Below are 72,089 nucleotides of genomic sequence, written 5' to 3'. Positions count from 1 at the left end.
TCGCTCAAAACAGCCGTTTTGAGCGATTTTCGGCTGAAAATCGCCCAGTGTGTATGCCCCAGAGATTGCCGACTAGTGATGATGCTCGCTCCCGCATCATCGCTAGTTAAGTGGTTCATCTGCTGGTTTTACCAGCAGATGTGGCGATGATGGATGGTTTTTCATCCATCATCGCCATGTGTGTACGCCGGCCGGGCTGAAAGATTAACCACTTTCAGCCCGGCGGACTGCCCCCCGCCACCCCGCCCCTCGCCTGTCATAATACTCACCCTGCAGGATTGGTCCGCGCTGCCCCGCTCAGTCTGCTGCTGCAGCTGTATGCTGCAGAGCTTCGCTCCCCCGCCGTCCTCCTGTCCTCCTGGGTCCCAGCTCTGCCACACTGACTGACACGCTGACGCCCCGCCCCCCTACACCCTGCTCCCTCCGCCTCCCTCTGTCCTGCTCCACACGGAGCACCACTGTCCACCAATGTTTTCATTTTTAAGCCAGTAATATATACATTGCTGGCATGAGCCAGCAATGTATATATTAATGGCACCACTGGGCACCAGTGAGATCCTTAAGCCAGTAATATATACATGGCTGGCATGTGCCAGCCATGTATAAATTACTGGCACCACTGGGCACCAATGAGTTTCATAAGCCAGTGCCAGTGGGCACCAATGATGTTTTATTTATTAGCCATTAATATATACATTGCTGGCACAGGCCAGCAATGTATATATTACTGGCACCACTGCCCACTAATGATATGCATTGAACAGGAGTGCTATGGGGACAACTGTCCCGGGCGCCGCCGCTCTGACAGAGGGTAGGGTCCAGGCAGCTCTATCCTCAGCACCCCCGCAGTGCCGGTGAGCCGAGCCGCTGCAGCCAGCAGCAGCAGAGACTCCGTCGCCTGATGTCAGACGCCAGCGTAAAGCTCAGGAGCGGAACCACTAACCCATCCGTGTTCCACCGCACTCCCCGTGCCCGTGTCCCATCGCACACACCCCCCCCCCCCCCCCCCGGCATCCCACCGCACTCCCCTCTCCCTCATCACAGATGCCGGCAATGGTACTGGGGCTGGGGGGGGGGGGCAGACTGAAAATCAGTCCCAGACCCCAAAATTCCTAGTGGCACTGAATTATTAGATGGCCCTTGCTCCCACCATTGGAATTCAAACCCGCCCATTATGTAAATAGCCTTTAATATGAAAGATTTTCAGCAAAGTCTTTCACCTCCTGAAAATCTCTTGCTCTTTGGGGAAAATAGCTCAGTGTGTACGCACTACTTTGGTGAAAGGTATATCTGTCAGAGATTTTGGCAAAAGTCTTTTCAAATGAAAATCTTCTAGTGTGTATGGGCCTTTAGAGCTGGTTTAAAGTAGTTCCTTTTTTTGTTTTTGGAGGGGAGGGGAGGGGGGCTTGGTGTGATCCCTGTTAGCATTTATATATATTTATTTTATTTTCATGTTCGCGGTCAGTACATATTGTGCACCATGGAGAAGCGATCACAACAGATCCACATCCCAGAAGAGCATGTTTGTTGCACTCCTACAGAACATTGAACATTGAACAATGTGCATATCTTCCCTGAGGAAGAAACCTTTCCACTTTCTTCCCATGCACTGCCTGAAACCTCCATCTTATAGCTCCCAAATGATCACATTTGTCACATATGCTGGACAGTTGGGCATTTCTGACTGACCAAAATTGTGAGATTCCTAGATAAATACACTCAGCAATTATCCGAACAATCTGTTGATATAACGCTAATCTCCCAGATAATTGTCTAGCACAGTGGTAGCCAACCCTAGCCCTCGAGAGCTACCAACAGTTCACATTTTCCAGACAACCTAGCTGCTGCACAGCTGCACTCATTAATCACTGACACATTTTAAAAGATACACAGATGGAGATAATTAGCTCACTTGTGATTCTGTGAGGAGACCTGTAAAATATGCACTGTTAGCTCTCGAGGACTAGGGTTGGCTACCCCAGGTCTAGCACAAGCCTGGCCAACCTTTGGCTCTCCAGCTGTTGTAAAATGACACATTCCAGCATGCACTGCCACATTTTGCCTATTACAGAATCCTAAACTGTGACAGGGCATGCTGGGATGCATAGTTTCACAACAGCTGGAGAGCCTCAGGTTTAGTTTATGCCCACCATCAGACATACAGGGCGGCATGCAATAATCCTCACATATGCAACGTGATAGACCCTGACATTTATCATATCTACTTAGAAATGCAATTAGTATCACATAAGAGCTGTCCTTTACGATGGAAGGACTTCCGGATTTAGGACCCGGGAACCCATCTGCTCATGTGGGGGTTGCTGGGAGGGATCAGATTGCATCCCTCTCAGGGGGAATTGAGAAGCGAAGTCCATAGGATTCTATTAGATAATACCAGCTACAGATGGAATTACCCACAGGTCCCATTACGAAGCTTGGTACATAGGGGAGTGTGGTAAAAACTCAACAGGAATTTTGGCGTTTTTCCTGTAAAATTGGATTTAGTACATCCCACCCACTTTTAGGGTTTTGGACCCAAGTTCTAAAGTTGCATACCAATTTTCCTGGTTTGCCTGCTAAGCAATGGGGTCTGATCCATTCCCCGCCAGCTCCAGGTGGGCGGCGGTGTAGCGGAGCAGGCAGCAGGAGGGCTGGTGGGCGACATTTGTCAGCAGCATGCATTTATTCCTTGACTACAAACCCAAAACACCCCTGCATGTTTTCCGATGCACCCCTGGGTGCCACATAACCCAGCTGGAGAACCACTGGATTAACAATCGACGTACAAATTTACCAAATGACTGATAACATAATTATATTAGGATCTGTATTTAAATGTATGGTTTCTGTTTAAATTGTTGTTGGTAGAGATTAATGTAACTTGATATCTGGTTAACTATAGATACCATTTTCTACAACTGTTATTAATTAATGTGTGAAGTCCTTTTTAAGTAAGGAATTAATTTCAGTGTAGAATGACTCAATTTCACTACGACAGTGAGGGTTAACATTTTGTTAATCACATAAATTGCTAATCAGTACAGGGATAGATGGCCTAAAAAAATATATTTGCAGAGACCCTAAGCGATGAAGGTGGAAATTGCAGTTGCGGCAGCCTTGAAATGTACGCTTCCCCAACATGGCCGACTACCAAATCACCTCAAAGAGCTTGCTACCCTATGAGGCAGCAAAAACATTTGTAGGGGATCAGGATATTGCCATGCTAATTTGGTTGGGTGGATGTATTTGCCCTCAGTTGAATTCCTTCTAAAGTAAAAATGTCAACTAACAAATAAAAGGGGTGCAAATACTTTTTTTTATATGCATGTATGTAAATTAAATACTGTCTGCTTTTGCATGTAGCGCACAAATGCTAAACAATTATCTTTACTCCATGTGTTTGGCTAAACCGGAACTGGTGGCTACCTATTAATTAATATGTGGACAAACAGAAATACAACCCTGTCCACTACCACATAATTGAATCTAAAGCCGTATAAACACAGCAGTGATAGGGGCTGATATCGCTGGGAATATGGTCGCTGGCGACCATATTGCCAGTGATGGGAGTGTGCCCCGGCAATAAATCCCCGGGTGCTCGCTCCCGTTTTCAGCCGCGTTCTAATCACTCTTCGCAGGAGCTTGCTCCTGCGACCAGCTGATTACCTCTGCGGAACCGCCGGCAGAGGATTCTTTTCATCGGCGACCATCTCTGGTCGCCGATGAAAAGGGGGCATTGAGCTATATATCGCTCAGTGATATATCGGCCAGCAATATAAGGAGTAAATTTAATGAAGTTTCTAAAAAGAGGTGATGCTGACCATAGCAACCTATCAGATTCTATAATTTTCTAGGATGCAATAGAGAAATGATAGACAGAATCTGATTGGTTACTATGGGCAACATCCCTGTATTATTTTTAGAAGCTTTAGTAAGTTTTGGGGCCCGGGACTGATTTTTAGTCACATATACTTACCGCCAGGGCTTCAGTTCCCAACCCCCTTCCACTGTGCTGCCTACTACTCAGTGTGCTGTGGCTGTACGAAGCCCTGCTCCCGGAGTGCAGGCTTCTTTGCCTCCGGACGCCGGCAGCCAGATAAAATGTGGCACGGCTGGTGAGCCAATCAGAACTCTGATAGGCTTCCGACATCTGGAGGTGAAGAAGCCTCCGGGACTCTGCAGGGCTTCATTGAGAGCACTAAGAGTGGAGGCAGTGGCGGGGTTTGCGGTGGCCAAATGAGTTCCTTGGGCCCTTCCCTCTCTCTCATGGTCAGATGTATCAAGCTTCAAAAAGTGATAAAATTAAGAGTGATAAACAGCCAGCCAATCAGCTCCTACCTGTCATGTTACAGGCTGGGTTTGAAAAATAACAGGTAGGAGCTGATTGGTTGGTTGTTTATCACATTCCATGTTATCACTTTTGAAGCTTGATACATCTGGCCATCAGAGAGGCCAGGCCCGGGAGAGCGTATCCACAGCACCCCCCCCCCCCCCCCCCCCCCCAAAGGCCAGCTGTGCCTCAGCTTATCAGGGATATTGCTCTCAAGTGAAGCAAAAATCCCCAGATACACAGCTACGACAGCTGAAAACACGTAGATTTTACTGAACCTATAAAAAATATCAGGAAATATTCTGAAATACTGACGCGGAAAATAACCTTAAACTCAGAGCCGGCCCTAGCCTAAATGTCATCCTAGGCAAGATTTTGGCTGGTGCCCCCTAGCACCACCACTAGTTCCCCTTTCCCAGCACCATCAACCCTCATCATAGCAGTCATCATTTTAGTGTTCCTACCCGCAATATTTTAAATACAAACAGTGCACCAATTCGGTGCGCAGCCCAAACATGGGTGTGTTCTTGCTGGGAAGGGGCATTGGCACACAATAGTACCCCCAATTCAAATTATGCCACACAGGAATGCAACTTTATTCACATTATATCATGCGATGGTGTCCCTTATTCACGTTACATCACACAGTAGTACCACTTTACCTTATATACATCACTCCTCCCATTATTCACATTATACCCTTGGCCACACTGCAACACAGCACAAAGCAGTGTGTGCTGGGCAGAGGAGAAGAGCTGCAGCTGCTGCTGCTGTCACTTAAGGGGAGGGGGCCCGGGGCTGAGTCCTTCTATCAGACATTGGCCTGGGTAATTTGTACCCCCTACCCCTTTCTCTCTGCACCCCTGATAATACCACACAGTAATGCCCCTTGCACATGACACATTATTAATGTCCTTTATAAATATAATGCCCCTTACACATTATGCCAACCTTTATTAATGCCCTTCATACACATAATGATACACATAATGCCCCTTACATATATGTTGCACATTATTAATGCCCTTATACACATGACACACATAATGCCCATTACACATATGTTGCACATTATAAATGCCCTTATACACATGACACACATAATGCCTGTTACACATATGTCGAACATTATTAATGCATTTATACATGACACACATAATGCCCCTTACACATATGCCGAACACTATTGCACAACCAACCCACCCGCAGACAGCACTCGCACAGCCACTAACACTGTGACCTCTGCCTCTGCTTGGATACAGATGTTTCCTCATACAACTTGCCTCAATAGGCCATGCAGCTCATGGCCAGTTCAGCTAACGTTGGGTACATGTTCTGCTGAAAATTTGTCGTATTTGCATTGTTATGTGACCAGGACACATAATGAGCTTTCGATGATTAAAATGATATGCAGCATGCCTATATTCTGTGTGCGACTGTGGCTGTACCTGCATACGGAATGCTATGTTACAGTGATTTACATTAATACACTATTTCATATGCAGATACAGCCTCACTCAAACACAGAATATAGGCATGCTGCATATCATTTTAATCAGCAGAAGCTGCTGGTGCCCCTAGGCATTCCAAACGCCCTAGGCATTTGCCTAGTTTGCCTATGCCTAGGGCCGGCTCTGCTTAAACTAAATACAACCACAAGTACAATCCAAATATTAGGAATTAACCACTAGATGGCAGACTAAACCAGAAAATTAATTCGTTGACTTTAATGACAAACAACAAAGTTGAGTTAGTGCAAAATTGGCCTACTGTATGCAGAATTCTAGATAAGGAAAATGGGCCTTATTCAGCTTCAATCGCTGTTTAACAAATTTTACAAAATGGCAACTCAAGATTAATCAGGCCCATTGTCTGTTCAATGCACAATGTGTTACACCGAGCACACGGTACAAAATACTACATACTGCAGGGTTTAATTTATTGCCTTAGATGGGAGATTTGTTGAAGATGGGAAATTGCTAATGTCGGTTTGTTATATATATGCCCACCAATATTTATATGCCCACTGCTACCAATGTATATGTAAACACTACTGCCCACCAATGTTTATTAATAATAGGTGGTAACGTATAGATGACTGGTGCAGGCCCGCAATGTATATGTTACCGCCTATTATTAAAAAACATTGGTAGGTAGTGGTCCTTAAATATACATTACTGGGCAGTATCTACCTTGAAAAAGATCCCAGCTGCTGGTTATCGAAACCTGTTGGAGCAGAGGAGGAGAAGCATGGCACCAGACAGAAAGACTGAGGCCCCTTGTCTGTATACACCCTGGGGCGATACTCCGGATTTTCTACCAGGTTGTAGACTTTGTTTTACATCTGCCCTATCTAAAGTCTGGAAGTTTTTGCAATATCCTCACTTTAAAAAAAAAAATGATTTATGTTTCATTCTCCCATGTTTAAAGTGAGTTGGGTACGCATCACTTGCTTGGAAAGTGGATCTGGTGGAAGGGCAACCGTACACTATTTCCTCTAAAAACACTGGTGGAAAATTAAGAAGCCTTTCCAAGACGTACTTCACCATATATGTTCTATGTACTTTTTTCTTTTTGCATGGACATAACATACATGGGAAAACAATCGTACATATGAGGATACATCGATTCCCTTGAGGAACGTTTGGAAGTAATTCACACCAAAAGGAAGCTAAGTTGTATGTTGTATAGCGCCAGTGTGCCTCCATTTGTTAGCTTTTGTATAGCATATGGGTTAATTGGTTCCGGAGATATTGCAAAAACCAATTTGTTCATTTCTGAAATATAAGTTCATGTTTCACGGGACCAAAATCATTCAAAGCCCACTCAAAAGTTCTTCAATATGATACTGGTCAAATGTAAATGGTTCAGTTGGTTCCGAAGATATAGCCGGCTGATTAAGGGGGGGGGGGGGTTCTCTCCCCCTCACACCAGAAAATGCAGAGACTGGGCTGGTGTAAAAGGGGCCAGCCCAGGAATGTCCGTGCATGATCCTGGGACCATATTCCTGCTAAGTCCCTGCATTTTCTGGTGTGAAAGGGGTATTATTTTGAATAGCCGAGACCTGCAGTGCTCTGAATACAGCCGGGCAGCCCCCTGCTCTGTTATGCCCGGCTGTCAATGGCTGTCACTTCTGCCCGGCGGCAGCTGTCCCCCCGTTACCGAGAGCATGTATTTCCCCTTGGCAATGAGCATGTAATCCCACATGGCAACGAGCATGTAGGTAAGCAGCACTTATGTAGCATAATTTTTAATATGCATTATGGTGTTTGGCATAATACGTAATGGACATTTTGGTGTGTGGCTTAACATGTAATGGGCATTTCGGGTGTAAATTTTTAATGCGCGACTTTGGCGTGCAATGTCCCTATTTGTGAAGCATATTGTGAATTTTTGTTCAATCCATTTGGTATGGTGTGTATTTTTGCTCAATCCATGTGGCAAATGTGAATTTTGCCTTAAGTGCACAGAGTGCCGTAGTGTGCATTTTGGCTCATTCCATGTGGCATTATTTTTAAGAGGCAAGTACGGTATAAGGGGGTTACTATTTTGTTGCATGATTTGTATAAGGGGTATATGGTGTGGTAAACTTACTGTAGGTGACCACATAAAAGGTGCTGAAATGTTGTCTACCAAGTTTTGGCTTTCAGGTTTTTTTTTATGACTGGAGTGCCGCCTCACCCCACAAGTATTGGCGTCCTGCGGGTGCACCTTTTGGAGGGCACATGGCAATATATGGTGACATCTGTATATCTGCAGCTTCTATTTTCCCTCTTTTCAGTGCCAGGCCCTTGCATATGCCAACCTCTTTGCCATTTTCCACCCTATACTAAACCCTTTGCATTTTTTCTATGCCAGCCCCCTGCCTTTGCCAGGCATATGTAATTATTTGAAAGTATTTACACAAATAGAGGCACACCCATGAGCAGACCACCCAACCAGAACACAACCCCTATTATTGCACATAAGAGGTCCTTGATAATTTTTAGCTCCAGGCCCATTTAGACCTTAATCTGCCACTGCAGCTGCATTACCTACGGCTTGCATTCATGGTACTGTTTTTTTAGGCCAATACCAGCTGAATCTGTGACCTTCTCTGTTACATGACTCTGAAGTTCCCTAACATATACTTAATATAATTCTTCTCATATCTGTGAGGCAAACATGGAAAATGTTGGGATTTTTATGTGGAATAAATATCTATTATGCAATTGATCTGTCTTCTAGGACCGTAAAGCAGCCTATCTTTTCACAATGGGTGTTGGATGGGATCTAACGGAACGAGAACAATTTCTAGACACCGCTACTAAAAACCCTTTTATTTTTTGGACCATTCTTGAATGACATGCTGCTGTTACAGTACCTCATCTCGGATCACGTTCTTTCAAGGCAAATGCTACACAAGTCACATACTGTAGCATGGCCATTGTCTCCTCTTGAATGGCACAACTTGTTAGATACTTTCAAGCCCTTTACGTGACCAATAATCTATTTTTATACACTATACCTTGAAGAAAGATCACTTTGCGTTTGGATGGACTAAAGTAGGTTTAGTGTAATGCCTGGAACATTTCTTAATGGCATGAATGCTGAGATGTTTTTAACATAGGGTATATCTTAATATTATTGCTGAGTGCTGACCATTCCTTCCTGAAATGTTTCTCTCCTAGAGAATTTCAGGGGATGTGTTCCCTTAGATCCTTTTTTTTTTTTACAGATCCGGAGACTCCTAAACCAATTAGTGAATTATTTCTTTCTTAGCTCTGATTGGACCACCTCTGGCATTCTTCCATAAGGCACTAGAGGGCCCAATAGAGTCCCCGAGCTTAATGAATTTACACAAATTCTGATCCTGTTTTTTGCATAAACTTGTGTGATGAATTGTCTTTGAAAATATATGGATAATTTATTTAACATCTGTGTTAGCAAGTTGCACAATAATACATTACACCAAGGTAACCTTTAGAAAGAATCCGGTAACAAGAAACAAACATCAAGGGCAAATATTCTAAAATGTTAAATACTTGCCATACTAGTATATGCTCTGAAAGTCCTGCATAGATTCTGTGGTACCACTGCAAGCTTCTGATGCTTCTGGCTTCCCCTACTCTCCTGATGGAGTGCAGTGCTGCATATCTCATGTACAGTAAAAAATATGATAAACCAATGTTAAATCATACTTTAAAGTATGTTTTTTCAGAGTTTTCCCAATAGTTTGGGCTTTAGTAAGAAGGGCTGGTATAAGGCTTCTCGGCATTCAAGGCAAAACATCAACTCACACCCCCCAACAATGTCACCAATACCCACTTTGCAGCCCCTCAAGTGTGGAGGTGGCATCTTAGAAGTTCAACAGCCACCACCAGCATTAAGTACAACATGGATGTCTTCCTAATAGACATCCTTAATTTTATGACTGGCAGACTTGGTGGTCTGCAGATTATGGGCCCTAATCAGACATGATCGATGTGCTGCAAATCTTTGGAGCCCAGCGATCCGGTAAACACTGCCCACCATAGTCTCATCCCACCCCTGTGCACAGCTGTGCAGACAGGGGTAAAACCATTTGCAATCACTGACCATCAAATTGTTTTCACACTGTTCACAGCCGCTGGGTAAGTCTACTTACTCAGCGCTACAATGGCCATGGGGAGATGGAGGCCGCTGCTGATGTCAGCGACTATCCCTCCCAAGGCTGGACAATGCCTGCCTTTTTTTTCAGGGCACTCCCACTAAATGCTGTCATGTCTCCCACAGTCAGCCACTGGCGAATGGCCTGCGATGGCTAGTTATCACTGGCTTTGTTCGCACAGACGGCTCGCGCATGCGCACCACGAGTGAATGGGTCTGAATCAGGCCCAATAAAATGACTACAAGTTCAAAAACAATGTTTATTAAATAGGTACTTATGTAATATCTGGGCTCCCGTTTTTCTTATGAGACCGCGTCCCCTCGCGGGGCTCGCTGCGCTCGCCACGCTTCGGGCATGGTGGCTCGCTGCGCTCGCCACACCATATAAAATCAGCTCCATGCGTAGTTGGATAGTAGGGGTAGGAAAAAATGGGGTGCATTTAACATGGGAGCCCAGATAATACATAAGTACCATTAAATATATCCCCAAATGTACATTTTTGGGACCAAGTTATAAAACTAGTATCTCTTAACATTCTTACAGTAGTATGAAGGGGAATACTGGTGTGAGTTGCAGAGAATCCTTTTTTTTTTTTTTTTTTTACAGTTTTGTCTAAAAGACAATGAGTTAAATCATATCCTGTAGGGTTCTCCCTGCTCCTCCTCTCGGCATCCTGATTCTCCGGCTCCAAATCTGGATAATGTTAGGGTCTATCTGGTTTTGGAATTCTTTACTACATACTACTTGTTCTTTTCCCAGGCTACAAACATCGAACCTAAGGTGAGTAAGTCCCACTCCATATTAACAAGCTTCTTGCAGATAGTCTGTGTAGTGAGGCAGCACCCAGTCTGCTTTCTGATACAATACGTATCTTCCCAACACTAAAAATAACCCAAATGGAACACGAAGTACTGTAGCATATCTAACTATATTGTTCTATCAATCATTATCAATAGAGAACCAGTTTGATCTATGATATTATAAACATAGCTGTAGGTGTATTCTTACAGTGTGATGACATATAAAATGTGTTAGACCCTTCCCCTTGTAATGTTAATACAGTTTGTAGAAAACTACTTTAATAAATCACTGTTTATTTATTACACCGTGGTTTCTAACAGAAACCTAAAATAATCTGACGCTGAATACACTTTTGTAACCTTTAGTTGAATAATGAGCAAATATCAGTCAGTTGCATATAACTATTATAAACTATAGATAGATGTAAGTGTAATGACATCAGTGATATTGATTGAGGCTAATATAGAAGTGTAAAATGATTATGTAGAAGCATCTGTAGTTAAAATAATTGGTTAAAAAAAAAGCTGAATAAAGTTTGTCATCCAACCTGTTGTCAAAGTTATCTGGGATCAGAAATTCATGTGTTAACCCTTTGAGTGCCAAGTGAATTTGTCAAAATAGGTCTAAGAAATTGCCAAGCAAACATTTTTATTTATCATAATGACCTTTAATGTTTGCCTTATATAGGAAATCTAATCTCCTTTTTTTACACAACATTGTTTATTTAAATTTATATAACAAATGTGAGCGAGGCTGGCATTTTTAGCAAATCTTTTGAACATGTCTCACAGAGATGTTGGCACGCAAAGGGCTAAATATAACCTAGAGGAATTGGATTACATAAAAACTCCTACAGTATACCTATTTTACCTCTACCAGTCTAAAAGATAAAGTGGAGAGTGAAACAACCAGCCAATCAGCTAATGCCTGACAGTTTTTAAACACGGTCTGTGACATGGCAGGTAGGAGCTGATTGGCTGGCTGTTTATCACTCTCCATTTTATCACTTTTTGAAGCTTAGTGCATCTGGCCCACAGCCTGGTAGTGGTATCGAACATAGACCGTGTCTAGGTCGACACAAAAGGTTGACATGCACAAGTACTACTGATAAACTATCTAAGGTTAAATCCATATACAAATATGTAAACTTAGTTAACATAAGATTATAGTGGAAGTATGTATCATTTTTAGTATAAGTGAAAATATCTATTTCTAGTATATCTAATTCGTTTAATAGTATCGGAGTAGTATAATAGCATTTTATCATGTTTCATTGGAAATATCCAGCCAAGAAAATAGCACGATAACAAGCATATCTTATGCTGTAGACACCAAACATAACATATTTCTTTGAAAAGATTTGTTACATTACTTTGTGGTTATGCTGCATGAAGGCTTGGCCGTCCTTTTGTGTTGTTTCAGGGCATCTCTGGATAGTGTCTTCTCCAAGAAGTTAGAGAGCCGGATATACACATTTAAGGCACAAGGTTACAGTGGCGTAGCTACATAAGTGGCAGAACCCGCAGTGGCTTGGGGGAGCGGCGCCAGCGGGGTTTGTGGTAGGGGCCACTGGCTGAACTGACAGACAAGCCAGGCAGCAGTAAGTGCTGAGTTGGTGCCACCCTGCACATATCTAATGAGTGGGGACCCAGTGCAGTGCATATTGAATGACATATACACGGGGCAGGGACCCGCTCATTAAATATGCACTGTGCTGGGTCCCCGCTCATTAAATATGCACGGAGTGGGACCAGCTCAGCGCTCACTGCTGCTTGCCAGCGGTGCCCATAGTCCATTGCCTTGCCACTTTTTTGGGCAGGGGGGAGAAAGATTTCTAGCTACGCCACTGCAAGGCCACCCACTTACTCTTAGCTATCCCCCATGGTAACCGAGAGAGAGAGACAGAGAGAGGGGAGACTTGTAGAGGGACCAGAAAAAAGATGAAAAAGATAAAAAAGACTATGATCGCATTGAGTCCCTGAACAGGCTGCAACAAAGAATTAGAACATGTCCTCATAAGAGACGGATGGGAACCTTCGGCCCTCCAGCTTTTGTTGAACTACACATCCCAGCATGCCCTGCAACAGATTTAGCATGGCCAAATAGCAAAAGGTTCCTCATTCCTGTCATAATGCTATATTAGTTGGCAATCCACATAAAAATAAATAGAATAATAAAAGTACTGGTTATCTCAGTAGAAAGTAAAGGTGTCTACACACGGTGCAATTTGGTCACTGAGCGATTTTGTCTTATTAATGCTCAGCGACCGTATCGCACTGTGTCGGTTTTCACTGTAGAGCTGAGGTTGCTGGGTGGATTGATTTTATACCCTGTGGTTTCTAGCCCACACATGAATAGTTGTGTACAAGTCTAATGTTTTATGTGACATCGAGATGTGTATATGTATACACTAATATATACTAATATATATTGCAACTCATCATCATCAGTATATCTTGAAGCAGTTTAAATGTATTTTGATGCACATGCCTTCATTTTAACACACTTTTTGTGGTGCATATATTCAAAAACTAAGCAAGTGTGATGTTTCGGTGGCTCTCATTTTACTTGCCTTTTTTGAGTGCAGATGTGTCCTTGCAATTATTACAATGTTGCATTGGAAAGGTTTGTGTCACTTAGCAGAGAGACATCCAGGAATTGAGCTGTTCAGTATACCTGTGGGTTTTTCATACTAGCATATATGCATGGTAAATGCAATGGGGCATCACGGACGGTGTAATGGTTAGCATTACTGCCTCACAGCACTGAGGTCATGGGTTCAATTCCCACCATGGCCCTAACTGTGCAGAGTTTGTATATTCTCTTCGTACTTGCGTGGGTTTCCTCCGGGTACTCCGGTTTCCTCCCACAATCCAAATATATACTGGTAGGTCAATTGTCTTCCAACAAATATTATCCCTAGAATGTTTGTGTGTGCGTGTACATATGGTAGGGAATACAGATTGTAAGCTCCACTGGGGGCAGGGACTGATGTGAATGTTCAACTAAACTCTGTAAAGTGCTGCAGAATATGTACGCGCTATATAAGAAACTGTTAATAAATAAATTACATTAACATTAGAAGTCTATAGGGGTGGGTCTGCATACTGCCATAATACTGACACCAGAACTCAGTAATGAATCGCAATGCTGGAATTCCATCAGCCGGTATCAGTATGCCGGATCTGGTATGGGTTAGGCCACGGGAAGGGTTAGGTGTAGGCCCTGCGGGGTGGATTAGGGTTCGGGTTCAGAGGGGGAGGGAATGGGTTAGGTTTAGGCACTAAAGGGGAATGGATAGGGTTAGGGTTAGGCTGTAGGGTTAGGCTGTGGGGTAGAGGGTTAATCTGTAGGTAGGGAGGGCTAGGTGAGTAGGGGTAATGAGTCGGGGTACTTATAGGGTGCTAGTTAGGATCCCCCACATTGGGATGCTGCACATCCACATCAGTGCTGACCGATCCACAGTCAGTGGAACTATAAATAATGTTCTGCCACTCTATACCACTGTGTGTTATAGTAGTTAGCTCTAATAGAAAACAAAGGTTGTAAGCTTGCAGCAGGGCCCTCCTACCTCCGAGTCTGTCTGTTGTTACCCAGTTTGTCTTATCACTGTCTACTATTGTAAAGCGCAACGGAATCTGCTGCGCTATATAAGAAACTGTAAATAAATAAATAAATAAACAAAGGTTGTTCGAGTAACTTGTAACACAACTTGTTGCTGAGCAGAACACAATAAAAACTGTTTTATCTTTCCTTTCAGTGGTCACAGAGTTCTCATTCAGGAAGGATATGATGTATTTATACAGGTTTTTGCGCTGACTAGATGAGAACAAAAGCTCCATAAATAATAGAGAGGAACTGACACTTAGCATTACCACAATAAGTGCCGGCAGTATATACAGTATGACTTTCCCAAAACATTTTGCCTTACAATGTTTAATAAAGAGAAACATAATTATGAATAGATACAGTTACTTAGGCCCAGTATCTGATTGGTTGCCCATAGCAACATACCATGTGAAATAGATCCATCTTACTAAATTTCCCCCAAAGTGTGCCTGTGGTTTCTCTTCCGCAGCAGGACAGAAGAATGGCAATTATGTCACTACATCATTTCATTCCTACTATCGCCAATGCCATAGGAGGGAGACAGGCTTAGAGAAGCCACCTACCATATCTATAGATATGGGAGGCACTGCAGGTGGCACATAACACAGTGGGGCAGCGAGGGAGTTGTTAGGTTTTTTTTTTTTTTTAACCCACTTGAACCATTTTGAAATACAACCAGTCCAGACGGGGTTGATATCTAGAACATACACAGCCTGATTTTGGGTCTCAGTCTTTTGCAGGTTTCACATATCCAATGATGCTAGAAGCCCTCTCCTGTTGTACAGCCCGATGTCTGATTGTGCTAAGAGCAGCTGTCAAAGCAATAGTCTTGCCTCCACAGCATGAGCTATGGAAGGGGTGTTAGTTGGTCACGGACCCAAATTGCCATGTAGCAGGGGTGTTGGCTTGTAGGCACCAGTCTATGGCCCCCTTTCAGCATGTCCTGTCTGTGTCAGCACAAAAGACGGAAGGTATGGGGATTACCAGGGTAAAGACATCGGGCCTTATTCTGGTTCACTCGCAAAGGCAAATTCCTTCTCAAATGGACAAAACCATGTGCAGAGAGAATTAGATTTGGGTGGGGTTCTACTTCAAAGTGAGATCTATATTGCAGTGAAAAAATAAAGCAGTCAGTATTTTCCCTGCACAGAAACAAAATAACTCACCCAAATCTAATTCTTTCTGCACATGTTACATCTGCCCCCCCCCCCCCCTGCAGTGCACATGGTTTTGTCCATTTGAGAAGGAATTTGCCTTTGCGAGTGAACCAGAATAAGGGCCATCGTGTGAAGGGGGGAATGGAGGTGACAGGAGGCAAAAGACGGAAACTTAAATAGCAGAAACTGCAGGGTACCTCAGTAGTACAGATTATTTAAGAAGATGAGTGATGTGACATTATGTTCTAATGTCTAATGTGTTTATCCCCCTCCACATCGATACTAATCGCATATGCTCTAACATATGTGATTAGTAAAGCAAAGAACAGCTCTTGTGTTAGAGCATGCAAAAATGCAGTAAATACCCCGATAATGGGGGTTTTACCTCATTTTTGCATTAGAGCACCTCCTTCTAGTTCCTGTGACTTGTTACTAGTCCTGTGACTTGGGGCAGTAGCGGATTCAGGGCAGACAGACAGTAACAACGCACTTAATAACAGGGGGGAGGGGCATATGTCTTGATGCTTACTCCCTTGAATCTGCCACTGCTCCCAAGTCACAAGAACTGGTCACATTTACAAGTTGTCTTCATTCTTGGAAGCATATTTATGTTACATTAATATACTGGCTTGTCACTACCAGACAACATCTTGTGTGTGACTCTGGGGAGAGATGTATAAAATATAGTTTGTCTCTGCACTAGAAGATAACCTGCTTCACTCCATATTACAGTGATGCAGGATGTCCTTGCACAGTCTATAGGTGGTAATCCAAACCTGAGCCCTGCAATCAGATAGCTACCGCCCCACCTGCGTGATAACCTGCCCTGTGCAAGTCTGTGAATGGCTGGCAAAAATCACGCTGGTCGGTGATTAGCTGCAAATCCATACACAATTCACTGTCCATCAAAGGATTTTCCCAGTCTGTACGGATCGCAGAACCTACAAAACCTGTGTGATAGAAACAGGTTGATCGAGCACGCAGCTGTTGTCACACACCCTCCCTGGAAATGCTTGCGCATGCCTATGTTTTCCATGACACTCGCAGCCAGTTACCACCCACAAACACAGGCTACCTGTCAGTCAAACCGGCTGGCTGTTTGGCATCACACATGCGTACTATGATCCGTATGCATGCACAGTCATTTTGATAATCGCCGTGTGAATTTGCACAACAATGATCAGGTCAGAATAAAGCCCCACACAGTGAACAATCTGGTCGCCAATTCTAATTTTTGTTGCTTACTGTTTTTACCTCTGTGTTATCTCAGTTTGGAAAGTACAGGGCATGTCACAATATCCTCAGGTGTAGACTGGGAGTAACTGCACCTATGCAAGGTATAGAAGTGTGTATACCCCAGTGGTGTAACTTCAAATATTGCCAACATTTTTCGGGGCCTAATTTTGGGGGCGTGGCCTATGCCGCGGCTCTCCCACGAGGCCACGCCCCCATTTTATGCTATGGGGGCATGACCCAGAGGCTCTGTGAGCCTCTAGCCATGCAGAAAAGGGGTTAACTGTGGTGGGTGCGCATACAGTGCTCTCAAGCAGCCTGTGACAATTCAAGGTGTTATTCTTATGGCACCTTAAAAACAGAATGGCAGTCAATGGAATGAATTGATACCGGCGCTTTAAAAGGTCGACTCTTAGAGGTTTAATTTCCAAATAAGTCCAGTACCAGGAGTAGGAGTACGTATGGTGAATACGGATATGATAATCCTCCAGATATGAAAATGAAGCAGAAAAACAATATAGTGCATAACGTTTAAAACAGCAAATTTAATAAAAGTATTGCACTCACAATTGTAGGGGGTTAAAAGGCATGTAACACAAAGTCCCGGGGCACAGCAGGAGGTATGCGGTCCGTCCCAGAGGCTAATCAGTTCCGGATACGTTTCGGATCCTTAATGATCGAAGGATCATTAAGGATCCGAAACGCGTTTGGCGTGCCTTGCCATTTCACCTATACAGACTCCTTTTTCCTGTGCTGGACATCGGGACTATTGTGACGGACGCATCCGGGCTATATCAGTATCCGGAACTGATTAGCCTCTGGGACGGACCGCATACCTCCTGCTGTGCCCCGGGACTTTGTGTTACATGCCTTTTAACCCCCTACAATTGTGAGTGCAATACTTTTATTAAATTTGCTGTTTTAAACGTTATGCACTATATTGTTTTTCTGCTTCATTTTCATATCTGGAGGATTATCATATCCGTATTCACCATACGTACTCCTACTCCTGGTACTGGACTTATTTGGAAATTAAACCTCTAAGAGTCGACCTCTAGCCATGCCCCAAGCCCCCTGGCTGCGGGAATAGACGCTGTGTGCATGCCCACCGCAGGGTCGAAGCATGTGCAGTATCGTCCTCTTCCTGGGCATGTGCAGAACCATTTTTTTAATGGACTGCCGATTAGCAGCCCATGTAGAGGTGTCCCAGAGGGAGGGAACACCTCCCAATGGGACTGCCTTGGGTGACTGGTAGGTCGACCTTCCAATAGGATGTCATTGCCAGTCACAGTGAAGCCAGTGCAGTCTCACATACTGCATCTGGGTTAACTTAGGCAGGGAGGGATGCAGTTTAAATCCCGACGATCGGGATCCCGGCGTTCAAAATCCCGACGCCGAAATCCCAACACTTTCTCCCCCCGTGGGCAGGGGAGCTGAGAGAGGGGGGGAGAGGGTACTAATTACCCGGGCCCACACATGCTGAAGGGGCCCCGCAGGGGCCCTGGTCTGACCCCTCCCTTCCCCCTCCATCCCTCCCGGGTAGCAACAGTAGCACACACTTCTACAGCATGTGCTGTGCTGACAGCAGGCTCAGCATGAGTGTCTCACTGACAGCGTGAGAGGTCATGCTGAGCCTGCAGTCAGCACAGCACATGCTGTAGGTGTGTGCTGCTTCTGAGATTACAGTTTTTAGAGTTTTCTTTCACCCTCCTCTAAACATTTTGGGGCGTGGCCTAAGTGTGGGAGGTTCCTACAACACACACTTAGGCCACACCCCCAAAATTTTACCGGGGCCCGGCATTCCTCTCGGCTGCCCTGCCCGTGGGTGTCCACGACACCCTCGGAGGGAGAATAAATTAGTGACCCGAGCGTAGCGAGGCACCGGGCCCGCTGCGTGGCGAGCGCAGCGAGCCCGCAAGGGGGGGCAATCCACGTCCCCCCTTGTCGGGATTTCGGCGTCGGGATTTTGAACGCCGGGATCCCGACCGCCGGATTTTCATGCCGAATCCGGCAGGGAACGGTGGCGGATTTTACATGGGGGGGCTGCAGCCCTGCAGTTCTTAGGTAAAAACCGCCACTGGTAAGACTATTCAGTAATGCCCTGCTGTGAATGAGCTTAGCAATATCCACTAACAGTGTCGGACTGGGGTATAAAGGGCCCACCAGGGAAATGCACTGCTAGGGGCCCACCAAGGGGCGTGGTCATTTGCTTTAAGGGGTCTGGCCTCCTGACCAGAGAGGTGCGCCTGCCCATGCCTTACCTGCATCCTAGGGTCCTCTTTGGGTTGCACATTCTCTTGAGCATTGTTTCGTATTCCCATTGTTTTCATTATGCTGCAGACATATAAGAGGATGACTGCAGGCACCTTTATGATCACTGGCTGCATACATACTGTGGCTGCAGCAGTTGGCTCCCTCTCTGCGGCTGCATACCAGCCAGATTGCCGCACACACTGCATGGGCTATTCTGCACCAGGCTTCAGGACTGAGACTGAGCCAGTGGCGTAGCTACAGGGGTCGCAGTGGTCGCACCTGCGACCGGGCCCCTGAGCCAGGGGGGCCCAACCCCCGCCACTATAATAGGCCGGCGCTAGCCGCTCAGCAAACCCTGCAAAGCAGGGAGGCGCTGAGCTGAAGAGGCGCCCTCCCTGCCCTGCTGACCCTGCTGGTGTGCGCGCTGCGTATGTGGCACCCCGACCTGGACCAATTTGTCCAGCGGGGGCCGTGTTAATAGGGTTGCTAAGCAACCATGTTTTCTAGTGCCGCCCAGACAGCGGACTTCAAGGGGTTAATACCCCGAAAACTGAGGGCGCAAAGAAAGTGTCCTCAGGCTGATTGACAGCCTGGAGGACGAATAGGAGTCGGAGGGCGGATCTGGCGAGGTGAGGGGTCCCTGCACGTGGGGAAGGAGGAAGAGAGGACAGCGCAGGGAGAAGAGCGCGGCGTGCCGGGAGAGGAGAGACAGGCGCAGGAGAAGACCAGTAGCGGGTCCCGGACAGAGCCTGAAAGACACCCCCCCTGTTTGCTCCCCGTGGAGCGCACCTATCCTTGCCTGCACCCCACGGCATGCCACCGCATTTCTCCCCTGGAGCGTCCCTATCTACGCCCATGCCACCCTCAGCACCCCACCAGGAGAATGAGAGGTGACAGCCCCTGCAACGCCAGGCACCAAAGGAATACCCCAAGCAGGGTGAGGACAGCCCCACGTGAGCCCCACTAAACTAGGGGGACCAGCCCTCCATTGTAGAGACGCTGCTGTTTTTGCACCTACACAAAGGGAGAACTCTGCCATCTGTGGCCTGAAGTTCATACTGCATATATATGTGTGTATATATATATATATATATATATATATATATATATATATATATATATATATATATATGTGTGTGTTCTAGTTCAGCCTGGCACTCCTTGGACTTAAAACATCTGCCGTGGGTGCCTCCTGGCACAATAACATACATGCCGCATATATGTGTGTGTATGTTAGTGTATATATTTTGATGCCTATTTGATGTCCCTGATGTGACGAATAAAGACTACCTTGCTTTTGCACAAAACTCTCAGTGTTGGTGAGTGCCTGCCTCTCTACAAATCTTATGTTTGGGATCCTAAAAATCCTCTAAAGTGGAGCACCGCCCTGTATCCCTCTCTCATGGACTGAGTGCGGTTCTTCCAAAATATATATATATATATATATATATATGTATATATAAATAAAATCGAGCACATAAACAGATTTTAATTTTGTTGTATGTAGGGGGGCCCCAAGCTGACCTTTCGCACCAGGGCCCATGAACCCTTAGCTACGCCCCTGGACTGAGCATAATATAACATGATTATTACCAGCCCTGCTCACTTTTCTCCCCACTGCTTGTAATAATTATGTGGGTGAGGTTATGCAGGGGCTGGCTGGCAAATTTCAGTCTAGGGGGCAAATGGTACGAAGTGGCTCATGGATTTTCAATCCGCCCATCACGCATATCTCCCTTACTGTCCTCTCCATAGCTGTCTCATATAGGGGGGTATTCAACAGGGGCGGATTGGGAATTAAAACCAGCCCGGGAAAAATCTTGAAGCAGCCCTAAGAGGGGGGGGGGGGGGGGGGGGAGTGTTGTTGCGCGCCGGAGGCGCGCCCGAATTTTTAGGGGGTGTGGCCTATCAATATGGGGTGTGGCCTATTCCAACAAGGCCACGCCCAATTTTTCCCGCTGTGAGGGCATGGCTAGTGGCTCTCTTAGCTGCTGGCTATGTCCCCAGCCCCTCAGGCTGCAGAATAGGCGCATGCGTACAGCGTTTATTCTACAGCCTGTGGGGCTGGGGAGATAGAGATGGGGGGGGGGGGGGTGACAGGGGGTCTCCCAACACAGTAGAGTGGCAGGGTGGAAGAGGATGCAGGGAGGGAGGGGGGGATGGAGGGTGCCGTAGAATGCTGGGAGGGGAGATGCAGAGTGGCTGAGAACGAAGGGAGTGAGGACTTACACAGGGTGGCACAGGACGCAGAGTGTGAGGGGGCATGGTGGCACAGGATGCAGGGTAGGAGGGGGGATGCAGAGTGGCAGGGGATGCAGGGAGGGGAGTCACAAAGTGGTGGAGGAGACAGTGATGCCCATTATAGATATGCCATACACCGTGATGCCCATTATACATATGCCACACATCCTGATGCCATTATACATATGCCGCACACCGTGATGCCCATTATACATATGCCGCACACCCTGATGCCCATTATAGATATGCCGCACACCCTGATGCCATTATACATATGCCGCACACCCTGATGCCATTATACATATGCCGCACACCGTGATGCCCATTATACATATGCCGCACACCGTGATGCCCATTATACATATGCCGCACACCGTGATGCCCATTATACATATGCCTCACACCGTGATGCCCATTATACATATGCCTCACACCGTGATGCCCATTATACATATGCCGCACACCCTGATGCCATTATACATATGCCGCACACCGTGATGCCCATTATACATATGCCGCACACCGTGATGCCATTATACATATGCCTCACACCGTGATGCCCATTATACATATGCCACACACCGTGATGCCCATTATACATATGCCACACACCGTGATGCCCATTACACATATGCCTCACACCGTGATGCCCATTATACATATGCCGCACACCCTGATGCCCATTATACATATGCCGCACACCCTGATGCCATTATACATATGCCGCACACCGTGATGCCCATTATACTTGTGCCGCACACCGTGATGCCCATTATACATATGCCGCACACCGTGATACTCCATTATACATATGCCGCACACCGTGATGCTCCATTATACATATGCCACACACCGTGATGCCATTATACATATGCCCCACACCTTGATGCCCATTATACATATGCCGCACACCGTGATGCCCATTATACATATGCCACACACCGTGATGCTCCATTATACATATGCCCCACACCGTGATGCTCCATTATACATATGCCCCACACCGTGATGCTCCATTATACATATGCCACACACCGTGATGCTCCATTATACATATGCCACACACCGTGATGCTCCATTATACATATGCCGCACACCCTGATGCCATTATACATATGCCGCACACCCTGATGCCATTATACATATGCCGCACACCCTGATGCCATTATACATATGCCGCACACCCTGATGCCATTATACATATGCCGCACACCCTGATGCCATTATACATATGTCGCACACCGTGATGCCCATTATACATATGCCGCACACCCTGATGCCATTATACATATGTCGCACACCGTGATGCCCATTATACATATGCCGCACACCCTGATGCCATTATACATATGCCGCACACCGTGATGCCCATTATACATATGCCACACACACGTGATGCCCATTATACATATGCCTCACACCGTGATGTCCATTATACATATGCCACACACCGTGATACTCCATTATACATATGCCACACGCCGTGATGCCCATTATACATATGCCGCACACTGTGATGCCCATTATACATATGCCACACCGTGATGCTCCATTATACATATGCCACACGCCGTGATGCCCATTATACATATGCCGCACTCCCTGATGCCCATTATACATATGCCCACACCGTGATGTCCATTATACATATGCCCCACACCGTGATGTCCATTATACATATGCCCCACACAGAGATGTCCATTATACATATGCCACACACCGTGATACTCCATTATACATATGCCACACACCATGATGGCCATTATACATATGCCACACGCCGTGATGCCCATTATACATATGCCGCACGCTGTGATGCCCATTATACATATGCCACACCGTGATGCTCCATTATACATATGCCACACGCCGTGATGCCCATTATACATATGCCGCACACCCTGATGCCCATTATACATATGCCCACACCGTGATGTCCATTATACATATGCCCCACACCGTGATGTCCATTATACATATGCCGCACACCCTGATGCCCATTATACATATGCCCACACCGTGATGTCCATTATACATATGCCCCACACCGTGATGTCCATTATACATATGCCGCACACCCTGATGCCCATTATACATATGCCCACACCTTGATGTCCATTATACATATGCCGCACACTGTGATGCCCATTATACATATGCCACACCGTGATGCTCCATTATACATATGCCACACGCCGTGATGCCCATTATACATATGCCGCACACCCTGATGCCCATTATACATATGCCCACACCGTGATGTCCATTATACATATGCCCCACACCGTGATGTCCATTATACATATGCCGCACACCCTGATGCCCATTATACATATGCCGCACACCGTGATGCCCATTATACATATGCCGCACACCGTGATGTCCATTATACATATGCCACACCGTGATGTCCATTATACATATGCCCACACCGTGATGTCCATTATACATATGCCCCACACCGTGATGTCCATTATACATATGCCCCACACAGAGATGTCCATTATACATATGCCACACACCGTGATACTCCATTATACATATGCCACACGCCGTGATGCCCATTATACATATGCCGCACACTGTGATGCCCATTATACATATGCCACACCGTGATGTCCATTATACATATGCCACACCCCGTGATGCCCATTATACATATGCCGCACACCCTGATGCCCATTATACATATGCCGCACACCCTGATGCCCATTATACATATGCCACACCGTGATGTCCATTATACATATGCCCCACACCGTGATGTCCATTATACATATGCCTCACAGTATGAACCTCTCTCTCACACTTTAGTTACCTTAAAATCAAGCTGGCTGGCACTTCATCTACTTCTTCCTTTCATTAGATGTGTGCTCCCGTGTAGCTCCGCCCCCTTCCACTCGTGTAGCCCCGCCCCTCAACTCCGTGTTGCTCCGCCCCCTTTCCAGTCCCTGCTGTCATGACTGATGACACATGAAAGTGGGTTGGAAGCCAGGGAGAGAGCTCTGTGCTGCCGGCGCTGCTGCCTCTAATGTAGTGTGACAGTGTACTGGCAGCCGGCAGCTACAGAGTCTGAGGACAGAAGCGGCCGGGGATGTACAGCAGGGAGAGAGCCTCCCTGCGCAACCATCCTCACAGTGAGTGCTTGCCACACACAGAACCGCGGGAGCAGCTGCGTGCGGTCGCACATGCGCACCAGCACTCCCGCGGCCATTTTTATTTCTGTAATAGCCGAGGCTGCCCGCAGCCATATTTGTTTGGGGCACAGTGCTGCGGCCACGGCCGCCCGTTAACCGCAGAGATGGCGGTCTGCGGCCCCGCCAATGGGGTGAGCGGCCTTTTAGTGACTATTAGGGGCCGGCCCACCGGGAAATGGCCCGGTTTCCCGGTGGTCCAATCCGCCCCTGGTATTCAATCTGTGCCAATATTTCCTGACAGGGGAAATATCAAATATAACGAGTATTTGCGAACCCTGCACACTACAACGCCAATTAAACATAATGCCACACACCATAATGCCCATTAAACATAATTCCACACACGGAAATGCACATTAAACATAATGCCACACATGGTAATGCCCATTACACATAATGCCCCATACCGTAATGCCCTTTACACATAATTCCACATACTGTAATGCCCATTACACATTATGCCACACACCATAAGGCCCATTAAACATAATGCCACACACCATAAAGCCCTTTAACATAATGCCACATACCATAATGCCCATTACACATAATGCCCCAAACCATAATGCCTATTACAGATTATGCCACATAAATTCCACTTACCTACATGCTCGTTGTTAGAGGTATATTGCTCAATGCCATGAGGGATTACATACTCATTGCCAGGGGGGACTTTACATGCTCATTGCTAGGGGAAATTACATGCTTGTTGCTATAGAAGGTTACATGCTAGTTGCCTGGGGGATTTACTGTATATGCTTTTGTCAGGGGCAAGGGGGTTTGCATGCTTGTTGCTAAGGGGTCTTACTTGCTCATTGCCAAGGGATTTTACATGCTTGCTTGTTGCCAAGGGGTTTTACATGCTTGTGGCCAATGAGTCTTACTTGCTCGTTGCCAAGGGGGGTTGCTTTCAAACAGCATGTCAGTGCTACCGGAATTCGCACTTCTGGGTAGCACTGGGCGAGCTGCGCTCCTCCGGCAGACACTAGAGGTATGGCAGTACCTCTAGTGTCTGTCTCCTACAAGGTGGCAGACATTTTTGAAGGGGCCGTCGCCATATAGACACAATGGGAGGCCGGGAAGCCTGTGTGTTGCAGGCTGAAGCTGGCTGCGCCAGCATGCGCATTGTCCGGCGCACTGCAGTTCAAACGGAGCCTTCTAGCTGCCCCCTCTGCCTACAGATCACCGCCTCCGCCGCCAGGTGAGTCATCCGCTAGTAGCATAGCGGAAAACTATTGACTACCCGGCAGCGTATGATGAGAAGCATTAGGCCCCACCTTGCTTTTAAAGTGGGCGGGGTCATAAATCAAAGGTGCCCATCTGAGAATTCCCTGGTTCCCTCCTGGGCCAGTCTAAGCCTGTCCACTAATATCGCTATTTTTAACTAGCTTATATTTTTAATAAGTAAGTGGTAATCATGCTTTGCCAACACTGCTGGTTATGGTGGTGAAAGTGTTAATAGAAACTGAAATCACCAGCTGAGAAATCTCTGCTTTTTCCACAAACTGTCTTTTAATGCATTCTGTAGACACACTGCAAGCGTTGATATATACAGTATGCCTCTTTATTACAAGTGTTACATGGTGTAGCTACAGTACTCTAATATGGTGCAGGTGCATGCTGATGGTGATGATGTTGACAAGGTATATAAGCTACAAAGATGCGGGCACATATTGGCTGGATTGGTATGGAATCCGGGCGGTCGGAATCCCGGCGGTCAAAATCCAGACGCAGGAATCCCGACCGCCGAAATCCCGACAAGGGGGGACGTGGATCGCTGTGCTCACCACGCAGTGGGCCAAGTGCCTCACTACCGGCACACTAATTTGTTCTCCTTCTATTGGTGTCGTGGACACCCACAGAGGGACAAAGTGCCGAGATTTCTGCAGTCTGGATTTCGGCGGTCGGGATTCCGGCGTCGGGATTTTGACCGCCGAGATTCCGATCGGCGGAAAAGTGACTGCGTCCCATATTGACATGTACAGCATTGCATATAGCTGAATATTCTGTACATGTTTGTTTTTTTGTTTTTTCATTTCAACAATGTACACTGAATTTACTATCAACAAGGTCCATACACACTGGTCGATTTTTTTAGCTCAAAGCAGATTTCTTTTCCCGTTTTGATCTACTTTGAGCTCAAAATTGACTATTTTGTATGGGTGGTAGATGAGCGGTATTGCTGGCCGTCGGCCTGTTTTACAGGCCGAGTGAGCCACTTTCCATAGTCTCCTACTGTGGAAAGTGGTTCACCCCCCCTGTGAAAATCACTGGACCAGGTGAAAATCGCTGTTATTGCAATCAGCAATTTATCGGGCAGTGATTTTTATTGGCCAGCTGTGGGCAAAAACGCCCAGTGTGCTCTATATGGACTTTTAATCTCCTACAGGTCAGAGCCAAACCTACAGTATGAAGGTGTAGACTAAGTCAAATGTAATATACTGAAAACATGCAATAGATTTTTATACTGGACTTATGTATGATTTTCAGGTCCTTCTGAAACATCTTCATATGCATACAATAAAATATTGGTAATATAAAAAGTACCTTTCTAAATATAGTCAGTACTAACATTTAAATGTTTTGTGTTTCAAATTGCAGACTCTATAACCAGGATAAAAATGGGAGACTGGAGCTTTCTTGAAAAGTTGCTAGATCAAGTTCAGGAACACTCCACAGCAACAGGCAAAGTCTGGCTTGTGGTATTATTTGTATTCCGTCTTCTGATTCTGAGCCTAGCTGGGGAGTCAGTGTGGGGAGATGAGCAGTCAGACTTCATATGCAATACTAAACAACCTGGTTGTCCGAATGTTTGTTACGATAAAGCTTTTCCTATTTCCCATATTCGCTACTGGGTACTACAATTTCTTTTTGTCAGTACTCCAACTTTATTCTATTTGGCCCATGTTCTCTACATATCTAGGAGAGAAGAAAAACGAAGGAATCATGAAAATGATTATACAGTTATGGAAAGTAAAATTCTACATGACGATAATGATGAAAAGAAAAATAGACATATCCTGGTCCAAGCAGATGGAAGAATCAAGATTAGAGGGGCACTGATGTGCACATACTTAATAAGTATCATCTTCAAAAGTTTACTTGAAGGTGGCTTCCTACTTGGTCAGTGGTATCTCTATGGCTTTGTGATGACTTCAAACTATGTTTGTGAGAGACCTCCGTGTCCTCACAAGGTGGACTGTTTTGTATCCCGACCCATGGAAAAAACTATATTCATTATTTTCATGCTTGTGGTCTCCCTCATCTCCTTGTTTCTCAGCTTAGTAGAGTTGACTCTTCTTATTAAAAAATTAAATTGTCGGAAAGACAAAAACAAAGCACAATCAAATTATAAAAGTGATGGATACATGAATCATGGTAAGATCTACAACTTACCTAGTGCACCAGAACAAGAGAAATCCTGTCTCTACTTTCCTGTGGCCACAGAGAAATGTCCTGTTTACAAAATGTCAAATGAGGAAAACTGGGCCAACTACAATACTGAGAAGGAGCTGGGTCTCAGTAATGGAAACTACCCAGCTCTGATATGTAATAGTTACCATGATGATTCTACTAATGGTTCTAAACGATCAAGTAGTCCCAGTTTGAAAAAGCAATATGTGTAATATTTATATATAGACTTTACAAATACTAAAAAAATATCCAGTGTGGAACAAATAGGAGGAAATATATCCTGCTGGCAAGAATCCCAAAACATATCTAACAAGTGCCCCCAATGACATGAAAAGACTGGATGTTGGCTGTTTAATGGACTCATTTTGACCAAAATAGGTATGTACTGTATGGGTAACTCAACTCAAATTTCATAGCTGACAATATTTTATTCTGCCATATTACAAATGAAACAGAAAAAATAATTGCCTCTTGAAAATGTGGTTTACAGTCAGAGTATAGCGGGTCATAGAGCTCCCACAATAAGTATACATACCAATAACTGACAGGAACACCTCTGTATTTGACCACATCATTTGACCGACTGGCCATTATTTCATTTATGTATAAACCTCTAAACACTTACATTATTTAAAATGAGCTCTTACATGCTCTGGAGGAAATTTCCTAAGATGGGAGTTGTATTTTACATGGAATTTTGCTATGGGCAGCCAATCAGATACTATCTACTATCTTATAGAAGGTTCTAAATAAATAAGGAGTGGATTCTGATTGGTTGCCCATAGCAACATCTCATGTGAAATACTACTCCCAACCTATCTACCAGTATAGAAAACAACCAAATGTCCCATTCTAGCCATCATTGCTAGCCAAAGGGTCTTGTCCGTATTGTACTCATTGGTGCAAATCCCTGAAAGTGGCATATACAGATATATGCACGCACGAGCAGATGCCCCACCTTTGGAGCACCTTCTGAGTCATATTAGAACTCCAAGAGTCAATTCCCTTGAATAAACAGTGGTTTATTTAGGTCAGAGTTTTGAGATGAGGTTCCCCATCATCAAGACATACAGTGCACTATGGCCCTTATTCTGGTTGGTGCGGCCGGAGCCGCATATGCGGCTCCGACCGTGCAGGCGAATCCCCGCCTTCAATACGGATCGCCACGGCCGTCCGTACGCGGACATGTGGCGGTCCGCATGAAAATGGCGGGGGATACGCCTCCATCATCTTGGAGCAGCCCCCTGCATTCGATGGTCACCGACCATCGAAGGCAGGGCCGCACGCTCCACCAGCGCCCGCACCCATAGACCTCACGGACACTTGTCCGTGTAAAAGCATGTATGGGGGCGGGCAGCTGACATCCGGCGATGTCAGATGCCCGCCCCCAACACATGCGTCACAGCCTCATTACCATGCGTACGCCCCGCGTTTGCATGGGAACGCCCATGAAACGCGGGGCGTATGCATAGGGAAATGAGGCTAAGTAGCCCCTCACGCCCCTATCCACCCCCTTTGCGGCGTTAAAAAAAATTGTGCGGCGATTTCGCCTGCACATGCGCAGAGTGCCCTCTGCACATGCGCAGAGCGAAAACATCGGCGGAACGGCCGCATGCGGCCGTTACCGCTTAGAGCAGAATAAGGGCCTATGTGTTGTGGGATTGAAAAATGTGAAGGTGAATTGGAAACATAAGAATGTGAAAACCCATTTAGTCAAAGCAGAGATACTGTGAAGTGGCTTTAGAAATTTACAATCTATAATACCAGAAGGTCTTTACTCCGAAATGCTATTTTATAATTTTAACCTTTGAAAGTATTTCTCTCTGACCCCACCTTTTATATATATATATTATATTTGCCTATATGCTGATTTTTGTAATGCTATTTCTTTTTTTTTATGGTATATTTGTTGACAGTTCATGGGATTTTTCATTAAAAAAAAACATTTTTTTAAAGAATAATAATACACTTCCTTTTCTACTATAGGTATTTTACTAAATGTGATCCATCCATTAACATGGCTGATGTGAAGAAAACAAACATTTGAAGACTGGAGTTAAACCAATGGACTAAGCTTTAAAACTGAAAGTTCAACTTATGTACGGCACTACACAGAGACGAGAGACTGTACATGGTACAATACGTGGATAGTGACTATGACGTCATGCCACTTCTGGTTTTATTTGCGATGGGCACGAGGCATCCTGGACATGCAGGGATTATAGCCAGCAGCACATCACTCCCAGTCTAACAAGTCACTACTCCACTTCTGGATTTCACTCTGGATTTATTTTGAATACAATACATTTGCTTATTGTCATGTTCATACCCTTTCATTTAGGGTTTACAGTGTTTCTTTTTTTTATATAATATGGACATTGGGAATGTGTTATTGACTTTAGTATATTGATATATTTGAACAGTTTTTATATACCACCAATGCCCTTCTTGTGAATGGTGCCCAAACAGGAAAATTACTGGGAGTTAGGTATTTAAGGAGTTAATTTCTCTCACACATTATGACTTGATAAAAATGGAGTAAACAAATCGAAGCGCTTTGGTCATTGGGGTGTCTGGACTATTGTACTACAAACAGGGCCTTATCAATGGTTTCAGGTGCTCTAGGCTAACACACAGGTAGCTCCCCTTGTAATGCTGCTAAGCACAAGTTTATGGGCGTTCATGGACTCGCCAATCATACTGCACATGTGCATAAAACAAAGGTTATACAACTGGCATGTAGGATTTAACAGATGTGGCATGTAAGGGATACTTTGGCTTTAGGCTGACCAGCTGGTGCTGTTGTACAATGTACATAAAGTAATGGTTCCATCAGAAAGTTACATTGGCACAGCCATCCGGCAGTCACCTTAAGATCTGTACGCCCCACAGTACATCGGGATGGGTGATAGCTAACAAGCATGGAATAAATTTGGCCTTAATTGTATTCCATGGCTGTCATTTGTAAGGCACTCAACCAGTGCTGGCACACTAGGCTGCAGGCTAATTAGCCTATTGGTTAATCAGGCACTGACCACAAATAACAGAGTGGGTATGGCAATTCTCACTACCCCGGTTATGTCTCCAGAGACTTATGTATTTGACGGACTTAGTGCCAATGTGGTGAAAAATTACCTGATTATTCCTTGAGGTGCATTATTCCCTATTAAGTGTATATGTACAGTACATTGCTAAAAATGTTTTATGTTATTAAATAAATGTGACAATTTTTTATATTGCTCCACACTATACCTGAATTTGGAATCTGATTGGGGTCCAATTTAGGCTATATATGCTTATATATTTTGTGTGTATAGGATCACAATTCAAGCTGAAATACTTATTATTAGGGTACCAGCTTGCCATTACTGTATAAGCACACCGTGGATGTGCCATATACTACTGTCAATGTGACCACATTTTTAGCCTATTATATCATGGAATGGTACAAGCACCATAGTTCTGCGGTACCCATTGCCGCTATACCTGAAAGCCCTCAATTTCCTGACCCACTGACACCACCAATCCGCAGCCAACAATAATCAGCAATCTATCTGCGGATCTGGTAAAATTAAACATGTTGGAAATACCCGGTTCAGGATTATTATTGGATTACAGAACCCCTCCCCAACCATCAGGGAATCAGCCTATTAACCCAATACATCTCTGATTTTTTATTCACATATTAGGGTGAGATTTCTTATTGGGCGAAATCCAGTTGAGTTAATTTGTTGCTCATCATATTTATAAGAATAAAACTTTTCCATCTGAACTGTGAAGTTTTGAGGCTCCAGTAAAGCATGCAGTATATATATTGGCCAGACAGTTTTTATTCCAAGGTGCGGAGAACTGACCCCAGTCTACAGCATTCATACGTTAAGAATAACTGTATAAGAGTTGAGGCTGCTAAGAGGTAGCACTAAAAGTCCCATGGATGGAGGATGCTGTGTGAACGCTGCTGCTCCGTAATTCTGGCTAGCAGCACCTGGAAGTGCCCACTGGCTCTACATATGATAACTTATTGTTTGTTTTCCTAATGGAAGTTCAGCTGGCCTGGCCCTTCCCGCTGTCCCACTTAGCCACTCCACCCCTGAACCTAAGCATGGTATTCAAGTTTCTGCTTAAATCATTTTTTTACCTATAGAGCTGGCAAATCTCACTGCAGGCAATAATCCTGATTATGGTATGGTCATCAGTGACGTGCAGTCACGTTAGTGTCAGGTGAGGCAGGAGCTTTTAAGGACAGTGACAGAGGGGTATGTCGGGAGAGTGACAGCAGGGGATGTGGGGATGTTGAAATCGGGGGATGCGGGGAGAGTGACAGCAGGGAATGGGGAAGAGTGACAGTGGGGTGAGTGACAGCAGGGGTGGGGAGAGGGACAGTGGGGATATTGACAGTGGGGGATGTGTGGAGAGTGACAGTAGGGGTGGGGAGAGTGACAGCATGGGATGTGGGGAGGTTGAAATCGGGGGGTGCGGGGAGAGTGACAGTGGGGTGAGTGACAGCAGGGATGTGGGGGATGACAGTGGGGATATTGACAGTGGGGGATGGGGGGAGAGTGACAGTAGGGGTGGGGAGAGTGACAGCGGGGGATGGGGAGAGTGACAGTGAGGAGAGTGAAAGTGAAGGATGGGGGTGTGACAGTGGGGAGTGTGACAGTGGGGACATAGGGCTGAACCATTAATTACTTTTGAAGCCTACCAGGACTCCAGCAGCATTGGCAGTGGGAGGAGGGGATACAGCCGCAGATCTTAACATGAAGACAGCTGGCCCAGGCTGCAGTGGCAGGAGGAACGAGGGGAGCCAGGCCTCCCGGCAGGGTGCAGAAATACAGACGCCAATCATGAAGAGAGCTGGCCACGGCGGATGGAGGAGGGAGTGAAGCTAGGGGAATCACTGGTCTATATCTTTCTTTCTCTGTCTGTTTTTTATTTATTTATCTGATGAACTCGCTTATAGTACTCACTTATTTCAAAAATGGGAAAACAGGAAGGTTACTTAAACCAATGAAACTTAAATATTGGTGATGATGACTGTGCTGCCCAGATGATAAAAATATACTCACATATATATTAATTAACTGAAATTAACATTGTACAATAAAAGACTGAAATTACCATTGTACAATAAAAGATCAGGAACCACTTCCTACTACTAGTGCTGAAGCTCCTGCCACCAGTCCTGACAGTGACGATGCCATTCCATCTACATTGTCTGCTAAGGCCGATGCCCAGTGTCATAGAGGGCATGAGAAAAACAAAAAGCAACATTTTACAATAATAATCAAATTGACATTATTTGAAGAGAAACATAACATTAGCAAGACCTTGGCCTATGTTCATGACTGGTGATTCAGCTTCTCATGAAGATGGAAGCCCTCCTCCCTCTTGAAAAATAATTACAAAAAATATTGTGTAATCACAGGAACCAACTAAAGTGTGACCACGGTTACGATGTATGGACTTGGCCCTACATATACTGTATGGGAAGAGAAGGTTCCTTCCACCATTAGCACGTCCTATGCAAGTGTTGGGAGGCGCAGTGCCAGTCAACGTGCCGACATTGAGATTGAGGGTGTCACTGCAGACATACACCAGGATGTGGTGGATACTTGTGTATCTGGCGCTAAGGAGAATGTTGATAATGAGGATTCTGATGATGGGGATGTAATTAAGTAAGTTTTATTTATATAGAGCACTTTCTCCAACAGGACTCAAGGCGCTTTACAGACATCAAAACAATGCACATAGTACATAGGATTTGGGTAGTACAGCAACAGGTAGGTCACATAGACATAAGAGAAAACCTTGAGAGTAAGCAAAATGCAGAATTGGTACAGGCATATTGAATAATAACTTCCACAAGCTGTGTATTCCATAGAGATGAACGCTATCGAACAGTTCGGAGCCCAGTTGCGATCCAAACACTGTTTAGGGTTTCCAACCAGGCTCAGATCGCACAAAGAGGCAAAACGTCAATTATTCCACCATTGGAATCTCGCGAGATCCGGACTCCTAATATTCCCCGCAACGTGCTCCCATCTTCACTCTGGCATTGGAGAGGGTTGAGGGAGGTTGTGTCTCTCTGGGACGCTGGCGTGGGGTGGTGACCTGGTCTCAGTGTTGGTGTCCTGCGCAGTCCAGTCCTGTGGTACTGTGTAGTTTGCTGCCGGTGCTGGTGTCCTGTGCTGTCTAGTGCTGGTGTCCCGGCTGCTGTATAAGTCCAATGCAGTGGTGCTTTGCTGTCTAGTGCTGCCGTTAAGTCCAGTACTGCCGTTAAGTCCAGTGGTACTGTTGTTAAGTCCAGTGGTACACCCGACAGCCATTTAAGTCCAGTCACAGTTCATTGGTACTGCCGTTAAGTCCAGTGGTACAGCTGACAGCTGTATGAGTCCAATGACAATCCAGTGGTACTGCCGTTAAGTCCAGTGTTACTGCTAAGTGCTGTAGTACTTCCATTAAGCCCTGTAGTACTGTTGTTAAGTCCTGTGGTACTGCCGTTAAATCCAATACTGCCGTTATGTCCAGCGGTACTTCCATTAAGCCCAGTACTGCTGTTAAGTCCAGTTGTACTGTCATTAATCCAGTGGAACAGCCAACAGCCATATAAGTCCAGTGACAGTCCAGTGGTACTGCCATTACGTCCAGTGGTACTGCCGTTAAGCCCTGTAGTACTGCCATTAAGACCAGTGGTACTGCCATTAAGTCCAGTACTGCCGTTAAGTCCAGTGGTACTGCTGTTAAGTCCAGTGGTACAGCCGACAGCTTTATAAGTCCAGTGACAGTCTAGTGGTACTGCTTTTAAGTCCATTAGTACTGCTGTAAAGGACTGTAGTACTGCCATTAAGTCCAGTTGTACAGCCAACAGTTGCATAAGTCCAGTGACAGTCCAGTGGTACTGCTGTTAAATCCAGTGGCACTGCCGTTAAGTCCTGTAGTACTGCCATTAAGACCAGGGGTGTGCTGTTAAGTATAGTGTTACTGCCGTTAAGTCCAGTAGTACAGCCGACAGATGTATAAGTCTAGTGACAGTCCAGTGGTACTGCCATTACGTCCAGTGGTACTGCCGTTAAGACCAGTGGCACTGCCGTTAAGTCCAGTGATAGTGTAGTTAAGTCCTGTAGTACTGCTGTTAAATCCAGCGATACTGCTGCATAAGTCCAGTCCAGTGGCACTTCCGTTAAAATCCATTGGTACCCCCTTTTGGCTTCTCTGGAGGTCATTCCAAGCATTTTTTGCATACGATGAAGTTGTGAACATCAGCCCAATGCTCCCTCTGTCATTCTTTCCACCCTTTGGCTTCACTGGGGGCACCTTGCCCCCCCTGCTCACTCCTTCCCCGGGTGCACCCTTCCTGGAATTTTCTCAGAGCACTATAGTGGTGCTATCCATCCCGTCTCCATAAAAAGTGTTTCCCATCCTGGAAGTTCCCTAAATGAGTGCGGATGGGCATCCCTTTTTGGGGACACACTTCTATGAGCCTGTGTCAAAGCAAATCTTGGGAAAATGATTAGGTTGTAACCTAGAGAACTGGCTGTCCATTCCTCAGGGGTGGAGATGAGACTGAGAGGGGAAGCCCAGAGGTTTCTTTGGCACCTACCTGTAAGGATCTATGACAGATATAGCTTGGAGCTCTGAGAATGGGGGGAAAAAAGTCCCTAACCTCAGGAGATCAAGACAGGGCTCCAGGAGATTTGGACAGCTATGAGGGTGAGCTATGGAAGGAGGTCTCCTGGTGTGGGAGGATGGCTAAGGGGTCCATCCTCTTGCTGGCCTCCTAATTGGGCGATCCAGTGTTGGCCAGCTGCTGTGAGCGATCCAGGCGTCACTCCCCTTCTCCACGGGGATGGGGTGGCAGGGCGTTTCTTAGCGAGATCTGAGATGGATGTAATAGCCACTGCCCCCATGGGCTCTGGTGGATGGCCCCGTTGTGAGCAAGGCCTGGGTTCCATGGCCCCAGAGGGCCCACTGATTGGCTGAGTTCTGGAAGCACAGTGGCAAGAGAGGGCTGCCATTTTTGAGGTGACCCTGGTGGGAACCCCTCTCTTTCCTTGAACCTCATGTCCCTTGCACGCACCTGGGAAGGGGGACTCTCAGCGTGGGAGGATGGCTTTGGGCACATCCTCGCACTGGACTCCTACCTTGGATCTACACCATGGGCCAGCTGCTATAAGAGTTCATGGCACCATTTGCCTCCTCCTCACAGAGGATGTGGCAAGTGGCTATGAGCAAGATCCAAGATGTAATGGCTGCTAAACCTCATGGGCTCCAGTGGAAGGCACCATTGCAAGCAAGGGATCATTTCCATGGCCTGTCAGTGGCTGGGTTCCAGAAGCAGGGGGCTGTTTTTTAGGAGGTGACCTAGGTAGGGCTTCAGGCCCCCGGTGTCTGATCCAGGAACTGCACCAGCTAGAAGTGGATTGGCTGGAAGAGAAGACAATTATTAGGGATGCTAGAGGAGGCAGTGCCCATTTTGGAATGGTCAATACTGAGTTCATGTGTGAAGGACTTAGAAGGGCCACTGGCTGCTGGAGAAAGGGAGGTGGGAAACCTCAGAACCCTTAATGAGCAAGACATGGTGCAGCCCCTGACAAAAGCAGGTGATTGGTGTTCAATAGTTTTCTGGACCGGGTGCACCATAATTCGAGTTACGCCACTAAAGCCATGCTTAAGCAATTTTCAGGCTTGCAGAGGGCGGGAATTCACTCTGGCGGGGCATTATATACCTGATCACAGGGCTCTGCAATTTAGCAGAGCAGTGATTCGGTCTGACTTAGGCCCTTAGTACATAGACCTACATTCTCCAACACACTAGCACATAGTACAGAAAACCAGAGCATCCAGAGAAAACTTATGCAAACATAGACAGTTGAACTCAGTATACTCCAGTGCTGGCAGCAATTATAGCCATTGTGGAACTGTGCTGCTCCCTGTCTTTAAAAACCTCCATAAAAAACAACATATTTTAAAAAATGTAGGGCATAATGCAGACCCTTTAGCAGATGTCCAAAAATCAGAGGATGCCTTTTCAGACATCTGCGCACATGCAAACTCTTAAACTGCAATGATGTGACTGGGCCGCGATGCGGCCACTGAAACCTTAAAGAGGGCTGGCCCGTGCCTAGCTTCGCAGGCCCTAAATGTAGAAATGCAGTTTGCAAAGCATTAACTGGCATTCTAGGAGCTAACATGTTAAAACTGATCTTCCATCCTACATACTGTACACAAAAAAGCAAGATCACGTCTATTTTGAGTATACCCCTAATATCCTGCACCTCCTCCAGCCCGTCCCATGGTTTCCTCTTTCCCCTGTGGGATTTTTTGAAGCGAGGGCATCGTCTGTCTAGCTCCCTTATCACAAAGCCACTGGTGCTGTAAACCTCATATGGCTCTATCTAGGAAGGCTGCCACTATTGTTGGCTATATAAACTTTCCCTGGCATGCAGGTGGCAAGCCTTGTAAGATCCTACAGGTAGCGGTTCCTCTCTGAACATCAAAGGTATGTTAAACAAAGTTATATCTTCATGTTTTAGGTTTCCTATTGTATTCCACAGGACAAACATTCAGATTGTAGGTTTCCAAAAATAACATATAGGTCCTAAATATTATTCATTGGAAATAATGAAGACACTGTCAGGAATTTCTATCACAGGAAAATAATAGTAAAAGGAAATTCCTGTGCAAATCCCAGCTGGAGAAAACAAGTAAAGCTGCTGACCTGAATGGGTAGGATAATAGGATAGCACATTCTTCTGCTTACCTGTATATTCTTCTATAACACTGAGTTCTGCATCAATATTGTAACAAAGTAGCAGAATAACAGGGTATATAGGAAAAAACAGTTCTGCAAAGTTAAGGAGAGAGGAGAGGGACCTAATGAAATCAACGATTCATATCAAATAGAGAAGGTTACGAATGCTGTTGTTTTCTAGGATTAACCGTTTATGGAAATTAAATGTAGTTATCTATAAATCATTCATGCCAAAAGCAAAGAAAGTCTTACAGAACAAACAGCCACTGAAATGGGACCACATTTCCCAATATCAATCCAGAAAATCCGTACTGCTTAACCCTTTGGGTGCCAACATCTCTGTTAGAAATGTTAAGATAGCCGCTAAAAATGCCAGTGTCACTCACATTTGTCATATAAATTCACATAAAAAAATTTGGGTAAAAAAGATTACATTTCCTATATAAGGTAAACATTACAGGTCATTATGATGAATACAAATGTTTGTTTGGCAATTTTCACACATATTATGACAAATTCACTTGACACTCAAGCAATGTTCCCTCTAATTTTACGAAGGCTTTGTGCGGCAAAAGATTTTGGCTGTGCAACTTTGGAAGGAAATTTTAAATTTTGTGCGTCACTTATATAACTGGAAAATGATGTTCAGCATTTGTGTTAACTTTACTTCAAAATAATTTTAAACATTTAAATATTCAAAACACAGCACACAATGTAGTTAATGGGTGAAACACACATTAATTGAGTCCACAACTGCAAAAAGGGACCACTGCTGCTTTGTGCGCTCTGTTCTAATGTCTGTGCGCACGCTCGTCGAGTTGTGTGCGCGCGCACGTGCGCACAGCTTAGAGGGAACACTGCACTCAAGGGTTAAGGCGGAAGTTCCCAAACTTTTTGAATCATGCACCCCTGAATATCACAATTTGTTTCACGGCACCCTTAGGCCAAACGTTTCCCAGTGATAACATTTTTAAAAAAATGTAATTAAGTAAATTGTGTTTATATCCCATCCTTAGTGTCAGTTATGTGGTCATGGACAGGATTCACTTCTGTTTGTCCACAATTTGCCTATTATATTGGCCCTACATAATTTCAATTGGTCAGGAACCACTAATCCAGTTTACCCCTGAAAGTCTCCCAAGACACCCCATCGTGCCACGGCACACAGAACAACTGGGTTAAGGTCTTATGGCCATCTCACACAAACTGTTTCTCAGATGTCTTGTCACATGTTTAAAAATTATATTTCTTAATGACTTATTATCATCTTTTATTATAATGCACCAAAATTTAGATATTACTATTCATTAAAGACTAAAATAACTAAAATAACATTAAGGCAGAAGATGACAGGTGTCATCTGATCTTTTCACATGAGCTAACAGCAGTGGCTCCCAAACTGTGCACCTAGGCTCCCTGGGGTGCCTCAGGACACTTGCAGGGGTGCCATGGGTTGGAGGTCCAGGACCAATTCAAATTATTTATGATCAATTATTTATGGACAAAACCAGTGCTGGTGGCTGCCAATCATAAAATATGTTTACAAACAGAAGCCAATCATGCCCTTTAACACATAACTGGACCAAATAAGCACATTATAAACACAATCTACTTAATTTTATATATATATTTTTGGGCCTAGGGGTGCCGTGGAAGGATTCTGATACTCTAGGGTGCCGTGATTTGAAAAAGATTGGGAACCAATGGCTTACAGTATAAATATAGGGAACACTGGATAAATAAAGTGGAAGGAAATACAGGTTAGGCATTCCTTTTCTAAAATGCTCAGTATTTTGGATAAGGTATCTTGCATTAATGTTGTTTAAACACATCAAACACATGAAATACATACACATATATTTTATTTGAGCAAGAAAAATGTTTCAAAATATGAAACAACATTTGTGTACTACAGTATCTCAGGCACTGGGCCTCTTTCTGACAAAATCCTTCTTAGATGGACAAAACCTTGTGCACTGCACATAAAAATGTGCAGAAATATTTAGATTTGTGTGAGTTATTTTGTTTCTGTGCAGGGTAAATAGTGGCTGCTTTATTTTTACACTGTAATACAGATCTCACTTTGAAGTAAAACCTCACCCAAATCTAATTCTCTCTGCAAAAGTTACATCTGCCCCCCTGCAGTGCACATGGTTTTGTCCATCTGAGAAGAATTTTGTCAGAAAGAGTGAACTAGAATAAGGCCCTGTATTTAAATGCCAAGCAATCATTCTATTGCACATATATAGTGCCAGTTACATATCATGTCCCCAGTAGTGCCAGTTACAGATGTACCCAGTAGTGCCAGTTACATTTAATGTCCCCAGTAGTGCCAGTTACATATCATGTCCCCAGTAGTGCAAGTTACATATCATGTCCCCAGTAGTGCAAGTTACATATCATGTCCCCAATAGTGCAAGTAACATATAATGTCCCCAGTAGTGGCAGTTACATATCATGTCCCAAGTAGTGGCAGTTACATATTATGTCCCCAGTAGTGCCAGTTACATATCAGGTCCCAAGTAGTGCACGTTTCATATCATGTCCTCAGATACCATCAGATAACCAAAATTCGATGGACCAAATGCTAAGGATGGATTTTAGAATAATACAGCATAAGTAAAAAATCCAAAGTGAGCAGATAATCAATAGAATCATACACAATCAGACAGTGTACCATTGGAGATGTGTCCTAATATGTAGCTCTGTCACAATACCAAAGTGCAATTTTTAACTCTGTAAAATGATGTTGTCTTGGGTGCAATAGGTGATATTTATATTATTTTCTAGTATTAAGAAATTTAAATAATATTTGCTATATAAACTGTATACATTGTATATTATGAATATGTATATACATTAATAAAAATAAGGGAAGAATATTCATTTAAAATTCTTGAATATCCTACAATTTATTCTAAAGAAACAAATTGAAGAAATTGGCAGGTTCCTTTAAAACTCTTACACAATGTCATACTGATAATCTTAGATTGACATAATACAATAATAGTAATATAATAGCATATAAGTGTCAATGGCTATGGTATCCAGATGGGTGATAGACAATGGCTAGTCGACAGTAAATAATTTGACGCCATGGTTGACATAGTCAAAACTAGAAAGGAGAGGGTTTGGATTTACTTGGATCTGAAAGCGGGATCTTTTTGGCTATCTAAAACATGTGACAGCCGATAGCCAATTGGAAAAATCAGAGATTTCGATAATTTGGCAATAAGAACAGAGTTAATCCGAGTAAAACTGAACCTACTAATCTCTAGCAAAACGTTGCCACAAGCAAAAGGTCGATATGGAGGGTACAGTTTATTAATAATAGATTCATGTGCTCAGGTCTCGATAATGACAGCCTAAAATGAAATAGTGATATTGACCTTTTCATGTGTCAACCTTTTTTCCCCCTGTGTAGTTACATTGCTTATGACAACCTCTTTCCAGTGCCTATCTTTTTCTATTGTTGACCTTGTGCACCTCTTGGGGTCAACCTAAACATTGACCACCTAATATGCCACACCCAATTGCCAGCTGGTTATATTTAGATTTATTTACAGCAGCATACAGATGGTATTTGACTGTACTTTATACATATTCTATAGGGTCGGCCACTCCATTGATGCCCTCACAGCATTTTGGATACAGTTTGACACAGTGCTGCACTCATGGCATCAGGGGAGAATAGAAAATATACCACCAGGTTTAACAACAATTAAATATCAGTTAACAATATGATAGATATCGAAACGTTGTTAACCCTTTGGTGAGGTGATTTAAACTATTTGGAAAAAAAAAATTATATATATATATATATATCCTATATATTTAGCCAGATCTGTCACTCAACCCCTGTGTAGAACATTCCTGTGTAGAACAGTTTCATGTGTATAACGTTCCACCCCCTTGACATCACCTCCCCCAGCCCAGCCAGGGCTACAGTACACGCCCACCATCCACCATTACTCCACAGCCACCATCCACCATTACTCCTGCACATCCCTACCCTCTGCCGGGACCCCCGCGACCCCCCTCCCGCGATTTGCAGGACCCCCGCGACCCCCCCTCCCGCGAATCGCGGGACCCCCGCGACCCTCCCGCGAATCGCGGGACCCCCGCCCCCCTCCCGCGCCCGCCCCCCTCCCGCGATTCGCGGGACCCCTGCTTTCCCCCCTCCCGCGAATCGCGGGACCCTCGCGACCCCCCCCTCCCGCGATTTGCGGGACCCCCGCGACCCCCCCCCCTCCCGCGAATTGCGGGACCCCCGCGACCCTCCCCTCCCGCGATTCACGGGACCCCCGGGACCCCCCCCTCCCGCGATTCGCGGGACCCCTGCTTTCCCCCCTCCCGCGAATCGCGGGACCCCCGCATCCCCCCCTTCCCGCGATTTGCGGGACCCCCGTGACCCCCCCCCCTCCCGCGAATCGCGGGACCCCCGCGACCCTCCCGCGATTCGCGGGACCCCCGCGACCCCCCCTCCCGCGATTCGCGAGGTCCCCGCGACCCCCTCCCGCGATTCGCGGGACCCCTGCTTTCCCGACCCCCGCGACCCCCCCTCCCACGATTTCCGGGACCCCCGCGACCCTCCCGCGAATTGCGGGACCCCCGCAACCCTCCTGCGAATCGCGGGACCCCCGCAACCCTCCTGCGAATCGCGGGACCCCCGCGACCCCCCCCTCCCGCGATTCGCGGGATCCCCGCGACCCCCCTCCCGCGATTCGCGGGACCCCTGCTTTCCCCCCTCCCGCGATTCGCGGGACCCCCGCGACCCCCCCTCCCACGATTTCCGGGACCCCCGCGACCCTCCCGCGAATCGCGGGACCCCCGCGACCCTCCTGCGAATCGCGGGACCCCCGCGACCCTCCAGCGACCCCCCTCCTGCGATTTGCGGGACCCCCCCCTCCCGCGATTCGCGGGACCCCCGCGACCCCCCCTCCCGCGATTCGCGGGACCCCCGCGCCCCCCCCTCCCGCGATTCGCGGAACCCCTGCTTTCCCCCTCCCGCGAATCGCGGGACCCCCGCGACCCCCCCTTACGCGATTCGCGGGACCCCCGCTACCACCCCCTCCCGCAAAAAGCGGGACCCCCGTGACCCTCCCGCGAAATGCGGGGCCCCAACGGCACCTCCCTCCCGCGATTCGCGGGACCCCTGCATCCTCCCCTCCCGCGATTCTCGGGACCCCCGCGACCCCCCCTCCCGGCATTAAAAGGGCCCCCCGCGCCCCCCGCATCCTCCCCTCCCACGATTCGCGGGACCCCCGCGACCCCCCCTCCTGGCATTAAAAGGGCCCCCCGCGACCCCCCCTCCCTCGATTCACGGCACCCCCCTACTGCGATTTGCGACCCCCCCTCCCGCAATTCGCGCCGCCCCCTCCCGCAATTCACGGAACCCCCCGTAGCGCCCCCTCGGCACCTCTCGCAATTTGCGACCGCCCCGTAATTCACACACCACCTCCAGCGCCCCCTCCCGCAATTTGCAGACCCCCTCCCGTGATTCGGGGACCCCCCTCCCGCTATTCATGCCCCCCTCACGCAATTCACGGCACCCCCCTTCCTGCGATTCGCAGCCCCCCACGACCCCCCCTCCCGCGATTCACGGACCCCCGCACCACCCCCCTGCGCCCCCACCTCCCTTTATTCACGCCCCCCTCATGCAATTCACGGCACCCCCACACCCCCCCTCCTGCGATTCATGACCCCTCCCACGATTCACGTACCCCCGCACCACCACCCAGCGGCCCCCCCCCCCTTGACTCACGGCACCCCCCGCGCCCCTCCCGCAATTCGCGGACCTCCGCAACCCCCCCTCCCGCAATTCACTAACCCCGACAACCCCCCTCCCCCAATTTGCGGACCCCCCTTCCCACGATTCAAGCCCCCCCAGCGCCCCCTCCCACGATTTGCGGACGACTGCCCCTTCCCGCTAATCGCGGATGCCCGCACACCACACCACCCCCCTCCCACAATTTGCAGACCCCCCTGACCCCCTTCCTGCAATTCCACCCCCCAGCAGACCACCGCGACCCCGCTCCCGCATTTCACGTACCCCTATGACAATGGGGGATCCTGTACCACCACAAGCAGGTACCGCCCCAAGGTGGGAAATCCGGCCCTGGCTGCCGCACTGCAGGTTTCCCCACTGCCCTCTGCACCAGCGCCACAACTTTTATCAATGTCTTGCCCACATACCACTATTATACAGCCTCCTGCTCTCATGCACGCTCACTCCCTCCCAGTGGGAGGAGACGCTCACCCACTGCCGGGAGCTGCATACTGTCCCCCACCCTCCTCCAGTTCTAGGGATGCCCATCGACCATCAATGATTTCAAATAATCGATGGTTTATGGCCGATGTTGAATACTTTTGCCATCAATGTGGGAGGACAAGATGGTTTCCCTACAACGATGGCAAAGGAGAACCGATCAAGTTTCAAATTTTTTTAGGCCACCAAGTTCTGATTGACCCACGGCCTATTCAGTCAGATATAATGGATGACCATCGATAGCTACAACAATCGATGGTTATCCAAGTAATATGTTACTACTATCGATGGCAGGGTGCAAAATCGCCATCAATGCCAACCATCGATGGTGTCTGCACCAATGCCTATCCCTACTCCGCAACAGCCGAAATCCTTTATTACCCCTCATGCCCACACACCTATATCACTGCCCTGCCTCCTGTTCTCCTGCCCCGTAACTTCCGCCAGTGGGGACCCGCTCACCCTGTGTTGCCCACATTCCCCTATCATGCTTTACCACCCAGCCTCCTGCTCTCATGCACCCTAACTCCCACCCAGTCGGAGGAGACACTGACTCAGGGCCACCGTCCTTTACTTCTGTGCTGCCACGCTGGACCCTCACCCACTGGCAGAAGCTGCACAGTGTCCACCACCCTCTTTAGTCCCCCGTATGCCCACACACCCCTATCACTACCCAGCTTCCTGCTCTCCTGAACCGTAACTTCCACCACTGGGTAATCGCTGACGCTGTGTTGCCCACATACCCCTATTATGCCTCATATCCCAGCCTCCTGCTCTCATGCACCCTAACTCCCACCCAGTCGGAGGAGACACTGACTCAGGGCCACCGTCCTTTACTTCTGTGCTGCCACGCTGGACCCTCACCCACTGGCAGAAGCTGCACAGTGTCCACCACCCTCTTTAGTCCCCCGTATGCCCACACACCCCTATCACTACCCAGCTTCCTGCTCTCCTGAACCGTAACTTCCACCACTGGGTAATCGCTGACGCTGTGTTGCCCACATACCCCTATTATGCCTCATATCCCAGCCTCCTGCTCTCATGCACCCTAACTCCCACCCAGTAGGAGGAGACACTGACTCAGGGCCACCGTCCGGTACTCCTGTGCTGCCACGCTGGACCCTCACCCACTGGCAAAAGCTGCAATACAGGCATCTTTCATACAATTCTAACCATATTTCTCACAATACAAATGTTCACAAATTAAGGGGCGTAGCCCCTTACGCCGGTGTGAAGAGCGCCCGTAGGGCGCGATGAATCACCTAGTATATATATATATATATATATATATATATATATCCTCTAGTATTCATTCAAATGAGAGTAAGGGAGACATTTACTAAGATGTGTATTCTACTTCACATGTGATGTTGCTATGGGCAACCAATCAGCATCTACTTCTTATTTATTTAGCACCCTCTAGAACAGGGCTGGGCAACACCGGCCCGCCAGATGTTGATGAACTACACATCCCAGCATGCCTTGCATCAGTTTCAGCATGGCCACATAGCAAAACTAATGCAAAGCATCCTGGGATGTGTAGTTCATTAACATCTGGAGGGCTGGTGTTGCCCAGCCCTGCTCTAGAAGATAGTAGACAGGATCTGATTGGTTGCCCATAGCAACATCACATGTGTAGTAGAATACACATCTTAGTAAATTTTCCACTAACTGTCAATGGTATAAAATAGTAAAAATACATTTGTTATATAAGTAAGGGGGACATGAAAAACAACATATTCAAGTAGATAAAAAATTGGGTACTTATGTAGTATCTGGGCTGCCGATTTTTTGATTGTATGCCTTAAGTTAAGGCATACAATCAGATGCGATGCGATGCGATATCGCATCGCATCGCATCGCATCGCATCCGATATCGGATGCGATGACCCGATTTTTCCATAGGAATCAATGTTAAAATGATTCCTATGGAAAAATGGGTCCTTTTCATACCCCTACTATCCAAGTGGGCATGGAGTTGGATATAAACCTGTGGCGAGCGTAGCGAGCCACCGAGCCCGAAGCGTGGCGAGCGAAGCGAGCCCCGCGAGGGGACGGTATTCGTCCCCTCGCGGGGCTCGCTTCGCTCGCCACGCTTCGGGCTCGGTGGCTCGCTACGCTCGCCACAGGTTTATATCCAACTCCATGCCCACTTGGATAGTAGGGGTATGAAAAGGACCCATTTTTCCCATTGAATTCCATGTTAAAATGGACTCAGTCCATTTTAACATTGATTCCTATGGAAAAATCGGGTCATCGCATCGCATCGAATCGCATGGTCGCATGCGATGCGATGCGATCTCCCGATCCGACCCGATTTAGAAATCGGCAGCCCAGATACTACATAAGTACCAAAAATTGTATACGTTTCTCAAGAAAAAGGGGATAAAAAATATTTGTGTATGTATAAAAAAGTGGATACAAATATATATATATATATATATATTTTTTTTTTTTTTTTTCATTAAACAGAAACATTGCTAGACATCATTATCCGAGTGCCGCACCTGGGGGCCTGGCCGGGCCTCCTCTTCCTCTCTTAAAATGCCCCTGCCAGGGTTGTGTTTAACCAGGACCAAGCCCATAGGCTTCATGGGATTTTAGGCAGCATCTGAAACTTGAATCTGTCATTACAGGTGACATTGGGAAGCAGAGATTATGCCATCATTTAAACTTTCAGAATTCACATGGATACTGATATCTAGCTGAAATAAAGTCTACTGACTTCTTTCATAACAGTGCAATTGTTCTTTCTTCGCCTTGTACCATTGGAGCCCTGCAGGTCAAAGTGTCTCAGCAAAAACAAAAAGCAATGTTCCCCTACTCTCTGTTGGGTCCCCAGGCTTCAGCCTAGTAAGGCTGATGCAAATGGTCATGTGAACTTTCTTATTAATACAATACATTTGCTTAGCCTGACATTGTAATCAGTGAACTAAAGTATTAACAGCATAGAAGAAAAGTGCTATAAAACTCTTTGTGATTTGTTTTGCAGGTAAAGAGGATCCATGCACCATGGGGGATTGGGAGTTTCTGGAAAAGTTGCTGGATCAGGTGCAGGAACACTCCACTGCTATAGGAAAGGTCTGGCTGATGGTACTCTTTATCTTCCGTATCTTGATTCTCGGTCTCGCTGGGGAATCTGTTTGGGGAGATGAACAGTCTGACTTTGTCTGCAATACAGATCAACCGGGGTGCCCAAATGTTTGTTATGACAAAGCCTTCCCGATTTCCCATGTGCGCTTCTGGGTGCTTCAGTTTCTCTTTGTTAGCACTCCTACTTTGTTTTACCTGGGCCATGTAATCTACCTTTCTAGAAAAGAGGAGAAGCTGAAGCAAAAAGAGGATGAGTTAAGGGCAGTGATTGACAAAGATCAGCAAGTGGACCACGCCATAGCGGTCATAGAGAAGAAGCGCCTAAAGGTCTGCATTCAAGAAGATGGCAGAGTCAAAATACGAGGGGCCCTGATGTGCACCTATACAACCAGCATCATATTTAAGAGTATTTTCGAAGCTGGCTTCCTTCTTGGCCAGTGGTATCTGTACGGCTTTGTAATGCCTGCCCTATATGTATGTGAAAGAGTGCCATGTCCACACAAAGTAGACTGCTTTGTGTCCAGACCCATGGAGAAGACAATTTTCATCCTTTTCATGCTAGTGGTGTCACTAATTTCTCTTCTACTCAACATTTTAGAACTTATTCATTTAGTCTGCAAGAACATGCTGCACACTTTAAAAAAGTATTCCCCCTACATCTCCAACACAAGATATCATAAAGAAGAGGATATGTATCCAGAGAATGGCACAGGAACAGCCACTGCACCTTTCCAGGACAAATCATACATATTCCTTCCCATGAGTGAGAACATTTCCTACCCAACATACAAAAATCAGAATGAGGACAACTGGGCTAACTTGAATACAGAGAAACAACTAGCTATCCATGGAACCAAACCAACTCATCTAGAACATTACAACACTAGCACTTTTACCGCCATGTCTCCTAATTCTCACGTTGTAGTTGAGAAGCAATTGAGTAGAGCCAGTAGTTCAGCATCCAAGAAACAGTATGTTTGAGAAACTGATCTCACTATTTTTGGTGTCAGTGTCCACGTCCAAGCTGTGAGTCTGGATTGCAAGTGCTCACCCCTGAAAATGCTGAGTGAATGAGCTAAAGAATAGTGGGGACAACAAGGCTTACTTGAACATTGATTTTCTGCCTTCAAAATTGGAATTAAGAATAATAACAGTAATCTGATCAGGAATTTGGTTATATTGACTTAAGTATAACTAGATCCGTTTCACATGTTTGAGTTTAACTGTGAAGCTCAAGCAAATGATACTGTAAGGAACTTATTGATAACTGATGTTCACATACATTTGGTGTGGGTGTGGTAAAGCAGCCCGACAGTCTGGAGTCTGACATCTGAATCCCGACCACCAGTACTCTGACAGAGGGAGTGAGCCCAATGAAGCCCCTTGCAGGCTCGCTGCACGCACCACGCTGCTGGCTCGGTGGCTCACTGTGCTCGCCTGTGGGGGTCATGGATCCCACAAAGGAGAATAGCCGCTGTCAGTTGGGATCCTGACTGTCGGGTCGTCGTCCGGCACCATTTTGGTGTTATGATACAGTGGTGGCTCATTATCAACAGAAATGTCCATAAAGCACCATACACTCTACTCAGGAGCTGCAGCTGATATAATTAACAATATAGTTAACAATGTCATCCGCCCCCATGGGTCCCGATATTGCATGTACACACTGAACGATATCGGCCGCCGATAATGTTAAATTAATTGTAATTTTTTTTATAATTATTATTATTCAAAAATAGTCTACATTGAATGTTAAACAAGTTAAGTTGAGCTTTTGTTCTTATTTTAAAGTGGCTCACCATTGGATCTGCTACTAGCGCTAGGGCTGTTGAGCCTGACTAGACATTGGACCGGAAAGGGTTAAGCAGCCATTCTGCAGCAGTATTGTAGTATTGATACAGAAGATGTGAATATCATATTGCCAAATGCATTTATTTTCCATTTTGTGAATATCCACTTGACAGGGTCCATTAAAGCATACAGAATGTGCATTATTAATATTTAAACTTCCTTTGCAATTATTTTGGGACTGTATATTGCTGAAATTTGTATATCAAGGAAACAGTTAGTTAATATGTCTGTCCTTTGTTGACATTTTGCTAAATACGTAGAGGAAACAAGTTTCTGTTTCTGCTCCTCAACTTTTTATATTAAAAAGAAAATATAATAAAACAATCATTACTAGTTTTTCAAATTGTCATCAGTGTGAATGTTATTTATTTTTAATTTTTTTTTTACTGTAACTCTTGTCTGGTCCCCTTTAAACTATTGCCTTGGTTTAAGTAGACAATTGATGTTATTATTTTTTTTATTTACCTCTTCTCCTGAAGTTGCTATTTATTTTACTAAATGCCATTTGGTTATCATGGAAACCACAGGCACATAACATATAATGTAATGAGTGGAAAGGTTTTATAACACCCTTCTTTGCAGCATTACCATATTAATTTGCATAATGTAAATTATAATTTAAGTATACTTTACTTAAAAAAATGTATTTCCGTTTGCTGGCTTTATAAATATGACTTCTTTCAAGCCCCACACGTTAGTACAGTGTGCAATCATATATTAGTATGGTCTTATATTAGTCTGCTTGGTCCCACATAGGCTCTTATTCTAATTGATTTGGTGGGGCAGGCGGCATTTGGTCCACACCAATTCACAGCGTTGAATATGTGCCAGAATAAGGTAGTGGATGTAGTGGATGCCGGGCAGACGATGATGGGGGATACTCTAAGGGGATCCTTCCCATTTATTTATAGGTTCTTCATGTATAAACTACTATAATTTATATATATATATATATATATATATATATATATATAGTTGTTTAAATGATTACCCCTCTACGAATGGTTAGAGCTCTGTCAGTTTTTATCTTCCTATATTCTGCTTTTCTTCCTTTTCCTGTCCTGGGCCAGTTTCCCTTACATGAACTTACTATACTTGTTTTAGTAAATTTTTGTTGTTCCCAAACTCAGCCCTCAAGACTCCATCTTGTCCAGTGCACTGATTGAGAGCTTAGATCCACATTCACAAACTTGGCAGCAGATCATTTGATTTATTCCTTGTATTGCATGTTTTCATCTCATCTCTAGTAAAGTTGCATTATATACTACTTATATTGTGGCCATCATTTGAGCTGCCGGAATGGGGAGGGGGAATAACGTAAATGCATTGCATTTGTCTGCACTGTCAAAATTCTATGCTGGCCATAGTCATAAGTCTAGTGTAATTATAGGCCCATTATAGGCCCATATGTCGGCAGGGGCCTTTTAAGAGAGAAGGAGGTCCGTGTGCAACCTCGTCTGGCCAGGCTCCCTCCTCCCTGCCGGCAGCAGTACTGCATTATGCAGCACTATAAAGTTTAAGAACTAGAGGGCTCAAACTCTACTGTGCATGCACAGATTGAGGGGAAAATAGTACAGAGGCCATTTTCCAGTGGTGATTTCCATTTTACTGCTGCATTTATTGTGGGGCTATGGAGGGGTATTAAAAAATGTGTGCAACGTGTGCCCCCCCGGGACTCAAGGGCCCATGTACACCTCACACACACAGCATCCATTATAAATATGCTATTGTCCATCTGCTAGTGCAGCCATCATAACTAATTTTACCACTTACTTTTGCCCTTTAATTGGTACAATAAGACTAAAAACACCATTCAATCAACACGTGCACAACTCAGAATACTAATCAACCCTGACTACACACCCACTACAATCCCACAAGACAGTTCTCTTCCATGTATATAATCAGCTTCTACCCTGTTGATGCCCACAAATGCTCATTGGACAGACGTAGCCTAGGGAGCCCCATCATTTCTGATGTCAGCCCTGTGTACACATACACCTAAATGGGTCCTGACTATGCAGAAATATACGAAACATCAACATCAATGTGTTGAACTAAGTCCAACTATAAAAAATGAACGTGTTTCCATTAAGGCTCGATTTTGAGGCCATAATTGACCATTAGCCATATTTATAAATACAATATTAACAGTATGTCAATAAGCTTTTTTTTCATATGATAATAAAATTGTATTGTATTTGTCCTTAAATGTGCTGTAATCTTATTTCTCTTCATGGTCCTTGGGTAACTGAAAACAAGCTGGCTCTCAGCATTGATAGAATAGTATGCATGTAATTCCTGGGCAAAGGCTAAACTCACAAAGTGAATTGCATCAGAACTTCTGATATATGAAATCCTAGACATTAATAATAGCCACATATAAATACATGGGTCATAAGTACACACTGTAGCTTGAACTTTTTCAGCTCCTATTATCTCAGCAATACCAATTCCCACCATAAAGCAATCTCAGCACACTTTCTTATGTTTGGACTGCTTATGCCAATTTTGTATGTGCATTACGAATTATTTTTTATGTGTGATTTATATTTAATATAATTTTTAAAGCAGACTGTTACAAATAAGCAAAGATGATGCCTGATGCACTTACCTTGTATGACAACCACAATATACCGGCTGGACTCATAGGCAAATGCAGGGGGGGTTTCTGGTTGCCTGGAAACCCCCCTCCTCTTTGCAAGTGCGTTAAATTATGACAACAATAGCACTGGTATGTAATATGATCAATAGAGCTGCCACCACATCAGTGTAACGGACAGAGCGGAGCTGCTGCACATACCCTGTAGTAGCAGCTTCTTATACCACATTTACTCTATCTATGGGCCTTATAGAGGCACTCTTTCTGACAAAATCCTTCTTAGATGGACAAAACCATGTGCACTGCAGGGGGGCAGATGTTACTTGTGCAGAGAGAATTAGATTTGGGTGGGGTTTTACTTCAAAGTGAGATCTATATTGCAGTGTAGAAATAAAGCAGTCAGTATTTACCCTGCACAGAAACAAAATAACTCACACAAATCTAAATATCTCTGCACATTTTACATGTGCCCCCCCTGCAGTGCACATGGTTTTGTCCATTTAAGAAGGATTTTGTCAGAAAGAGTGAACTAGAATAAGGCCCTATGTGTGGATCTGGGCCCTCAAACATTGCTCTCGACCAGAGGGCAGCTACCAGGAGGAAGAGACAGGAGCCTTACCATGAGGTGGGAGATTGTGAGCTTAGAAAGTGCACTACTGGTTCTATTATGTTTGTGTATGTATGTACAGTATTTCTTTATTTCTTTCATTATTATGTTTATCCTTTTCCTGACCCCTTAAAGGTTTGAAACGTCCTGAACTATAGACCATCTTTATTGTTAAATATTAATACCGTATTCCATACACTAGTATCTAGTGTATAAAAAAAGACCAATATTCAGTGTTTTTACCACTCCCCCAGACTCCCATACTTACTCCAATATGCTGCAGAGTGGTAGATTATGGATTACATTTGTAAACCCCCTCTAAAAATCCTGCTTTTGCCACTGGAACTAGATATTCTTACTCATATACACCAACCTTGTAAGATAAATGTCACGCCTTTTGCTAAACAGCCTAAAGTCCTCTGTTGACCCTGCGATTTGGGTGGAAAGATTTTCTCTTCCCCCATTTAAATGGTAACTGTACAGATAGCAAACCTTGTTTTTCCACCTGCCCACACACTATTTACCTTGGCCAGTGACTTTGAGTTCTCTATTTCCTACTGCTTCCTGACTCTAGAGCCTTCATTAGGTGTATGAGAGTCACATTTCTAAGCAACACCTTATTTATGTAAAAACTTATACAGATAAACTGTAGCCCTTAATCCTCAGCTAACGATGAGATCAATACTAGTATGTTTTATTTGATATTTCCTACATTAAGGAAGAGTATGAAAAATGGTGATCATTTATGTATGCAAAACCAAATGACTAATGTATCCTAATAAATAATAATAAAGTTGTGGGATGTCATCACATCAGTATTCATTGTAAAAATACGATAAATGGCATGCCAACTAATGTAGATAATCCATTATTAATTTATAGCTATTATTACTCAGTAATCCAGGGCATGAGATACAATGGGGCAAATGTATTAAGCCTTAACAAGAGATAAATGCAAGGGTGATAGAGATAAACGTGCAGCCAATCAGCTCTTTACTGACTTTTTTCAAACACAGCCTGTAACATGGCAGTTAGCAGGTGATTGGCTGGGCATTTATCTCTCCTTATCACCCTTGCATTTATCTCTTGTTAAGGCTTAATACTGTACATCTGCCATATGCTGGGTCTGATTCTGAGTGACACATATAGGGGGATATTCAATCTCCGGCGAGCACCTCTCGTCGGGGAGATGCCCGCCGGGCCCTATTCAATGCTGTCTTCCCCGACAGCATTGAGCAGGGTATCTCGGCAGAATGAGCCCTACATCACTAGCTGTCGGGCTCGTTCTGCCGAGAACAGCCGGGAAGTGACGAGCTGCCGGCTGCAGCTCGCCCCTTCCCGACCGCAACTCGTGGCCATGCCTCCTTTTCGCTCCCCGGCAGGCGGGACATTGAATCCCGCCTGCATGTTCTCGGTCGAGCTGAAGGAGAACAGGACTGGGTCACGGCGGTCGAGCAAGCTCGACTGCCGTGACCCTAACATTGAATACCCTGCCAGTCTCGCTTTTTCATTATCTTTTTTTTTATTGAAAGGTAAGGCTAGGAAAACAATCAGGAGACAACTGATTTTCTATCACTGATAAGCTGCCCATACACGGTCCGTTTAACGGATCCGTTTGGGACTTAAATAGCACGCATTGCATCTCATCGCATCGCATGCCTTGTGCATGCCGTGTGCATGCCGTGTGCATGCAATGCGATCCAATGCCATGTGTTGCTAGTACAAAAAGTATGTGCAGCACATGCTTTTTGTACCGTACTATGTGATGCATGGGAACGCGCATCGCATAGTACAGAATGGAGCTGATCTACAACGGACCGTGTATGGGCAGCTATACACCTAAGGACAGAGTGTGGTAATTGCATCCACTATACAAAATAAAGAGTACATTCTGATCATTGTTGACAAGAAAAAATGTACTCTGTGATAGCATGTCTATGTAGCGTCGCTAATTTAAAATTGAGCTTAGAGCTCTTTAAATGATCATACGAGAACAGTAGTAATATAATCTATTGTCCAAGCTGAGCATTTTCTCTCAAATCCAAGATGGCGGAAATTATAATTCAACATTTGGGGATAGCAAACTATTATGATAAGCAGACTGACTCAAACAGAATAATTCTAATATAATTCTCAGTTTTAGGCTCATTATTGTGCCCTCATTGTTGAATCCTAGTATTCTCACTTTCCAGTAAGAAAATGTACTATACAGGGTATATGATAAATACAGTAGTCTCTCTGGTTTTCTATTATTTTAGATAAATATATATCATTGGCTGATAACTTACATGCCAACATATTTACGGGTTTGGTATTTATAATCAATGCTGTTTTCCTCCGCTGCTAAAAGATATGTTCCTATAACTGGTCGCTCTGGTATGTTGCTATGTAGCTTAGACAGCTGGAGGAAACAGGTCTGCAAGTATTTCCAAAAGCAACATATAACCACAGATCGGCTACTTCCCAGGTCACTGGTTGTGTTTTTGGAGAAGGTGAAATCTGAGTGTTTACCCATCTCTTACCATCATCCTCCATTGACCCCAAACTGCAAAGTAAGCAGAAAAGTACCTCCTTGTTTTTGTAAAATTTAGAGGGAAGGCTAGACAGGAGCTGATAAGGACCACTAATCCTGCAAGGCCGGAAAAAGTTAGGCATTTAATATATTAGTGGAGAAGATGAGCTGCAAGGTTTATCTGGCAGAGAGAGCCTGAAAAACAAGTCAGTAATATTTATACAGGAAAGAGGTCAGTCCAGGTCCTAGCAAGAGCAGGGGAAGCCTCGGGAACCTGTCCTGAAAACATACAAGTACAGTAAAAGCAACATTAGGACTCTTTGGTGTCGGTCCGGTGCTCACCTTTCCATGCCCTCCAGAACACAACTGATTGTGAATTTCCTGACTATATTTGCCAATCCCCAGGCAGACAGCATTTTTGGAATCTTTAAGTGTCTTTAGAAGGTTGTTTTTGTTGTAACACAGTTGTATGCCAATCAGAAGCCCTAAACGGGTAAATGAGTTACCAACGTGTGCCAGTTAAAACAATTAATCATCATCATAATCAGCAGTCACTAATAATATTATGAGCTGTGTTTTGGCACCAAGAACACTTTATGGCTCAGAGTAGGCCTATGGGACAGGTTCAGCGCAGTGGTGCTTTCAGTTCTCCGCTTAAGCTGTCATGAGTGTCATTTATTATGATAACCCGTGGACTGTAGTTCTACTATTTACTTCATGGTACAGCAATTGTTTTTCTCATTGGTTTACATTTAGAGGACAATTCAAGTGATTCCAATGGTGGCGATGTGCCATTTTAAGGATGGTAACTGCTTCACATCATCACTCATGTACCCTTATTCAGATCTGATCGCAGTACAAATTTGTTCTCAAAATGGGCAAAACCATGTACACTGCAGGTGGGGCAGATGTAACATGTGCAGAGAGAGTTAAATTTGGGTGGGGTGTGTTGAAACTTAAATCTTAATTGCAGTGTAAAAATAAAGCCGCCAGTATTTACCCGGCACAGAAACAAAATAACTCACACAAATCTAACTCTCTCTATACATGTCAGGGGCAGATCCAGGATAAAATGACAGGGGGGGCATCATGGTAAAAGAGGGTTTTGGTGGGGGATGGGCGGTGTTAGTGGTGCCAGTGTACATGCTAAGGGAGCGGCAGAGAGAGGGTGGGAATGGGATTAAAAATAGGCCCTGGCATTTAAAGAACGCAGGCCCACCATGGCGACAAAAGTGAAGGATGTAGTTGTGCGCGCGCCGAAGGCGAGCTCCGGAAAAGGGGTGTGGCCACTCAACAGGGGTGTGTCCTTGAGTGTAGTGTACAACACCATATACAATTTATGCAACAAAATATTAGACCCCATTATACTTGCCCCTTACACATGATGCCAAATGGAATGAGCCAAAAATCACATAATGCCACATGGATTGAGCCAAAATTCACATAATGCCACACGGATTGAGCCAAAATTCACATAATGCCACAGGGATTGAGCCAAAATTCACATAATGCCACACGGATTGAGCCAAAATTCACATAATAACACACGGATTGAGCCAAAATTCACATAATGCCACACAGATTAAGCCAAAATTCACAATACGCTTTATAAACAGGGACATTGTCCCCCAAAGGCGAGCATTAAATATTTACACCATAATGACCATTACACGTTAAATTACACACCATTATGTCCATTATGTATTATGCCAAGCACCATAATGCCTATTAAAAATTATGCTACATAAGTGCTGCTTATCTACATACTCATTGCCAAGGGTTCTTTGCTCATTTCCAGAGGTTCCATGCTCGTTGTCATGTGGGATTACATGTTCATTGCCAAGGGGAATACATGCTCGCGGTAAATGGGGGACAGCCGCCACCAGGCACAAGTGATAGCCACTGACAGTGGCAGAACCTGGCTGTATGCAGAGCACTGTAGGTACCGGCTATTTGAAATAATACCCCTTTCACACCAGAAAATGCATTCCCAGGTTGGCCCCTTTTACACCAGCCTAGTCCCTGCATTTTCTGGTGTGAGGGGGAGACAAAACCACCCCTCGCCCCCTTTAACCAGTTATCTAATTTAACCGGCTATATCTTCGGAAGCAATTTGCCCATTTATATGAGACAAGTATCATATTGAAGAACTTTTGAGTGGGCTTTGAATGATTTTGGTCCAGTGAAACTGGAATGTTTGGTTCCAGAGAAATCTGCCCTCAAAGAACATGAACAGCCATAAAATTACATTTCAAAAATAAAGAAATAGGTTTACATGCAATATCTCTGGAACCGATCGACCGATATGGACCAGCCTGGTATCATATTGAAGGCCCAGCGATTTGGAATTGAATGAGATCAACCACAAGCTTGTGTGATGCCAGGGCAGGAACTGACAGCTGTCGGAACCGGGTGGGGGTCGGAATTGACGGGTCCCATATTATCCTATGGGGAAAAAAACGTTACAGCTTTGCCAAGCGATATCTCCGGTTCACGGGGGGCTAGAGACACGGGGCTGGGCTCGTTGAAAAGCCCTGGTCGTCAGCTACAAAATGAAATGACAGGGGGGGCACGTGCCCAGGTTCCCCCCCCCCCCTGAATCCGCCACTGATACATGTTACATCTGCCCCACCTGCAGTGCACGGGTCTGGGACGGATATTAGACAGCACTTACATCGACAGCCATTACATCGACACCATTAGTTCGACAGCTCAATAGGTCGACATGGTTTTAGGTCGACATACCATTAGGTCGACATGTCATTAGGTCGACAGCTCATTAGGTCGACAGCTCATTAGGTCGACAGCTCATTAGGTCGACATGTTTTTAGGTCGACACTGCCATTAGGTCGACAGTGTCTATGTCGACAGTCAAAAGGTCGACATGGGTTTTTTCACTGTTTTTTGGCCGAAATGTCGACACAGTCGACATGGACACAGTTTGAAGTGTACCGCAGCCCCTCGCATCGCTCGCTTTGCTCTCAATGCTACGGGCACGGTGCCTCGCTGCGCTCGGCACACTATTTTATTCTCCCACCACGCCCTAGTGGATAGTAGGGCATGAAATACCGCCTGTCGGCACATGTCGGCTCAAAAAACAGTGAAAAAACCCATGTCGACCTTTTGACTGTCGACATAGACACTGTCGACCTAATGGCAGTGTCGACCTAAAAACATGTCGACCTAATGAGCTGTCGACCTAATGAGCTGTCGACCTAATAACATGTCGACCTAATGGTATGTCGACCTAAAACCATGTCGACCTATTGAGCTGTCGAACTAATGGTGTCGATGTAATGGCTGTCGATGTAAGTGCTGTCTAACAATAGTCCGGATACCCAGTGCACATGGTTTTGCCCATTTTGAGAACAAATTTGTATTACAATCAGATCTGAATAAGGGCCTTGGTGCACAGCAAAATATTTTCATAAGTCAATAAAATGAAAATAAGGCAAATATAATCCTTTTTTTTTTTCTTTTTTTTTATTAAGAGTTTTATTAAAGTTACAGATGGGTCTTGTCCCATCCTTGCTGGCGGGTCGCCAGAACGTACGCGCTGGCGACCCGCCAGCAGCCTCGCCAGCGAGGAGACTGAGACGCGCGTGCGTCTCACGCGCACGCGCATCTCAGTCTCCGTCGCTAGCGCGACAGAAACCCTGTCCGTCTCCGCCTCAGGGAGACGGACAGGGTTAGGGGGGGGTGCGGGCAGGCGGCGGGGACCCCGGGTTACCGCCGGCAAGCCGGCGGGGACCCGGGGGAACGGATCGAAGCGCCGTCGGAAGGGGACGCGCGCGCCGCTCGTGCGCGCGCGTCCCATTCTCACCATCGCCATGGCGCTGGCGGGGGATGGCGGCTGGCGACGCCAGCGCCATCCCCTGCAAAGATGGGACAAGACCCATCTGTACCATAGAAGTCATTAAAAAAGGACAGGAAACATGCTCAAAACAAGCCACCATTGACATAACATTGATAAATAGAAGAATAACAAAGCTATGTAAACAAAACACGGGCCCTGATTCTGATTGACTCAGTAAGCTGCTGAGTCCTTGTAAAGCCGCCTCAGTGATTACATGCCCCCGCTGCAGTATACTATTGCAACCATGCAAGGGGATGTGTCAGGAAAACACAACCCCTCGCAAGTGCCCGCAGCTGGAACATCAATTTATATTTGTGGGAATCTAGCCGAAGACAGGGAAGGAGGCTGACGTCATGTGTCGTCAGCCACCCACCCCCGGTAAACCTCCTCCCACCTAAATTCCCATGGGAATGCCCAGTGGTTTCATGGGGATGCCCATGAAACGCTGGGAATTCCCATGGGTGACACCCGTCTTGGCCACCACATGTCCCCGGGCCATACTGCTCTGTGTGAACAGCTTGGCGACTATGCAAGTCACCGTAGTTTCCTTTGCACATACCCTTGGAGGCAAACAGCTGGTGGACCGGAAAGGATCTGGACTTGGAGTGGACAAGGAACAGGGGCCCCATTAAACTTGTTCCACAAACCTTTACATCATCCTGACCTGCCCCAACCGGTTCCATACAGCCCAATAGCCCCATTGTGGTCAGTTTATTTTAATTGTTAATTTTACAAGAATAGGATACCTGTTTTTAAATTTAAAGCATCCATAATTCTTTTATCCCATCTACAGTACTTGTGAGAGGAAACAGAGGGAAAATAATTTGTTCAATGCGCTGTGAAATCTACTGCTTCGTGAGTATATTGTTGAGGGGGATTACCCTGTCTCTTATCAACTGAATAAAGTTCGTGACCTTAAGCTGGCCATACACAAGCAGTTTTATCTTCAGATCTGGCTGGTTGGAACAAAAACATGGTTATGGATGAGATCAAATGACAGTTGACCATTTGCTTGGAAATGCTGGAAAACTGACACAGGCGGCAGTGACATAGAGCCGGGCGGGGGGAGCCGGGAGCTGTCAGCACTGGAAAAAAAAGCCCATACAATGAATGGGCAGCCTGTGATTGGCTGAGCACTCTCTCAGCCTGTCAGCAATTGGCTGAGAGAGCGCTCAGCCAATCACAGGCTGCCCATTCATTGTATTGGCTTTTTTTTTTCAGTACTGACAGCTCCCGGCTCCCCCCGCCCGGCTCTATGTTACTGCCGCCTGTGTCCCCCGCAGCGTCCGCACTACTAGCAGCGTGCGTCCGTCCCCCCAGCCGCCTTGCAGCATCCCCCGCCCACCACCTCGATGTCCCCGGCCCCCCTGCTCGCTCCACATTGCAGCTCCCCGGGAGTTGCAAATGATACATCGCATGCGATGTATCATTTGCAAAACTAGGCACATCAAGTTCCAAATCGTGTGCCCCCCTCCCGGGGAGCTGCAGGGGGAAATCAGGTCTGACTTGTCCTTAGGACAAGTCGGACTAGTGTATGGGGGCCTTTACTGTAAGGGGAGATACCCCGACTGAATTGAATTGGCTATTATTTTAGTAGCACTAGTATTATATTGACAGAGTGATTGAAATAAAAAAACAGGATTACACGAGGGGAACGGCCCTCCTTTTCTCCCCTCTTGTCATTTCATATTCTCTAACAAGACCAGTATAACGAGGAATCACATAAGGACTCACGACAAGTTCTAGCATCTTATTTTGAGCACCCTTATTCATATTTCAAAACTATATTTTCCCAAGGCACCGTAGCCATTGGCACAGGGCCCCTGCACATGAGCATAAACTATAATGTGCATGCACACAGTGCACAAAGTGGGCCGGTATACGCCGGTATGGTATACCGGCATTTTCTTTGAGCACTGCTTTTCTTCTTTCCCTGCTCATCCACAAGGGGGAGAGAACACAGACGCGAGTGCACTGAGCTCCACTGCCCCGCTCAGCCCCTGGTGATGTCCACACCAGGCGGGGCCGGGTAGTTGCCAGTTCAGTGTGGTAGCTCCGGGGACCGCTGCTGCAAGCAGCGCACACCCAGAGTGCAGGGACAGGGAGCTCCACTACCTCGTTGACACCCGGTGATGTCATCACCAGGCGCGGCGGGTAGCAGCCAGGGTTTGGGGGAGAAGCTCCGGTTGACACGCCAGCTATCTCCAGGGTCTGGGGAGAAGTTCCGGGGACACCAGCAGCCAAGCAGCTCACTCCCCACACAGGACAGCGCCACATCATCAAGCTGTGAGGGACAGACTCACAGCGTGGGACAGCACCAGCAGACTTGCTAAAGGTAAACCATCGGGGCACCAGGTTACCATGGCACTGAAGTCTGGTCAGTTGCACTGCTCTCACCCAAACACAGACAGACACTTTAGGGCTGAGCTCAGCTGCAGAAACCAGTCAAGGCAGCAGAGAAGGTTCTGCCAGTATCAGTCCATATATCAGAAGTAGGGAACCTCTGCTTCTTCAATTCTTGAGGCACAACAAGTCCCAGCATGCCAGCACAGTCCACAGTGCATGATGGGGCTTGTAGTGCCACAGATGGAGAGTGTCTGAATGAGAAGAGCAGCAAGCTGAGCAGTAGCTGCCCCTTACCTGCTGCATGAAGGCTGATGGGATGGCCTGCGGCTGCAGTGGTTCTTTCCCTGACCGCTCCCAGGTAGCCCAGGCTCACGGGCTGATCAGACAGAGGCCGGGGATGTGACAACACACAGTCAGACACCCAGGGACCAGATCCAAAGCTCTATCTCACGCTGTTCCATACCACTCTATCTTTATCTCCCAAGCCCAGGTCCACTTCTGACAACAACCCCCACCAAGCCGACCTGCCAAAACATACCACGCCCCTCGCAACCCAAACAAACGCGTTGATTGGTCCGATGCCCCAGGCAGGCGTGGCATTGGAAGCAATGACCAATCACAATTCACAATGCCAGAGCAGTGCTGAGAGTCATGGGCATAGAAGGCGGAGATAAGCAACTTCAGGTGGGAGAAGACGGGCCACCGGATTGGCTGGCTTGTTGTGATGTTTTTCAAATGAACGAGATGCCGAGGCAGGGGGAGGAGAGGGGAGAGCTCAGCCGGCCCAGTCCGTCGGTCCAGGCAGCACACCGCCGGGGCCAGGAGGAAGTTAGTTATATGCGGCGAATGTGAGTCTGACCGCTGAAAATGCGGTACATTCGGTACAATTGCAATTTGCCGGTACAAACTGTTAAATAACGGTACTGTACAGGCAAATTCGGTACAGTTGGAGGGTATGTGTCTGGCGGGAGCCTAATTGCAGCAGCCCTACCCCCAGCTAATCCACAAGGCCTTGCGAGGAGCTGCTCTGTTTTCAGGGAGAGACTGCCAGCCTTCCCCCAGCCAACCCCCAGATGGCCAGGACTCATAGAAGTGAGAAAACAGCAGAGAATTCTGTCCAAGTGGCATTATGGTGTGTGGCATTATGTGTGTGTGTGTGGAGGGGGGGGAAAGTCATTACGTGTGTGTGGCATTGAGTGTAACGGGCATTATATGGTGTGTGGCATTATGTGTAATGGGCATTATGGTATGTGGTATTATGTGTAACCGGCATTATGTTATGTGGTATTAAGTGTAATATGCATAATGGTATGTGGTATTATGTGTAACGGGCATTATGGTATGTGGTATTAAGTGTAATGGGCATTATGGTATGTGGTAATATGTGTAAGTGGCATTATGGTGTGTGACACAATGTGTAATGGGTATTACAGTTTGTTATATACTATGTAATGGGCCTTACGGTTTATTATATAGTATGTAATGGGCATCACGTGTGGCCTTATGTGTAAGTGGCATTATGGTGTGTGACACAATGTGTAATGGGTATTACAGTTTGTTATATACTATGTAATGGGCCTTACGGTTTATTATATAGTATGTAATGGGCATCACGTGTGGCCTTATGTGTAAGTGGCATTACGGTGTGTGACATTATGTGTGTGGGGGGGGGCATTACGTGTGTGTGGCATTATGTGTAACGGGCATTATACGGTGTGTGGCATTATGTGTAATGGGCATTATGGTATGTGGTATTATGTGTAATGGGTATTATGTTATGTGTTATTATGTGTAACGGGCATTAGGGTATGTGGTATTATGTGTAACCAGCATTATGGTATGTGGTATTATGTGTAACCTCAATTATGGTATGTGGTATTAAGTGTAATGGGCATAATGGTATGTGGTATTATGTGTAACGGGCATTATGGTATGTGGTATTATGTGTAACGGGCATTATGGTATGTGGTAATATGTGTAAGTGGCATTATGGTGTGTGACACAATGTGTAATGGGTATTACAGTTTGTTATATACTATGTAATGGGCCTTAAGGTTTATTATATAGTATGTAATGGGCATCACGTGTGGCCTTATGTGTAAGTGGCATTACGGTGTGTGGCATTATGTGTGTGTGTGGGGGGGGCATTACGTGTGTGTGGCATTATGTGTAACGGGCATTATATGGTGTGTGGCATTATGTGTAATGGGCATTATAGTATGTGGTATTATGTGTAATGGGCATTATGTTATGTGTTATTATGTGTAACGGGCATTATGGTATGTGGTATTATGTGTAACCGGCATTATGGTATGTGGTATTATGTGTAACCTCAATTATGGTATGTGGTATTAAGTGTAATGGGCATTATGGTATGTGGTAATATGTGTAAGTGGCATTATGGTGTGTGACACAATGTGTAATGGGTATTACAGTTTGTTATATACTATGTAATGGGCCTTACGGTTTATTATATAGTATGTAATGGGCATCACGTGTGGCCTTATGTGTAAGTGGCATTATGGTGTGTGACACAATGTGTAATGGGTATTACAGTTTGTTATATACTATGTAATGGGCCTTACGGTTTATTATATAGTATGTAATGGGCATCACGTGTGGCCTTATGTGTAAGTGGCATTACGGTGTGTGACATTATGTGTGTGGGGGGGGGCATTACGTGTGTGTGGCATTATGTGTAACGGGCATTATACGGTGTGTGGCATTATGTGTAATGGGCATTATGGTATGTGGTATTATGTGTAATGGGTATTATGTTATGTGTTATTATGTGTAACGGGCATTAGGGTATGTGGTATTATGTGTAACCAGCATTATGGTATGTGGTATTATGTGTAACCTCAATTATGGTATGTGGTATTAAGTGTAATGGGCATAATGGTATGTGGTATTATGTGTAACGGGCATTATGGTATGTGGTATTATGTGTAACGGGCATTATGGTATGTGGTAATATGTGTAAGTGGCATTATGGTGTGTGACACAATGTGTAATGGGTATTACAGTTTGTTATATACTATGTAATGGGCCTTAAGGTTTATTATATAGTATGTAATGGGCATCACGTGTGGCCTTATGTGTAAGTGGCATTACGGTGTGTGGCATTATGTGTGTGTGTGGGGGGGGGCATTACGTGTGTGTGGCATTATGTGTAACGGGCATTATATGGTGTGTGGCATTATGTGTAATGGGCATTATAGTATGTGGTATTATGTGTAATGGGCATTATGTTATGTGTTATTATGTGTAACGGGCATTATGGTATGTGGTATTATGTGTAACCGGCATTATGGTATGTGGTATTATGTGTAACCTCAATTATGGTATGTGGTATTAAGTGTAATGGGCATTATGGTATGTGGTAATATGTGTAAGTGGCATTATGGTGTGTGACACAATGTGTAATGGTTATTACAGTTTGTTATATACTATGTAATGGGCGTTACGGTTTATTATATAGTATGTAATGGGCATCACGTGTGGCCTTATGTGTAATTGGCATTGCGGCATGTGGCTTTATGTGTAATCTGTATTACAAAGTTCCCTAAAATGTGCAATGGGCATTACGGTGTATAATGCCATGCCCCTTTGTGATGCCACGCCCACTTTCCACTAGGCCACGCCCCTTTCCTGGAACGTTCGCACCTTTGGCGCGCGCATAATTAATTCCTTTGCTTATCCATACCCCCACTTTGAAATTTCCACTTCGAGCACTGCATGCACATCAAAAAACATCAGTCCACCATGTGAACGCTAATTGAATGAAGAAATTAGAATGACACCCATTGTACAGCTCAGATGCCAGCTCTCAGGACAAACAGTATAGATAAATGTAAACTCAAAAAAAGATAATGGGCCCAATTCAGACCTGCTCGCTGGGCTGCATGTGTTCAGAGCCCAGCGAGCAGATCAATGCCGCTCCACCAAATACATGCCCCCCCCCCCCCCCACTGGCTGAGCCCATGTGCAGGGCTACGAACGGATGTGTATGGGTATGTGTATGGGTACACATCCATTCACTAGCACCTGCACTGATTAGAAAATGGTTACCTCCTCTGCCCGATGCTCGCAGCTGCCGCGCGTGACACAGGAGTCAATCAGTGGCTGCTTGTAGTGTCGTGAACTTGGGGAATGCCTGCCTTCGCTGAGGCCCACCCATCATTTCTATGGGCGTGCCTACAGTTTTTGTGGGCACGCCAATATGAAACGCCAGAGGTCCACCCAGGAATGCCCCCTGCCTGTCATGTCAGTCAGACTGCAAAGGAAAAGTTTGCTGAAGGTGCTCACAGCTGGGGCCTGCACATACGCATTAGAGACTATGTGCATGTGCAGACCCCACTATCGGAAGACGGGATGAATTCGGACCTGTGCGAACAGGAAATAAATAAAGAATCACAAAGCTGGAAGAGGAGAAAAGTGGGAAAGTTGCGTGTGGGTGTGTGGCCTCTTAACAAAAAGTAGGGAGGGAGGACTACCCTATAGGCTGATAACTGACCACCCTACATTTAAATATATACAGTGGGATATAATACAGTCCAGCAGTGAGGGTTTGGTGGCTAAACTCAGACAAAACAGCAAAAGGCAGGGGGACTCCTAAATGCCCCTACCCCACTCCATTGCAGGACATTTTCCTGCAAAATTCAGGACAGTTGGAAGGTAAGATGTTACATTTGCCACACCTGCAGTGTACATACCTCCCAACATGACCCTCTCCAGGAGGGACACAATGCTCTGTTACTGGACCTCTCCCTTAATGTATGACTACCATCACCTGTGTTGAAGCACCTTTCTTGTCATTTAACCTGTGTGAAACAGGTATGGGCAATCATACATTAAGAGGGAAGTCCAGGAACAGAGCATTCTGTCCCTCCCTGGAGAGGGTCAGGTTGGGAGGTTTGGCAGTGTAGCATGACTGGCTGTATGCATTTTTGCTTTGCTAACCAAACTGACTCAGGCCCTGATTTCTTATATCTGCTTCCTCTATATTAAAACTTCAAATGAATACACTTAGGTGGGAAAAGTTTGATGCCATCTGAAAAGGATGTAATGAAAAAAACATTATATCAGTTCCTCTGTACCCCATCATTAAGATTCAGTAAGTTCTGGTCCCAGCATAATTTGCATTGGTGCAATGACTTTCAAATGTGATAACAGACTATAGTTTTAAATTTATGTTTGGCGCAGGGGTGTAACTATAGTGGGTGCCAAGCTTGCCATTGACATAGATTCTTATTGGGCTCCTTCCATGCCTACACCCCTCCTCCACCCCCACCCCCCAGCTCATTACTCACATTACAATTAGTGCATTAAATTTCCGGGCATACTACTAGTGATGAGGTGTGTGCCAGTGGTGCCTCCAGCTGTGCACCACTGGCGCACCACCTCTAGCGGCACCCTCCAATTGCTTCCCCCTCTCCTGTTGCTCCCCCCTGACCTCCGTGCTCCGGCAATCATATGACAGAGCTCCCCTGCCTCTGCTCCCGCCGCCATTAGCTCTGCATCAGTGAAAAAGTGGCATGCCTCGCTCGGGGAGGTTTGGGGCGGCACCCCGAGTCCCCCCCCCTCCCTGAGCATGGCCTGCCCCCTGGTCACTGCTGCAGTGCGAATGGCAGCGGGAAGCTCCGGCGTAAGATTGCGGAGGTCAGGGACAGGGGGGGGGGGGGTCGGGGCTGCTGCCCTTGAGTGGTGAGTATTGCTGGGGTAGGACAAACCTGCCCTGGTAGGTGTGGGAACAATATGGACGTGTTATTTGTGGTCGTGGTTAATTCTTAAATTTTTTGTAGCATCTGAACACATTTGTTGGAGTAGGTGACATTATTAATTGTTATATTTTGATTAAACAGACAATGGGTGACATTTAATAGGAATCAATATTATTTTTTTGCGATTTGTTTGCAAAGTACGGCCGTTTTCGCACTTTTTCTGAAAGTCGCACATTTTGTAGGATGCGATTTGTGGGGGGGGGGAATCAAACTTTTTGCCGCAAATTCGCACATTCTGACATGGTCGATTTTTAGTAACACTTCAATTCGCATCCAGATGTTTTTCCATTATATAGAACTCGCAAATTTAATGGGATGCAATATTTGGTAAATGTTACTATAAATCAACAAACAAATAGACCAGGTTCTGACAGGCAAATTTGACAAAACCATGCACAGATCATTGAGATCTGTGCATAGTTCTGTGTTAAAAATTGTGTTTAAGGTAAAAAAAAAATGGCACAGGGTCCCCCCTCCTTAACATAACCAGCCCCGGGCTCAAAGAGTTGGTCCTGGTTTCATAAAATCACGGGCCAAAACAAATAAGGGTCCGCTTGATTTTATAAAACCAGCACCAGGTTCAAAACCAAGTCCCCCTGGCCAAAGCATTCACTGCCTGACTGATCAGCATGGGCAGGGACCCCCCCTCCAGAATTTATCAGCCCATGCTGAAGCCTGGGGCTATCCCCGATGCCCCTGGGCTGTGGGCATCCGGCTGATAAATGTGTAAAATATAATTAAACTATTGTGTATTGTTGTGGAACTACAAGTCCCAGTAAGCCTGGACCACATGCTGGGACTTTGAGACCACAAGTACTAGCATGCGGGACACTAAAGGGCCTGCTGGGACTTCTAGTCCCACAGCAGTACAAATAGTTAAATAAATACACACACCATAGAAATAAAACTTTATTACATATTATTATTATTATAATTTTATTTATAAGGCGCCACAAGTGTTTCGCAGCGCCGTACAAAGGAACAATACAGGGAGACAAAGCTTGGCATAACATTGAATAAATAACAAGAATACAGTACAAATAAAGAGCGCCACAGTTCAATAAACATTACAGCTTGGATATAAGTAGTGAGGACTCAATCAACATACAACTAGAGGCTAGATGCCAATGATGGAGATGAGTATACGGACAAAGATGGTCACTGAGTGTTGGAGTATAGGAGAGCTGTGAGTGACATGTGAAGAGAAGAGGGCTTTGACAACAGGAGGGAAGAGGGCCCTACTCGGAGGAGCTTACAATCTAGTAGGAAGGGGAGACAGACAGATTACAAGTGGTGCAAGCAAGTGGGTGGTGGTTAGATAGCAGGATGTAAACAGGCAAGGGGTCGGAGAATCTATTTCGGGTACCTGTTGAAAGAAAAAATACTCACCAGCCGCTTTTGGTACTTTTGGGCAATGGCTGGTGGGCGAGCCTAACTATCATCAACATAGGTACGTATCTGGATGAATGGGCTCCGTATGTAATAAAGTTTTATTTCTCTGGTGTGTGTGTGTGTATTTTTTTGTTTTAACTATTTGTACTGCTGTGGGACTACAAGTCCCAGTGGAGCCTTTAGTGCCCCGCATGCTAGGACTTGTGGGTTTCCAAATCCATGCATGTGATACAGGCTTGCTGGGACTTGTAGTTCCACAACTATACACAATAGTTTCATCTTATTTTACACATTTATCAGCGCAATGCCCACCATCCAGGGGCACCGGGGACAGCCCCAGACTTCAGTCTGGGCAGGAAGATTCTGGAGGGAGGTGACACCTTCATGGGGGGTCCCCACTTCCCCAGGATCTCTGCCCAGACTGACCAGTGAATGCTTTGGCCGGGGGGAATTGTATAAAAAGTCTCCTCCCGGCTGTGGCATTACCCTGCTGGCTGGTTGGGCCCGATGCTGGTTCTTGAAATACGGGGGACCCCTATTCATTTTGTTCCCCGTATTTTTGGGAACTAGGACCGGCCCTTGAGCCTGGTGCTGGTTTTATAAAATCGAGGGAACACCTATTTGTTTTGGCCTGTAATTTTATGAAACCAGGACTGGCTCTTTGAGTCCAGGGTTGGTTATGCTCAGGAGGGGGGACCTCACGCCGTTTTTTTTTTTTTTTTAAACAAAATCGCACGTGTCCTAAAAATCACACATCTTCATGACTAAAAATCGCACCATATCGCACTTTATTGCCGCACAATCGCATCTCATTAAATATGAAAACTCAGGCAAAAAAATGCGAATGTAAAAAGTGCAATATGGTGCGATTTCAGGAATCGCATCCCATTAAATGTCACCCAACATTTCTTGTCCCTGTTTAAGTAAATTATAGCTCTTACCAGTTTAAAGACCCATTTAAAAATAGTGGGTCATTACCCGTTTAGGCAATGGGAAAGCAGCATCAGGCTGGCGCAGATGAGCACAAGAGGTTGGTCACACTGATTCCCCTGAGTGGAAGTGCTACTCACACAGGGTGCATTCACCTGTCCTGTATCAACCACAACATGTTTTGGACAATGGGGGTTATTCTAGTTTAATCGGTTCCCTGCACATTCGCACAGGGGGACAGATTTTTAGCGTCTGCTCATGCCCAGTTATGTGCATGTGCAGACTGCTAACTGCATGTTCGCAGTTCTGCTTGCACCTAGGCGGGGGGGCGGCGGCGGGGGGCACAGCCCAAGGTAATGGCCTAGTGATGCGGGTGTGGGTAGCTGATGTCAGCAGATGTCAGTGGCCCGCCCGCTTCCTGCACAGGGCACTCAGAGATCTGAGACACCAGAGAGTTGTCTCAGATCTGCGAGCGCTGGAGAAATTTCTCCCCTACACCCAAGGCAGCGAATGGATGATTATGCAAATCATCAATTTGCAGCCCTGCGGGGGATCACAGCCTGCGAGGGGGGGGGGGGGGGGGCGGCCCTGCGGGCGGCATCTGTAAGACTCAACCAGAATAAGGTCCAATGTTCAGACTATGCAATTAACATGTGCCATAATCATACAACGTGATGGCACTTTGCAAGCTGTTAATAGTAGAACTGTACTTATCCCGTTAGTGTACCTACTCTATATTCCAACCATTCACAGCAATCAGCACACAGCTGGGATATTTTTGTTACAGAATATTCCTGTAGAAATCAGGATATAAATGTTCCCTAGGGAAGAACAAACATTCAGTGAAATACAGCAGAATATGGTTCCTGTCCCATTTATGTCCTGGGAAAGGTCAAACAGATGGGAAAATAAAAATCCTATAACATAGTGGGGAAACATGAACCAGATGAGAAAAGCTGTATAGTTACTACATTGTAATTACATCCAATTGTAGTTATATTAATTCCATTTTTATTATAACTAAGGGGTACATTTACTAAAGCTCCTAATAATGAAAAAAGGTCATGTTGCCCATAGCAACCAATCAGATACTGTCCTATCATTTATTGGGGATACGGTCATTAGGTCTACAGTAACTAGGTAGACAAGCATTGGGTTGACACAACTAGGTCGACATGCATCAAGGTCGACATGGTTCAAGGTCGACATGGTTTTAGGTCAACATTACATTAGGTCGACACTAGTGTTCGGTTGACATGGGTTAGGTCGACAGTCAAAAGGTCGACATGGGGGTTTTCACTGTTTTTTGAGCCGACATGTGCCGACAGGCGGTATTTCATGCCCTACCATCCACTAGGGCATGGTAGGAGAATAAAATAGTGTGCCAAGCGTAACTAGGCACCGTGCCGGAAGCATTGCGAGCGAAGCGAGCGATGTGAGGAGATGCGTTGCACTTCACAGTGTCGACATTCGGGTAAAAAAACAGTGAAAAACCCCATGTCGACCTTTTGACTGTTGACCTAGCCCATGTCGACCTAATGCTAGTGTTGACCTAATGTCATGTCGACCTAGACCCATGTCAACATTGACCCATGTCGACCTTGACACATGTCGACATTAACCAATGTCAACCTAGTGGTGTCGACCCAATGCTTGTTAACCTAGTTATGGTCGACTAAACGATCCCAACCCCATTTTTGGATCCTAGAAATCGGACTAATGGCTATGTGCAATTTCACCTTTTTTTCATTTTTAGAAGCTTTAATAATTTACCCTCCTGAAACTATAATCTTATTCTAGCTAAATCTTGCAGTGATAATCTTCACAATAATGTTCTATTATTTTCCAGAGTTATCCGGATTTATCCATCCTCTAGTGCAGTGATTTTCAACCTTTTTACCTTGCGGCACACTAATCTTGCGGACACTAGTCCGATTTTAAAATTGCCAAGGCACGCCATGAGATCCCCACAGGGCAAAACACATGGCCCCCACAGGAAAAAAAAAAAAACCTATTGGCCCCCATATAAAAAACAAACACACTGGTAACAAAATAAAATACATTGGCCCTTTACATGAAAAGTAGAGACCAGTAAATAACACTTGAACTGGTGGTGGCTGTAAACTGGTTTGGGCGTCTCTAGATCTGGAGGCACACTTGAGAACAGCTCAAGGCACACTAGTGTGCCACGGCACAGTGGTTGAAAAACACTGGTCTAGTGAATTCTATAAAGTAAAGCCTCCCATCGGAGGTGGTAGAGGCTAAGGGCTTGATTGGGATCTGATTGCTGCTATGCTATTTTGCACAGCGGAAGATTATAGATACACTGTGCATGTGTATGGGTTGTCAAAATCGGTCCTCAGGACCCCTCACAGTGAATGGTTTGCAGGTCTCCTCGCAGAATCAATAATTAGCTCCACCTATAGATCTTTTAAAATTTGTCAGTCAGTAATGAGTGCACCTGTTGGGTGACCTGGAAAATGTGAACTGTGTGGGGTCCTGAGGACCGAGTTTGAGAACCACTGGTTTAGGGTAAACTGCTGGTCAGAATGAGAAATCTTCAGAAACCACAAAACAATTATTGTCAGAAAAATGGAAATCATTTAAATAACAATGATAAATAATATTTCGCTAAAAAAAATGTCAATGTTGCCTAGAGGTTGACACAGTGGACATGGACACTAAAAAAGTGCCCCGCGTCGCCTCGCATGGCTCACTGCGCTCGCCATGGATCAGGCATGGTGCCTCGCTATGCTCACCACACTAATTTATTCTCCCACCACGTCCTAGTAGATGGTAGTGTGATGTTAATGTATTACAGTGCTTAAAATTTGTAGACACTCCCTTACTAATATGTGTAAGTCTGAATCTTCGGTGATGGTCCCTAGGACCAGGGGAATGCTGGGAAGTAGGTGGTCCTGAGGCAGTGTGTCTGGAGTTGGATGTCAGCAGTCAACTAACATGTCTCTGTGTCCTTATGACTGGAGTTACAAACATATGAACAAAACAGGTAGGGCACGAAATAACGCCTGTCTGCACATGTCGGCTCAAAAAAAAAGTGAAAAACCCAATGTCAACCTTTTGACTGTTGACCCTGCACAGGTTGACCAAATGCTTGGGTCAACCTAATGACATGTCAACCTAAGACCATGTCGACCTTGGCTCATGTCGACCTTAAGTGGTCAGCCCAATGCATGTGGACCTAACGACCGTTTACTGTCACCCTCCATCTTC

General features: G+C 45.6%; 2 protein-coding genes across 2 annotated transcripts; both read left to right on the top strand.

The window, feature by feature from the left end:
- The first annotated feature begins 10,631 nt into the window (after positions 1–10,631).
- On the top strand, positions 10,632–31,113 carry LOC146060450 (gap junction alpha-4 protein-like). Its single transcript, XM_083173659.1, has 3 exons — positions 10,632–10,739; positions 27,052–28,242; positions 29,851–31,113. The coding sequence occupies exon 2, from the start codon at positions 27,072–27,074 to the stop codon at positions 28,074–28,076; it is 1,005 nt and encodes a 334-aa protein (XP_083029785.1). The 5' UTR covers positions 10,632–10,739; positions 27,052–27,071; the 3' UTR covers positions 28,077–28,242; positions 29,851–31,113.
- Positions 31,114–37,207: 6,094 nt separating this feature from the next.
- On the top strand, positions 37,208–50,989 carry LOC146060448 (gap junction alpha-4 protein-like). Its single transcript, XM_083173658.1, has 2 exons — positions 37,208–37,363; positions 46,876–50,989. The coding sequence occupies exon 2, from the start codon at positions 46,896–46,898 to the stop codon at positions 47,955–47,957; it is 1,062 nt and encodes a 353-aa protein (XP_083029784.1). The 5' UTR covers positions 37,208–37,363; positions 46,876–46,895; the 3' UTR covers positions 47,958–50,989.
- Positions 50,990–72,089: the final 21,100 nt, after the last annotated feature.

Source organism: Crinia signifera, chromosome 2 (assembly GCF_055691185.1).
Source record: "Crinia signifera chromosome 2, ASM5569118v1, whole genome shotgun sequence".
Lineage (NCBI taxonomy): Eukaryota > Metazoa > Chordata > Amphibia > Anura > Myobatrachidae > Crinia > Crinia signifera.
The sequence above is the reverse complement of the archived record's forward strand: the minus strand, read 5'-3'. Positions and strand labels throughout refer to the sequence as shown.

Coding starts and splice junctions, on each gene's coding strand:
- LOC146060448 (XM_083173658.1), top strand. CDS start 46,896: ATGGGGGATTGGGAGTTTCTGGAAAAGTTGCTGGATCAGGTGCAGGAA.
- LOC146060450 (XM_083173659.1), top strand. CDS start 27,072: ATGGGAGACTGGAGCTTTCTTGAAAAGTTGCTAGATCAAGTTCAGGAA.